At 43.1% G+C, this 72,089-nt stretch overlaps 3 protein-coding genes across 3 annotated transcripts; 1 reads left to right on the top strand and 2 right to left on the bottom strand.

The window, feature by feature from the left end:
- Positions 1–15,969: 15,969 nt before the first annotated feature.
- Positions 15,970–30,010, bottom strand: tpp1 (tripeptidyl peptidase I). Its single transcript, XM_036543097.1, has 13 exons — positions 29,942–30,010; positions 29,246–29,317; positions 26,402–26,541; positions 24,290–24,440; positions 23,670–23,791; positions 22,557–22,735; positions 21,859–22,057; positions 20,869–21,057; positions 20,126–20,198; positions 19,037–19,157; positions 18,626–18,784; positions 18,070–18,195; positions 15,970–16,182 (listed from the first exon to the last, which is right to left on the bottom strand). The coding sequence occupies exons 1-13, from the start codon at positions 30,007–30,009 to the stop codon at positions 16,045–16,047; spliced, it is 1,737 nt and encodes a 578-aa protein (XP_036398990.1). The 5' UTR covers position 30,010; the 3' UTR covers positions 15,970–16,044.
- A 963-nt stretch (positions 30,011–30,973) lies between these two features.
- mis18bp1 (MIS18 binding protein 1) lies at positions 30,974–43,446 on the bottom strand. Its single transcript, XM_036541511.1, has 16 exons — positions 43,058–43,446; positions 42,805–42,969; positions 42,243–42,559; positions 41,846–41,919; positions 41,503–41,624; positions 41,283–41,373; positions 40,882–41,015; positions 40,400–40,566; positions 39,633–39,711; positions 36,173–37,718; positions 35,132–35,301; positions 33,863–33,999; positions 32,835–32,977; positions 32,042–32,126; positions 31,277–31,331; positions 30,974–31,113 (listed from the first exon to the last, which is right to left on the bottom strand). The coding sequence occupies exons 1-16, from the start codon at positions 43,419–43,421 to the stop codon at positions 31,004–31,006; spliced, it is 3,759 nt and encodes a 1,252-aa protein (XP_036397404.1). The 5' UTR covers positions 43,422–43,446; the 3' UTR covers positions 30,974–31,003.
- A 1,348-nt stretch (positions 43,447–44,794) lies between these two features.
- im:7136021 lies at positions 44,795–48,293 on the top strand. The gene is made up of 4 exons (XM_036542948.1): positions 44,795–45,606; positions 46,150–46,362; positions 47,067–47,283; positions 48,011–48,293. Exons 1-4 carry the CDS (start codon positions 44,937–44,939, stop codon positions 48,216–48,218), a joined length of 1,308 nt encoding a protein of 435 aa, XP_036398841.1. The 5' UTR covers positions 44,795–44,936; the 3' UTR covers positions 48,219–48,293.
- Positions 48,294–72,089: the final 23,796 nt, after the last annotated feature.

Raw genomic sequence — 72,089 nt, 5'->3', positions numbered from 1 at the left:
TGGCACCAGTGTCCACTTTTACCTTCAGTTGCCCTTTTCCATTTTTCAGTTTCAGCATTGTGAAGATTCCTCCCCTCTGAGTGGGTAAATCCACTGGGTCACAATAAAAAGTATCATCCAAAGCACTGTCTGGTTGTGTATTTAATTCATTCACTCTATCTGGCTGTCTTTTTCTGTATTGACTGGGGGCTTTGGCACTCACTGTGGCTTGTGCTGGTGTGGATCTGCAGCATTTAGCAAAATGATTAAGTTTTTATTATTAAATTATTAAATTATTGCATTGTTTGTTGAATGCATAGCATTTACTACAGTCAGGAGAGTGTTGTCTGTTGCAGTTGCCACAGCGAGTTTTCTGAATAGCACACACATCTGCTTCTTTTTTTAATGCCTTGGAGCTCTTCTCTGACTGTTCATGGAGCATACAAGTGCTAATCGCCAATTCGAGGGTGAGATTCTTTTCACGGAGTAGCTGCTTGTGGACAAAATCACTTTCTATGCCGCACACGATGCAATCCCTTATGAGTTTGTCACGGAATGCGCCAAAATCACACTTCTTCGCCAGTATTTTCAAAGTGGAGATGTAAGCTTGCACCGACTCACCTGGCTTTTGACTAGTGGTGTTGAAAGCATGCTTGTCCATAATGATGTTTTTTGCAGGCAAGCATAAGTCAGCAAACTTTTTCGGTAGAACCTCCTGACGTTCTCCATCTTCATATATGAATGATTCTGATTTTTCAACAGCCTCAGGTCCGGCGAGGTTTAGGAGCATGTACGCTTGTATTTTCTTTGATTTATCCGACAGCCCCACGTTGCAATAGATTTTCCATTCCTTGTCAAATTTCCGCCAGTTATTGGCAATGTTATCATCAAAAACTAAGGGGTCAATGCAACGAAGCCCTTGAGCCATCATTGTACACTTCTGCAACCATGTACGTGTCTCTGAACTTGACAGCAGACCAGTATAGGTTCACACATGCTAACTGCGTTTTTATTCACCCTCCGGTGATTGACACTCTCCCACCAAGGTCACACCCTATGCACATCATACATTGTCGCCTGTAATTTAAAGTGACAACACCACAACTCTACACTGACTACATTATTAAGACGCCTGACTGAAAGAAAAAGGCTTGAGTGTGCCATGTAAACATGCTCAAGCCTTATGTGTCTCATTCCAAGGTTGAGATTCCTACCTCACCCACTCCTGTTACAGTTTCTGCTTCAACGGAGGTAGTATCCCCATCAGAATATTTGCCCGAGATCGACGGACTCAATCAAGTTAGTGCCAGTGTCCTGTGTGCAAGACTGCCAAACTCAGAAACCCTCCAAGCACTTCCATCAAAGGTATCCCATTTGTCAGAGTCTGCGCAGGTGGATATCATACAGCTTGTTGAGAAGTACCCATCGTTATTCTCTGACACCCCTTCTTGAACAAATGTCCTGAAGCTTGACATTGCATATCGTATTAATCCGGCTAAGCAGGCAATTATGAAAAGTGAGGCCGCTTACCTGCTTGAGAACGGTTTGGCTGTCCTGGGCTGGAGTCCTTCGTGTTCCCCCTGTATACTCATCCCTAAACCTGACGCATTGCACTGGTTCTGCACGGATTACCGAAAGGTGAATGCGATTCGGGTTGTGAAACACACCTGCTACATTCCAGTGGCTAATGAACAAAGTTCTCGCCAATCTTGAAAACCGCGAAGAGTTTCTCGATGATGTGGTTGTGTATTCCACTGACTGGGACAGTCAGCTCCATACCTTATACCATGTGTTTTCCCGCCTCCAAGATGCTTCACTTATGTTAAACTTGGCTAAGTGTGAATTTGGGCATGCTACTGTTACTTATTTGGGTAAGCAGGTTGGTCAAGGTACAGTTTGCCCCTTGAATGCAAACAAATCAAAGCTATTAGTTCCTTCCCGATACCCAAGTGTAAACGGGAGCTCAGAGGCTTTCTGGGGATGACCGGCTACTAAAGGAGTTTCTGTAGAAATTTCTCCGATGTAGTGTCACCCCTGACTAATCTGCTTCGAGACTTTCAGAGTTTTGTGTGGACCCCTGAGTGCCAGTGTGCTTTTGAGGTTGTAAAGAGTCTTTTGTGTAGTGCCCCGGTGTTGTCTGCCCCTAACTTTGAGAAGCCTTTTAAATTGGAAATTGATGCTACCACCTGGTGCTGTGTTGCTCCAGGAAGATGATCAGGACATAGATCATCCTATCTGCTTCTTCTCAAAAAAAATTTAACAAGTACCAACTCCATTATAGCATCATTGAAAAGGAAACTCTTGTGCTGTTGCTGGCCCTACAGTACTTTGAGTGTATATTGGATCCTCCTCCGAACCAGTCACTTTTTTCATTGACCACCAACGCCTAACTTTTCTTCATCGGATGTGCAATTCAAATCAGCGCCTAATGCATTGGTCCTTGATTGTTCAGGGATACAATTTGGTAATTCAGCACAAAAAAGGTGCCGATAATGTGATGGCCGATGCGCTCTCACACTCTGTGTCCTAGAAAAAAAATTACAGATGGTTTTTGTCTTAAGGGGTGGGGTGTTACAACCATGGTCGTTTGTGTTTGTGCATTAGTTTTCTTTCCCGATGTGTTTTATTTTTGTTCCGGCTGTGTGCGTTGCGTCGTTTCAAGCTTGATTTATGCTTCTGCGTTGTACCCCCGCTGTCACTTCGACGCCGTCGTGAACCTTTCGAAGTTCTGCGTCGGAGTTGAATGTGTTGCTCTGCGTTGCTGTGCAATTCACCACCATAACGCTAGGGGATGTCTGGTTTCTGAAGGGTCAATCGCGAAACTCGTTGATTGTTTAGCTTCCTGCTTCGTTTTTCCGCTCACAGTGGACAATGGCGACCAAAGGGGAAAGAGTGTTGTTGGAGCTGGAGATGATTGATGTAGAACATCAAATGCTTTTATTTGTGCTCGTATTTTCGTACTTCTTCACTGGGCCGCGTTAACCTATTGGGCAACATGGGCTGCAGCCCAGGGCCCCGGCCACTAGAGGGCCCCGGGAGCAGCAGATTACATTGATTTTTTTTTGAATGGGGTTTTATGGTGTTTTGATTGTATACTGAACATGTTGGTCCAGTTACCCACCTGTAGAGTAGCCTACATTGTGTTGTGGCAACAATTAATCGTCAGTGTCAGTGAGAGTGGTGTCTGTAGGCAAGTCACTTCACAGCGATGTCTCACGAGGGTATTAGAAAATATGATAAAAAGTTCTTTGGCACTTGCATTGATTCAGACTTGCCAATTTTCACTTATGCGTGTGGAATGTGATTCATTTATTTCGTCTTCAGTTTGTTGTAGGTATGTGGGGTAGCCACAGTAACTTGCAATTCTCAAGTATTATTCTAACAAAAACATCATTATTTACCAAGCCTTTTACAACTGTTCAATTTGATTACCTTTTTGAGAAGTACGTGCATCTGCATAAACTCAACCGTAAGTAGCCTACGTATGTCTTCATCTGCTGCAAGACGAAAAGAACTCACGAAATTTAACCCTTTCGTGCGTAGGGCCACACCGGTGTGATTAGCCGTTTAGCGCGTATGCTAAAACTGGTGCGATTAGAAAACTAGATCGGAAAAATTCTAGCTAATTTTAGCTTTGAGAAAACAGCGACTTAACATAAAAAATATAAATGCTAACTGAAAACTATGAGACGCTAATGAAATAATAACGCTAATGAAAACGTAACACGAGCGGTACATAGCATAAAAATAAGTTATGTGCGAAAGGGTTGAAGATTCAGTCCGCGATTCTGACAACCCCAATCATGACAACATGTGGTAAACACGTTTATGAAACTTTTTTTAACACGTCGGTATTCTCTCTTAAAATCACACCACATAAGCACCAGCGTTAAACGTTAGAAATAAGTTCGTTTAACGCTGTGTTTAACACTTATTTAGAACGTGTCAGTCACGTGGGTTATTGGGCTTCCACAGTTGCTGTAAGTTGACACAAAATCAACACCTTTGTTAAACGTTGGAATCGGTGTCTGTCAGATGCGTTCATTTTTAAACGTTGTGTTTAACACCCGATTCGAACGTTTAAGGAACATTTCTTATTTGGTTCCTTCCATTGGTGTCAATAAACACGTTTGGTGGACGTAGTTTACACGGCAGTATAGCGGGAGGGAGAAATTGGAAAAGCTAAATGCTGGAAATAATGTACAGAGCGGACCAATCACAGCCCTTGCGGTCTGCGTCACCTCGACGCCAAGTTACAATTTTTTGGAGGTGCACGTCAGGCGACGGCGGAGGGACGCGCGGGTATGCCGTCGATTCGACGCAGAAGCATAAATTAGGCTTTACGTTTTACGTAAGCACGCTGAATAGGATCCAGAATAACATTTGCTGGCTTCAGGTGATTTGCCACAGTATGCGTAGGTTCATGTTCATTTGTGGGTATTTCTTTTTGGTTTACCGTAACGCCGTTATTGGGTGTGGGAAGTAGGGAGTCGATGCCATTTTCTTTTCAATCTCTTTTTTCCCCACGCTGGTTTCGCTAGGAAGAGAGGAAGGGAAGTTTTATTGTATTTTTTTGTTTGATATTTATTTTGTTTGGTCAGTTAGTTTCCCTCCCTCGTTAGAGTGTGTTTTGTTTATTATTTTGGCCTTATCGACTCCTTAGTTTGTGATCCCCGTCACCCCCTTTATTTATGTTATACTTTATTTATGTTTACGTAATAAATTTTGTTATACTTTCCATATCGCGACTTTGGTCTCCCATGTTATCCCTGTTACGGTCTGACCCGTAACAGTAACGATTGAGCAAAAGCTCAACATTAGCCGCTAAAATGTAGGCCACGTTTTGTATGAGCATTATTAGGCATTTTTTTTAATTCATTGGGGTTTTTTTTTTTGGGGGGGGGGGGGGGGGGGGGGGTGTTAATGAATTTTACCAGGCAAAAACATATAATTACTGGCTAACGGAAACCCTGGCGCCAACATGTCTGCTGCCTAAGACAGCATAAGCTAGGCTACTTGTGGAAAACAAAACAAAAACACACATTGGTTTTCCAAAACTACCCCTATTAGCATAATTGACACATCCTTGAAGGAAATTTATTTAATATACATATTATGGTTCCACACGTGTAAAACATTTCGGTCAGTCGGCTATAAAATGTCCAATAATGCAGTGGTTTGGAAGTGGAAGAATGGCAGCATTGGAACTTCTCGAAGATATCGCCAACCGCGCAATAGAAAGGGAACAAGTTTTTATAGGCAGACGTCTTTGCGCATGATGACGAGTGGTTGATAAGCAGGTATCGTTTGCCGGGAGCTACGCTGTTAGAGCTTTGTGCCCAGATGGCACGTAGTTAATTTTAGTGGTAACGCCACCGGAAAGGCTCTCAAACAGTGTCCACGCACGCATCTGCACCTCCGCCAACAGGACCTCGATTTCGGCCTCGCTATTTTTTTTTCTTGCAGCTCGCCGTTATCAAGTAGAGCAGCGCTACTCAAACCTCTCCTGGCCGCCCACTGTCCTGCGTATCTTCAATCTATCCTTGCTGCTTGATTAAATCAGGTGTGCTCAGCTAATCAAAAGTGCCACTGATTAGTTCAGTCAGGTAGGTAGAGCAAGGATAGACAGAAGATATGCAGGACAGTGGGCTGCCAGGAGTAGGATTGAGAAACACTGAAGTAGAGGATTTGGGTTTTGATTTGAGCTCCTTTATATGCTAATGAAATTAATTAGGGGGCATTTACAAGGCGGAGATCTAAAACCATTCAGCTATGCACAATTTCAAGATCATTTGTGATTTATAGATTTCACATCTGGGAGATTGGCGTATGCATATTTTTTGTGCGTGTGTTCATTTTCTCTGAATCACAGGTACGCACATTTCAGAAATGATCTTAGATCAAATGTAGGATCGTTTCTACGCAACTTTTTTATAAATGAGGACACAGGTCTACATCCTTAATGAAAGGGTTAATAAAACCCTTTGAGGATTTCTAAGGCCTCTTTTTTGTGAGTTGCCTCCTTCAGCTATGGTGAAGGAGCGAGACATGCTGCATCCACATAGTTACTCTAAGCTATCTTGAAAGTGAGGTTAGGATAGCTCCCTCTCTCTCCACCTACCTGGGTGCTCACATGACAGGTACAGTGATTTGGTCTTAGTCTCTCTGAGAGATTGCACGTCATGCCTTCCCCATTGCCATCCTGTGTTTTTCAGCAGGAGCTTGTACTGCATTTCCAACACAATCCACACATTTGGTAGTAATTTACTTTAAAAATTCAGAATGCCTAAAATGCCCTCAGTTGTGTAAGATTCTTGGGGCTTTGGGCATTCTTCATGGCAGCTGCTTTATCGGTGGTAGGATGTAAAGGTGTAAATTTTGTGCCCTAGATTCACAACTTCAGGGGCCAGTAATGAACATTTATCCCTAGGCAGTCCCAGACCTGCAGCTGACAGTTCTTCTAATACTCTGTCAGCTCTGTAAATGACTGACACTGTCATTTCTTCTGATTAGAATGTCATTAATTCACACCAGCACCTGTAGGATGCCAGGTTGATCAAAGATAACGTCACAGCATAAGCTGGTAGCAGCATCTGTCAATGTCTCACGGCCATATTGTTTACTTTAGCTAATTTTATGCTCTTTTATGCTCTTACTTTTGCCACATATCCTACTTATAACTTAAACCACTTAATCCACCTCATCCACTTATGTGAGCAGGTACACAACAAGCTGAAGAGAAGCAATCTATCACTGTAACCATCTTCCAAACATGAATGTAATTATGTATTGTAACTCAGTACTCACTCTCTTCATGCTACCTGTGACCAGTGATCTCCCTAAATGAATGTAGCTGTGCTGTGTGGCCTATTTCCTGCTGTGGTCCTGGTTGGTGCTGGCGGTGCCAGCTGCCTGATTGGCCGCTGTTCTGACTTGCACATGTCTCCTGCATTTGCAAGGGACTCATCCATGCTTGCAGTCCATGCTGTGTACTCACAGGACTAAGCTTGGTTCCAGCAGTAGTCAGTAGGTTACTAAACTCTCCAGCATCTGAGCTGACCACCACTGGTGTTGGCATATTGCAATAATGGTTTACAAAATTCCAAAACTTGGATCAGCTAAAAGTTATAGTACATAGTTCCAGCACCGACCTGCTTGTTGTTCTGAGTCATGGTTAAGGAACAGCATCATCTTCCTGACTTTAATATATTCCACCATGATAGATCATCTGAAGATGGTGATTATGGTGGCTTTTACTCATCAGCATCTCTGCTTGTTAAATCCATCCTCAAACATTCTGAATTATTGATTTTAAACGTTGAGCTATCTAGTAACCCCCCTCTGGGTGTTACAGATCACTCTTGGCCTTGGATTTGTAAAGTGTGTCATTATGAAGAATAATAGGCACAGCTTGTGCAATACCAACTTAGGTCTATTCGGCCATAACTACCTCTTCCCCAGCCTACATGACCCTGTACGTCATCATCCACTGTGGGTTCACTGATTGCTGGCGACAATAACTACAATAACTGGCTTGTACTCTGGGTAGCAGTGTAGCATAGTGGTTAAGGAGCAGGACTTGTGACCAAAAGGTTTCTGGTTAAATTCCCTTCTGGGGCACTGCTGCTGTACCCTTGGGCAAGGTACTTAACCCACAATTGCCTCAGTAAAATATCCACCCCCACCAAAGCTTTTTACAAGGCTTCTGAATGGAATATGATTGACCCCACTGTAGAAGATGCATTGGCCTTTTTTGAAGACAGATTTTCTCATATTCTTTTAAGTAAGCCCCCATTAAGAAGGGTAAAATTAAAAACTGCTTCAGCCATTGGTTTAATAATGAGCTGACAATTAATCAAGATCAAAAACTCAGTTTGGCAGAAGGCCAGGAGCTCCAAATGATACACTAAGTGCAAGTTAGGCATGTTAGGCATGTTGGAGGTAAGTGCTCAGGCCAAGTGAAAGTCTAATTCTGTAAAAAGAATTCTCAGCCTGTGCCCAGTCCTAAAAAATTCTTGTAAATGTTGAAGAGCCTGGAGAACAAACCCAATTCATCCATTTTTATCAACTTAACCGGTATTGTTATCACTGACAAGTCGCACACGGTTGAGCTTTTTTACATCTATTTTATTATGTCAGTATTTTACCTGAAAAGTGTGCAGCTCAACCAACCCGACCCACCTGGAAACTCATTCTGCCATTCCAGCTTTTTGTCTTCTAAGTAGTTACTTTTTATTATAGTTATTTCTTATAGTCTTATTTCTGACAAAAAACTTTCAATCCAGTCATGGGTGCATCTCTGCTACTCTGAAGGACCTTAAGGACATATTAATGCCCTTTGTGACAAGCAGATCTGTGTTGCCATTTTTATACACATAAGTAAGGCATTTTATACAGTATACCACTCTGTTCTTATATTCAGTCTAAGTAACATTGGTTTTACAAATGAATGTCTTGCTTGCAATATCTCAACAGAGTTTACTGTGCTGAAGCCAAACATGTTGTGTCTACCTGTCTCAAATGGAGTCCCCCAAGGTTCCATATTAGTCCCCACTCTCTCTTCCATTTATACTAACAGTATGGTGCTAGCAGCAGGTAATTCCCTTATTCAGCTAAATGCCAACAATACATTATGTCTAATCATTTAGCATCTGATCTTATCCAGAACGACTCTTGTACTTGTACGTACAGTTGAGAACAAGTACAGTTGTTTTCTGTGATTCCTGCACAGGTGTACTGCTGTGTTTTCATGGTTCATAGCAAGAATATCTTTGCAAAGGAGCACTAGTTCTCATCTGACCTTCCTGGTTTAAGAACAGTTAGATAAATGCATCAACAAATATAGTACATAAATGCATAAATACATAAATAAAAATTCCCTGTTACAGGATTTCCTTTGTGTGGTGAAAATGCATGGTGTAGACAAAACCCCTAAGCACAGCCATATGTGTTGGTGAAGGCCCTTGAGTGTATTGATGATAACATTCTGTAGCTATGCCTGTAACATTAATTGTTGATAAGCTTGTGACATGTCTAATTTTGTGAACCTCTGGTCTCCACCTAGCATAGCATGCAAATCCTCTAACTTTGAAATGGGATAGTTCGTTTTGCCACCTGTGCTCAGCTCATTTTGTCCCTGTGCATAGGTTGATTTCCTTTGTTTTGTTTTGTTGCTTGTTTTAAAAATAAATACTTTTTCTTCTAACCTTTTGTTCTATTGACTTGTTTAAGTGTCGGCCAGCTTCTCTGCAATCTGGCCACTGTCAACAATCCTGTATGAGTATGACATTTGACTTTTGTCAACAGCAAATTCACAGTTCCTAATCCTCTCTAGTTCTCATCACTTACTGTAATAGATTAAGCCCCTGTATCCACTTCCATTGCTACCTCATCTTCATTTAGTTCAGCTGTTAACCATAGGAATTAACCTTACTTTCATATACATTAAAAGGGAGTAAGTCTACTTCTCCCCCATATCCTCCCCTCCACAAAATGTGTACCTCTACTGTTGAGTATGGTCTGTACTGTGCCTTCCCATGCCATCCTTGTGTGGCACTGTGACTTTTTGAGCCAAGTGCTCCCTCTTGTGGAAATCCACTGCATGGATGTGCTTGGATGAACCACCCAACATTGACTAGATGTCTCTGATCCAGCATGAAGCTCTGCCACATGCTTTACAGCTGTCTCCTTGAAGACTGCTCGTTCTACAGCATATTTCAAGGTAAATTATTGGTCTCTGAAGGCATGGTATGTGATCATCATTTGTCAGGTACATCAACCTGTCTGTTATCATCTAGGGTTTGCCTGAGCCCCTAAAATTAAGTGTCCAAAAGTCAGTAATAATTGTTGCCACTGACCGTCCACTTTGTGGTGCTTTTAATGGAATGTGAAATGGTGAACAGTAATGCTTCGTTTCAGGGAGAGGTGGTCAGTTTCCTTCTTAGGGAGGATCTGAAAGAAGTCCATCAGCCATCTTGGCTGGCACAAATCATGCAGAACATGAAAAACATACATTATGCTGCCAATAATTAGCTAGTGAGTCTTTGGTTAACAGAACTTTGACAATGTAATCCACTGAGTGGCTTAAACAACTAATGTTACCACTGTTCCTTGTTACCAATGTAACAATCTTGTAGGTGTGGGAAATGAGCCATTCCACTCAGCATATATTTAGCTGAAACATTTACTGACCTGAGTATACCTGCAATGCTCTTGACCTTCAGTCTGTACTCTTTATGAACTGTTTCACATAGTAAACATATTAGAACCCCAGCAATAAGATGGACCTCCATTAGTCCAAGTATGTGTGCCATCATAAAACACATTACAAATCTTGACAGAACTGTGCCATGACAGTGCCCTAGTTAGTGTGTTAAGTGTGTCAGTTAGTTAGCTGGTGTCTGAGACCTTGTGCCTCTCCCCTGTGATGATTGTGCTTCCATCTGTGTTCTGAGGGTGCTCATCATGTAGGGGTGCCCTCTACATGGTTCTGATCTGAACTGCAAGCAAAATTACTGTTATTATTATCACAAGTAGTACTTTCAAACATATGTAAAGCTTTCTTGCACCAAAAATACATGTCCAGATTTGAGTGAGGGGATGTTTGACAAAGACAACCACCAAAGATGGCCAAGATGATTTGGCTTATTTTTCGATCATGACTAGATGTATACTGCATTGACTTAACATAAAATGTCACCACCAGACTATTTCAATACCCTTCTGTCCGAAGAAAGGGCCAGATATATAGAGAAACTAAGTCTGATTGGACTCCCTCAGTGTCCCTTTTCAATCCCAAAATCAGTGTGGAAAAATTACCCCACAGAGTGGCCAGCTGTTACTTAATTTTGACTTGTACCATTACCTGATTGAATCACCAGGTAGGAACTTGTCTGCATAGTCAGTAAATCTTTGGAGTCTGAAGGAACTGTTGTACTGAGAACTTGTCAACAGTTCATCAGGTCAGTGGGGGGAATTTAGAGTCTTCTAGTCACTGTTTCTTTTGCATTGTCCCACATCGTCAGCTGTGCCGAGATGGCCAGTGGGAGGTGCTTCGAGTGTTTTAGCATTTCAGCTAGTTCGGCTAGTTGTCGTCATGAACTTACTGCTGATACAGTTTTATGATTGGCTGCTTCATGGACAGACCGCACAGCTAATATCCACTGGAGGGAGAGTTATAGCTGCTATACCAGCTAATAAGCGCGCATGTTTGCAAAGAGGAAAGAACGAATCTTTTTGGTGATGGGAATTCCGGCTCTTTTTAGTGGCCGGATCATTTGGCTCAGCTCAGCAATAAGAGCCGGCTCTTTCGGCTCCCAAACGGCTCTTCATTTAGTACCATTTCTGGCTTTTATAATTCAGCCAAATGTTTTGAGCTATGATTGGTATGTGTGCACGTATATCACTTAAATTATTCAATGTAATTATACTAAACCTTATAATTTCCAGAATACAATTATTTTACATTAAGTTTGGTATAAAAACAATGTAAAAACATCAAACACTGTTATATGTACTGAACGTTTTATTTATATTGCACGTTGTAAATTAGCGTTTCGCTACAAACACTTAACACAGTACATCTGGTCCTCGTGCATAAATGTATGTTACAATTCTAACATTCAGTCAGTGCATGGAGTACCTGTGGCCGAGCAGTGTGGCGAGATCGTCATCCTATTATTCTGTCGTTGCATTAATTAAAAAAAGAAAAGAAATAGGCTCTAGACGGCTCCCATCATTCACGTAAAAGAGCCGGCTCATATAGCCGACTCGTTCCCGACCGACACATTACTAAATCTTTTAGACTAGTGATTCAGTACACTCAGTTCACCTCAAAGATTCGTTAGCAAAATATCGTTAGCAGCAATAGTGTCGCTTAGCCATATTCTTGTCTTCTTTAAGGATGAGACCCAGAGTTTCAGCGGGGCGAAAAACATTATAAATCAGGGCATGTGGAGGAATTCAGTTGTTTTTCGGGCCATATCACCGGTTTGGTCAGGGCGAGTAAGGGATAAGACCTGCAGGATGTCGGTGATTGTAGACCAGTGTAACGTTAGGTAGCATAGCTAACCAGCTAGCTAGCAAGCAATGTCAGGTTACCACATCATCATCCATCGAGCTTGCTAAATGGACTGATTGTTGGCCCACGATTTTGAATGATGAAAAAGGCCCGAGGCCTTTGAGACGTATCTACAGAGCCAGAAACACCTTGATGTTTAACAAAAAGACAATTCTGCTTACACGTGTAGATTTGGGCACTCGACTTGAGAGAAAATGGTACATTCAGTTTGCTACATTTGATAGACATCTCTCTGATGGCTTACAGAGATAACCTTCACGATTTCCCGTGTACAACTATGCCATGGGGCATTTTGGAAACCTGAAAAATTTGCAGTCGTTCACATATGTACGGTGGCTGCAGTCCGGGACAAAGCACTGAACCATTTTATAACGATTACGGTTGTTTGTTAGTTGGCTAACTGCCAACTATAGTCGTCTTTGCCATTGTGTCTTCCATTAGCAAACCTAGCCGGGTTTAGAGCCAACGGTTTTCTAAACCGAAGATCCAAGAATGCCCGGATGAGATGGCGGTATCTGATTTGTTAGGACGTTCCCCCCGCATTTCTCTATTGGATATGTCGTTCGAAAAGTGGACTACAAAACTAACCACAAGTCTTAAATCTTAACATTTTCGGAAAATATCGAAACATTTAACGAGTCCAAATATATCCTCACACCAAACAGTTTAATGCAGGAAATTCCCAGCTCCTGAAATGAATCCGAACTTGAGTAAAGATGGATAGTGTGCGAAGCCCATTGTAATTTTCCATAGGGAATTTACTTCCGACACCAGCGAAGAACCAGTGATGACGTACCCACCTCGGTACTCTATAAGATAGCAAACGTTAACTAACGTTGTGATCAAAATGCTCAAGTCTATAGCCTACTATTAGCACCAGCATTACTCTCGTTCTGTATCATTCTGAATCAATGTCGTATGAACCTGCCATATTGTCATGTAAGATCAAATGTCTAAATAAAATATACTGCAGTTACCCTTGAGGCATAAAGACTTTGGCTGGTGAAAATGATGGCTGGCGACTAATTTTAACTTTGGAAATCAGCCACGGTGGCTGGTAGCTAAATATTAATGTCAAACCCTGATTACAATGTTGTTCTCCACATGCACTTCCCAGAGGGCTTTGTTAAAAGTGACTAACGGGTGAGGATAATCCATTTAGTCCCTGCAAACATGAAGATCGACCACAGATTGAGTACTTTGGTAGCTAGCTAGCTAACCTAGAGCAAGCTACCACAGCTACCTAGCCAGGTAACTAGGTAAACTAATATATCTGGGGAATTGGAATCAATCATATACAAGTTTGTAACAACAAATCAGGTAGAGAATTAATTATCTTTTTGACCTACATGACACAAAATCTCTGCTGCACACATAGACGTGAATAGTATCAGGATCCCATAAGGTCCCCGTGGCTAGGGAGCCCTCCTGTCTGTTAATAGCTTTAAGCCAGGGGTGTCCAAACCTCTCCTGGAGGGCCACTTGTCCTGCATGTTTTAGATCTCTCCCTGCTCCAACACAGCTGATTCAAATGATCAACTCGTTATGAACTCCTGAAGCTGCTGAATAACAAACTGATCATTTGAATCAGCTGTGTTGGAGCAAGGACAGATCTAAAACATGCAGGAGAAGTGGCCCTCCAGGAGAGGTTTGGACACCCCTGCTTTAAGCTAACTATGACGTCTTTTTGGCTCCGTTTTGCGTCTTGGAATCCTGTAAAAGCTTAAATCAGGGTTAATTATCTTATTTGGCGTGCAACCCACCATACAACAGCTTTTTGGCGTGGTTGCGATTTTAGTTTTAACAGAACTGCAATGCAAATCAATGGAAAGCGCAGCGTTGTTTTCCCTAACGGCGTGGGCGTGGCCTAAATGCGCTCTGTTGCTCAAATAAACCTTCTCTTCCATAAACGACAGCCACCTGGGTGAGGAATGTGTCCCCGCTCCTCCACACCAAGGAACTTTATGACAGGGTGTATGGAAGGAAAGATCTTGCACTCGAGGAGCTCCGCACGGACTCCTGCGTAGCAAGCATATAGCCATGTAACTCTGTACATGTACATCATTTGCACTATACCATACTGCCTGTTGTAATCTTGGAATTTATAGCTGATTGTAATAATTATGATTAATAAAGGTATTAGTCTTAACCTCTGTTTGTGATTTCCCATTTTTAAACGACGCACGTAGTAGGATTTGATGTTTTTCCGTAGGTCTTGTTTACCGCTCAAAAACCATTGCACTCGGTCAGTCTGAAGTATTGCACTATTCTGACGAGTCTGCACTCCGTAGATGGTCCGCCTAACATATATTCTATGATTTAGAACATAAAACGGCAGCGAGTTATATTAAATGTGCTGATATGTTATCCTACGTCGTGGACTATGTAGCCTGATCACCTACAAGCCAAAGCGAACTGAGAATTCCTGGGTTGCTAAGTAGAATTGGGAATGGGGAACTAAGACATAGGTTAATATAAAATGGAGTCAGATTTTAGTTATTACATTGGAAGTAATGATGTTAAAATCTGCCTAGACGCAACGCACACATCTGCCTTCAACAGCCACCACTTCCCTCATTGGTTGTGATTGGCTGTCCTACAGGTAAATTAATCTTGGACCAGTAGTGATTTCTCTTCGTATCTTTTCAGGCATTAACCAGGGTGAGATGCAAAGGAGAGGAGGGATACACAACTTCATTGAAAATCAAACCCATTTTATTTCGTCTTTAAATTCATTGCAGCATTATATTATTAAAAAAAAATTCATTTATACCTTAACCGGTACACATCTGCAAAAGGATGAGCAGGACCCAGTTTGCACATACAACACACGTATTTGCAGTCAAAGGCTTCGTGCCATGTATGCATTTGATCAAAACTTGCAGATTTCACATTGTAAAATATAGCCTTTGTAATTTCCGTTTGTGTCAATAGCAAAAGCAATAACATGTTGAACCAAAAATGTACATTAAGGTGATTTGGCAAAATGCTGTTGTGACAATGTTATGTTTCGCGCTAGCAAATGATTGACAAAATGTACTGCTCTGCACTGAACAAGGTCACAGTAGCCTTCGTGATTGAACTTATGCAGCCTGAGTCATCCTTTCATTCACAAACTTTAAAACCTCACTAAACACATTTGCATTCCTGTAGTTGTTACATTGAAAAATGATAATGCAACATACTTCACAAGCACACAAAACCCCAAAATAAACAAAACAAAGATTAAAAACAATGCAAGAGACATTTTCAAAGAGAAAAACAAATCAAACATTGTTTTCTAATATTTTCTAAAAAGCAAACTTTGTTCAAGTAAAGGTTGCTGGTTGGTATAAAGTTTGTCTTGTGTGAAGGTCCACTGAAAAGTGACAGAGAACAAGGGTAGAGAAAGGCGGCACTGAAGCTAAACCCTTGAAAATTGGCTTTTCCTTTTCCAGAACCCTTTCTGTCTCCATGACCTTGCATATACTCCAGCATCATGTCTACCAGATTCACAAGGGTGACAGATGGTCATAAAAAATAAAAGTTGCACACACAAAAATTGAAGTCACACATTTAAAAGCTGAAAACCCTTTGTGGCACTCTAGCCAATTTTAGTATGCTAGTGTTTACCAACCAACAGAACGTCTTAAAAGAACTGTCAATCTTTTCATGAATACAGCTGTCCAACTGACAACTAGGTCTTTATTGACTGAGGGCTCTTGGAAAGCCTCCATTCTCATCACCTGCCTAACAGTCACGAGCCATGATTATGCTCACTGCCATGCTTAAGACGGCTCTTACTGAAGATAGTGCCTCAGACTGAAGAAGCTAAACTGCCTGTGAATATTCAGCTCCTGTACCATTGCATATAGATTGCCACTAAATATGTTCATGTTAAAGATTTGAAGCCCAGCAGGGTTTATGGGGGGGGGGGGGGGGGGGTGAAAGAAGGAGTGGTGTGAGCTTGCATCAGAAAATGGGTGTGGTGCCCGGCTGGTGTGTCGCTAATCCAGGAGGGCTGCCAGCAGAGCCGGGTAATTGGGGGTCCCCCAGCCAGTGACGGGGTCCCAGGACGGTGCAGCACAGAAACCCTTCCCCTCCACCTGCTCATCCAAGCAGCCCAAGTGGCAACCTTCTGTTACCTGAATGTGAAATGTGGTGGGAGAGGGAGAGATTTGCTGAGGTCAACAAAGGAGGTATCAGTCACATGCTCATAACATCACCAGTTAAAGGACCGATTCAAAGGATGTGCTGACAGCAACCTTTCATAGTACCATAGGAATCCATTTAATAAAACAAACATTTGTGATATTGAAGAGGACTGAAGAGTGATGGCTGCAATACTGCTACCACCTGGTGGTGGACTTTTATGGCTTTACCAAACTGTCAAAGGTTTCACACTGCAGAACCACATCTCATTTTCATTACAATCCTTAACCTGTGGTTTTGTCTGCCCAAATGATTAACATGGAAAACAGAAATGTCATAGTGCTCATCTGCTCATTACTTACTCTGTTGTTAATTACTACTGTCCATCAAACTCAAATGTCTTAAAGTACATTATACAACTTTAAGTATTCTGTATAATTCTATCTGTCCAGTGCTGGCCAGAAGTAGATGGGCTCCCCCTCTGAGCCGGGTTCTGCTCAAGGTTTCTTCCTGTTAATTAGGGAGTTTTTTCTTGCCACTGTTGCCTTAGGCTTGCTCTCAGGGGGGCCTTAGGCCTGGGAACAATGTACAACTGCTTTGTGACAACTGGTGTTGTAAAAAGTGCTACACAAATAATATTGAATTGAACTGAACTGAAATGTGTCAGAGTTGATATGGTTTTTTATGATGTTCAGATGTGCTTGTTATTGATGTACAAGCACAGTCCTGTGGGCAGGACAGGAGTCAATCATTGAACCGTTACTCACATGTCATCTACTTTAACATGCCAAGCGGAGAGGCCGTGGGTTTGTTATAATGTAACAACGCACATCAGTATTTTTTTAAATTGGTCAAATTGTTTGACTCATCCAGGCACACCCAGAGAGGACATAATGCAAACAGAAACTAAACTTAGAATTTCCAAATTACAAAATCAAAATATTAGTGGAACTACTTCAAATTGCATTTTGGGGTAGTGCAAACTCACCAAAACAGGATACAGGTAAAAATAAACACAATTATTTAAATATTTATTATTTATTGCACAAGCACATAAAACCATGCTTTGCAGAAGCACAAAATAAATTCCGTGTCTGAAAACTTACAACAAAGCTGCAGCTACACACATTTGTTCAAATATTTGCAAACAACTGAGTGTTTTATTTTTCTGCCAAACTTTGTTAAGCACTAGATTGAAGCCCCTTCCCTCCTGGGATTGTTTATAAAACTGGTTTGCCTTTTGACATCAGAAAAATGTCTGTTAGTGCACACCCCAGGTGCAAAATTATTTATGCAGAGCAGATGCACAATACAACGTCCCACTTTACATTTAAATTGCATTTTTTAAAATGAAAACGCTATCTTACATTACATTTGTTTAGTAGATGCTCTAGATAAGAGTACCTTACAACACTTACAATTACTTCCAGTTTTTACGTTATCCATTTAAATGATGGGTATTTAGTGAGGCAAATTGGGGAGAAGGAACAACTGCAGTGGCCCATTTAGGAACCCAACCTGCAACATTCAGATTACAAGCTCTCCTCAATACAGCAAATATCAGAAATTGTGCTGAAGAGGAGTTCTAAAGAAGGCAGCACACAGTGCTGAGCTGACACTGTGTTATACTGCAGTGTGGCTGTGTGCTATTTTAGGTCTTTGGAATGACTCAGCTGGGGAAGGAAACCTCAACCTTCTCAAGTCTGCAAATAACTGAAAGCTGCAGACACGGTCATTCATGCCCGAACACATTCTATTACACATTCCAACAGCCCCTTCCAGCACATGGACAAAGACTGCATATGCAGACATCATCACAAGACTACATCTCATGCCAAGCACTGTGTCCAATAGCAAGGCCCCAAGGTATTGTCACTCACGTCAAAGAGAGCCTGGCCTTGTAGCCTGTACAGGCGGGGGTTGAGGAAGCCGAGGGTGGGCAGGCCTTTGAGGAGACGCTGGTCATTTATCAGGGACAGGATTCCTCCAACCACCGGAGTAGAGGCCTACAAGCCATTACAGACAGCAGCGTTTACACATTTACATAAAGAGTGCTGCTTTACAAATGTCAGCCGACAGAGAGACAAAGTAACTCGGTCCCTCGAAGGCTCTGGCTGGAGCAGAAGGCTGTAGTGCAGCAGAATATCTCACACTCACCACACCACTTACACAGGAACAAATACGCCACACACACATACACACAAACACACGCACACACGCGCATGCGCATGCATGTACATATGCGCACCAAATACACAGATGTGGAAACGTACACAGTTTTGCAAGCAGACAGAGAGAACTGCTTCATAAATTAGATTACACGTCTTACGGTCACAGTTTACAAAGTGGTACAGTAACAGACACTATAACAACACAAGGATGGACAGATGGACAGATATAGGCACACACAGCCGCACCCACATGCCTTCTACTCACCGAGGTGCCAGACACCCAGGGGATGGGTACTCTGTTGGTCACTACCCAGTAGTTGTCAGAAAGGGCGGCCATGTCTGGGTAGGCCCTGCCACTGGTGTTGAAGTAGGTAGTGGGAGGCAGGACATGCATGGCCTTCAGGTATGCATTCACTGTGCTGACCTGGTGACATACACACAGACACACACACACATCACCATGGGTGTGCCTACAGACCAGAGACCTGAGTCAGGACAGATGTGCATTTGGCTTCCTTCACTGGAGATATGGATCCGCATGCATTGGTGATTCCTCTTGCTGTGCCACGAAGATGACAAAGGCTGCAGTTCACATACAGTAAATGCATTAGCTGAAATACTTATGTCTACATCTGTAAGTGATTTACTGGTCTCACCCCCTATAAGAGGCATTTACCTGATAGTCAGGCATTGGAAAGACGTTGCTGAAGCCACCCCCACTGATGTAGTCTGTAACCTCATAGGTCAGCTTGAAAGGGTTCTTGAAGGAAGTCCCACCCACTGTGGTCACATAGGGACTATGATCGGATTGGATGATGCAGATGGGGTTCAGGGCAAATATGGGCATGGGGGAACAAAAAAAGAGATGACTGCTTTAATGATCCCATTCCATCAGTTCCTGTCAACACTTCCAGATGGCAGGAAACACAGTTTGGGGAAAAAATGAGCCAGGGTTTCCATTAAGATTTTTTCTTGCCGGTCTGGTGTCCGGAAAGAAATTATTTCTCCGGACGAATTTGAAACTTACCAGTCACGTTTCAATAGCAGTCTATTTTACGAATGCAAATGTAATGTACACTTAGGTTGACAAAAGAATGACAATGACGGTTTGACTATTTAATGAACAGTAATGATTAAGCAAAATGAACAGTAACAATTGAGCAAACCCTCAATATTAGCCGCTAAAATGTAGGCTATTACGAAACATCTGTAACCTGTAACATCTATAGCCTGTTTAAAAAAAAGGCTAGGCATACATAGCATGAAATGTAGCCTATAGGCTACCAGGTAACATTTTATTTTCTTTTTTTCATTGTGGTAAAGTCCTCTGCTGCCGACTTTAAATCAAACATGTCCAATGTGTCTTTGCAGTTTGCAATGCGCATAAGCCGTGTCACTCTCTCCTCCTCCAGACGACTTCGCAGCGCCGTCTTAATTCGATTATGCAGAGGGAAGCCCCTCACAGGCAATTTTAGCCAGTGTAGCCCAGTCAGAGTACAGCTCACTGAACTCATAAATAAGCATTTGTACTGTAGGCTGTTTCGCTGTCAAAACACAAATGTCCTGTTTAGGGATAGCCTTCGTTATAGCTACGTTTTGTATGAGCATTATTGCTGGACATTTTCACCAGCAAGTTTTTAATTTATTGGTTTTTTTTATAAATTTTACCAGGCAACGGAAACCTTGCAATGAGCCAAACTCAGGATTAATGAATTTGACCCAACATGGCAGAGAATGCTTACAGATAAAGGCAAAGATCACTGACCTGGATGCAGGAAAGCTGGGCCTGAATGCATTGTTTCCTTTGGTCAAATGTCTGCAGCCTGCTCCACTATCACCTGAATGAGGAGAGAAAGTTAATATCACACAAAATTTTACACAAATACCAATTCGATAAAATCAATATCTCCATCCACATTTACATAGGAAATTCATCAACTAAAAATTAAAACTTACACAGGACAGCACCTTGGATATTCAAATTTACAGTCAAACAGTTGATAACTGATGCGAGGCTGATACCCTGTCGATGTTTCCAAAGTAACTGAATCTCCATTGGGATAACACCAAAAGTCGTCTAACCAATATTAACACCATTACTTGACATGTTCTTCTCAAGTTACAGCCATGCCAACAGGTTTACTGTCTCCTAAGAAAACCACTTGGAAAAGCTGGTATTAAACAGCACCAGTCATATATGTGGGGAGAGAGGGTAAGAAACTGACACATTACCCCTATCTGTGTTTCTCCTTCCATTTAAAGAAATACACTTTGTCAAATACACCCCCAGGCCAGAAAAAGAAAATATATTTCAGTAGCAGCTTTGAATTTGAATGATCCGGCATTCCTTCTTTTAGGACCACATCATTTTTCCTGAAGCTTCTGGGGTTTTTTTGCCAGCATACGTCCCTGGAGGCAGATCAAACTCAGCTGAGGCCCAGAGCGCGGTTCACTCTAAACTTGCATCCATGTGCTCTCTTTAAAATGAAACGTGCGTGAGCAGCTCACCAGAGGCAAACAGCATGGAGATGCCACGGACCCCAGCCTTCATGAACTCATTGTTGATGCGCTCCATGTAGGCAACCGCCAGGCTGTCCTCATCATCACCATAGCTGATGGTGTGGACCCAGGGCACCTCAGACATGTTGCTGAGAAGCAGCATCCATTGCAGGAAGGGCTCTTGGGACTCGTGGCGACCTGGAACACAGCGCAGCACTCAATGAGAGAGCCAATCCTGCTGAGCCAAACTAGCAGCTGCAGTTGCTGCTGTGGCACATCAGGGGGCAGCACAACAGAGCAGGGATGTCTTTAAACAGGACATGGGTGGCTAGCCACACTCTCGACCAGGAGGTAATGTGCACACAATATCAAACTTTTATTTTTTCTAACATGACTGAAATGATCCACTTTATATGACCTTCCATGAAGATGATGTTTGATATTTAATAATGAACAACATGCAACACTTCCTGCGTTTGTTATTTCCTTTATAACACATTATATTAGATTAACTCTCAGATTCTGAAACATTTAAGGCAACACAGTTAAGGAAATGCAGTGCAGACACTACTTATATGAAGATTACATATGGAATTTTTTTCACTTTTGATTCTGTGCTTATTAAAGATCAAAACATAGCTGACATGTAAAGGGTGATAAATTTCTGGTTTATTCATGACGGGTTGCCACATACAACTATTCTCTCAGCCAAGTTTGGGGTAAACTTCAGCTTTAATCCATTCAAACAAAGGTTCGAATTATTCTTTGGTTATTCTTTAGCTTGACAACCGGCAAACTGTGTTTCAGAGGAACAGAATGTTGACAGTAAATAATCACCTGGTCTTGTCAGTACATCCTCAGTTATAGCCTATAATTTTTCATTAATGTGAGTGTATGCAGTGTATGCAATGACATATATTGATAAATGGCATGCAAATTTCCCTTGAAAAATGTATTTGCTAAGTAAATAATGTGAAGGCCAAGCGTGTAGCAGCGTACCTGGGTTAGTGAAAACCCATGTGGAGATGTTGGCTCCAGTGCTCATGATGTACTCCACATCCAGGCTGGCCTCCAGCCCCGCCTTGCCCCCACCCTGGGTACCCACCACCCGCGCCACTGAGGACATGTGCTTAAACCCTCCGCCAAAGAGCGACATGAATTCTGCCAGGTCCGCAGGGTGGTAGAACTGCTCCAGAAACTGCCCAAAGAGCACAATAATGCCCTGTTCCAAACCTCAGTGTGCACCTCCCAAATATTGGCAACATCAGATACCAATAACAGATATGCTATGACATACAATATAGCAACATGCTATGAATAACAGATGTGCTATGATATATAATACAGCACCATGCTACAAATAATGCTTCAAGCTGGGGATGTTCTAAACCTCCTGGAATATCACTACACACTTCTATAAATCCATACTGCACACAAAAACATCTTCTTTTAGCTTAGAAGACTTTAACAATTTTGTGAGTGCTAATCCATGTATTATGGATGGACCTACAGTGTGCTGTAAATCACTGACTTTTTTGAAGCAATTAAAATATTTTGCTCTCCACAATAACAACAGTTGGGCGATTCACTGATAGAACAGGATGGCCCCACCCAATCTGGGGTTCTAGCGATTTCTAGCAAGTGATAGATTGTTATCGTTGTGGCTATCGTCAGTCTAAACCTTCCTCTGTCCATACCTGTGCCACTGCCTGGCTGTTGTTCTCTGCTGAACCCACATCTGCTGCGGTCAGGTTGTAACGACTCCTGAGCACTGTGGGCGTCACGCCCAGGTGGAAGCCAACCTCTGGCTGTTTCTCATTGGTCCATGCTCGGCTGACAGCCTGCATCTCAGGTGGGAAGCGGTGCACACCTCCCACTATGAGCAGAGAAAAATGAGGGGCTCGTTTGCCAGTGAAACACCCTGCGAACACTGAGGAAACCTTGCATTTAAAAAATTAAGAACCATTAAGTCACACAGGTCAGCTCCATGTGCTCAGCTGACACCATTGAGAAATTTCTTGGTTTCCAGTTTATGTAGGCGGTTTAAAAAATATCTGAGGTTGTTTGGTTTAAAAGCTCAATCTGTAAGTAGGCTAATGAGGTGTCATGAACACGGCTCATAATTGGTGTGCTTTTGTTAACGCAGGCCAGGCTTAAAATGTCTGCCCTGTCAAATAAAAAATTACGTGTTTTCATGCAAACAAACAAACAAAAATATATTCATGGAAACTTCATCTCCTCTCCTCTTCATGCCATTATAGCACTTGGTCACACTTTGTTCCTCTCAAAAGCTAACTTCAATGTTTATGCAATTGCATTGATTACATCGATCACAATAACATGCACATGTATAATAAATTATCTGAGGACAACATTCAGTGTTCAGACACAATACTATAAAGTGCATTAAAATCTAGTCTTAGACTTAGACTTAAAATCAGAGGAACTTCAAATAAAAAACTGCAAGCTAGTAAATATTATATCTAATGATCATAATCAAAATTGTAACTGAAAACATGTGACTTTTTGTTTGTTTTGAATGCATGTGTTATTAAGAGTCTACTAAAGAGTCCACTGGTAGAGTAGGGGGTATAAGCTCTGATAAGGCTGCACCAGAGATGAAGTGGATGAGGAAATTGTTCTGTTCAACAGGAAAATCACAATTTCAAACTGAAGCTAAACAAGTCAGCTGTAATGGACTTTCCTAAAACAGCACCTTATGGCTGGAACACAAAGTGCAGGCCTAAAGTGAGGAGGCCAGCAATCGGCCATCTGAAAACTCCTCTCTGTTCCCCAGTGCAGAAGCTCACCAAAGTCCAAGTGCTGGGACAGGTCCTTGTGAATGGAGTACGGGGTTGGCGACCTCACTAGAGAGCGCTGGCCTTTCATGTAGCGATGAAACTCACTGCCTGGGAGAAGAGTCTCTGCCACCCTGCGGAAGAGAGTGCCATTTTACTCAGTTTCCCATGAGCACCCTGACACACTAGAGTCCATATTACTGGCAGCATTGTGGAGTAACAATTTGGGTAATGCACTGGGGACCTGTTTGAACTTTACCTCAATTGTGGCAGTATTTAAAACAGTACTTGTATATGTCAGCAATAGATTGTTTAATATGTATTTCTGTGAGCACTGTCTAATGCCCTAGACATAGCAGTTTTTTTAGAATGCAGCTCTACCAATATACTCTAACAGCAAGTCTCATTCATTTTATTGGCAGATGGCATTTTACATGAGGGTCTCTTTACTGCAATAGTTTTGTTACTGGTATAATTCATAGCAGCATCCCACTCTAATGCCTCATGGTAACCTGGTGATCTGACCACCACTCCACACTGCTGACACTGCAGGTCAGTGCAGAAGTATGGTGCATAGGGTCAGTGCCCTTGACGCTCTTTTCAGTGGTCAGCTGGAGAAAGAAGCAGCTTACTGCACTGTCATGTCACACTGCAGAAAGTCCTGTGTGGCGACCGTCCGGCACTCCTTGACCCCATGATGCTGCAGCCAGCTCTGCACCACCTTATGGGTCAACTCAGAGGGGTGCACCAGGGATGCCACTTCCTCCAGAGACAGGAACTTCCCTGAAAGACACAGACAGCAGGGGTCAGAGGTTGGAAATGGGCCCAGGTAGCACCCATGTTGCAACAAAGAGTACAGATGAATGGGAGTGCATCATGACCAGTTCTCTCCACACACTTTTGCTCAGGGCTCAGGGGGCTATTCAAATGCAGAGTGACCATTCGCAGGGTACCAAGGACTTCAGTCAATTGCGATATGCTCTTTTTCTGAAATGAGTATCAACAGAGCTCATATGATTCTTACATCATTAAAATGACACCACCGCCATTGCCTGGAAATACAGTCAAATTTGATGGGTAATACAAGACCATAAACTACTGCTTACTGTTGAGAAAATCCTGTTTGCAGAAAAGGATGGATGATCTTTAGCTGTGAGCTCCCTGGCTCCCGAGATTCTATGCATACCAGTGCTCCAGAAACAGAATTTGAGGAACATATCTTATTGGTACTCTCCCATGGCACAACTAGACTTACAGTGGATGAAGGAGAGGAAATTACAGCTTTCACCTCAGCCAAAACCCAAAAACAGTGACTCCAAGTCACAAGATTGAACAGGGAAATATTGTTGCAGTATTGCCACTGAGAACAGAAGAATATTCCATCATAAAAACCAAATCTTTCCTGTGACTCCATTCTAATGGCAACTTGTTTTTCACAAATATCCTTTTGAACCACAACTTTCAAGGAAATTAGAACAGATAAGGGCAAGCTTTCTCATATCATAAACAGTCATGTATTCCTTGTGTCAAAACATCTTCACAAAGCTAAAGCCGCACCATGACCCACTGAACTCTGATGCTTTTGTTGAAAATTAACACATTGCACAAGCACTTTTTTTCTGCAGGTCAAGGCAGAGAGACATCACATGAGTCTGAAAAAATAAAGGAACTAGGGAACACAGACCACAGGGAAAAAAGTTCTGCAAAGCATATACTTTTCCCACTGTATGCAGCTTGACTCCGCTGTAGTTCCGACAGCTATCTGTAAAGAATCAGTGCCAGTTGCGCTCTGGGCTCTGGAAGAAGTTCGGGGGAAAGCTACAGTAGCGAAGGGTGAGAACAGTCACCCCACCTGGCCTCGAACCGGGGTCTACCGGGTACCAAACATAGCGAAGGGCAAGAGCAGTCACTCCACCCGGCCTCGAACCCGGGTCTACAGGGTACCAAACATGCAACTTGACCACAACGCCAAAGAGCCTGGCTCGTTGGTATGGCAGTCAGAGTGCATACTCAACCATAGTGACAGCACTCTGTCACACTGCACTCCCCTTCGGGAAGCGCACCCATGCACTTCACGCACCAAGGCGTCCCTCACGCATTCCCTTGCCGTACTTCTCCCATCCCAAGATGCCCCACTCACCAGTGCTTCACTCATCTCTGGGGTTCCTCACACTGTGCTTCACCCATCTCTGGGGTCACTCACACACCGGGGTCAACCAAACCTGGTGGTCCCTCATACGGCTCACACACTGGGCATGCCACCGATGGCCTCACGGCAAGCCATCCCACTCTGACACCATTTGTAGCGAAGGGCGAAAGCAGTCACCCCACCCGGCTTCGAACCCGGGTCTACAGGGTACCAACCATGTGACTTTGACTGCGACGCCAAAGAGCCTGGCTCGTTGGTACGGCAATCAGAGCACATACTCAACCGTAGTGACGGCACTCCGTCACACCCTTATTTTCTTATTTTAAAACAGCTTTTTTTTTTTTTTTTTTTTTTTTACAGTTTGTTCAATGCTTTTAATGTAACAAGGAGGCCAACATGCTAAATAAGCATAGCATAAGCATAGCATAGCATAGCATTTAGCTACATCTATTTGATCACCACGGGACAAACATCAACATTCTTAAGTATACTGAGCTAACATGCTACAGTTTAGCATTGCAGGGCAAGGCTGACAGAAACAAGGCATTCCACAGACACCGCCTGTGATGTGGAGGAGTGCGGGCCACCTGCGTACCGTAGTTCAGCGAGTCTGGGTCTGACACCTGTTCCAGCAGCTGCCTCAGCTGGTCCACATTCTGCTGCTTCAGGGCGAACGTCAGCTCCACCTGGTCCGAGGAGGCCACCCGCCCAGCGTGGGTCCATCCCTCAGGTACCCTGCATGTGAGGGAGAGACAGAGAACTAATGGCCATTCTGTACAGGTAAAGCATGGCCTCTTCTAGGGCTGTGCGATATGACGATACATATCGTGTGACGATAGAAAAATGTCTATCGTTTCATATTATGCTCTATCATTTATTTTGTTGTGTCGCAAATCACACCCTTTACGGCAATATTTTTCGTCATTTGGATGACGCTTTGCATTCTTCCACACGGCATGGATGCAGGCAGGAAATTTACATAAAGACAACACAAACAAACATGGAGGAGACTGAATGTGACACAGAACTATAGTTGAAAAGTGTTTCCTATTTACCTTTTCATATTTTAGACATTAATATTTTATATTTTGTTACATGCTTAACCCTTTCGCACATAACTTATTTTTCTGCTATGTAGTGCGTGTGTTACATTACATGGTTCGTTATGTTTTTATTTGCGTTATTAAGCTTCTCATAGTTTTCAGTTAGCATTTGCTATTTTTTTAACATTAAATCACTGTTTCCTCAAAGCTAGAATTAGCTAGAATTTTTCCAATCTAGTGTTTTAATCGCACCAGTTTTAGCACACCGGTGTGACCGTATGCACGAAAAGGTTTCCCCCTCGTTTCCACACAGTTTTGTTTGGTGTCCGTAATTCAGTATAATATATGCAATATTCCCTCTAGTGTTCCAACGCAAGGAAAAGGAGATGGATCAAAACGTAACTCTCACTCGTATCAGTGCCATCATGGAATGAATGCAACGGTGAAACAAGATACACTATATGGACAAAAGTGTTTCACCACACCTGTTTTTCAGGGTTTGAGCTAGGCCCCTTATCTCCAGTGAAGGACAATCTTAATGCTTCAGCATACCAAGACATTTTGGACAATGCTGTGCTTCCAACTTTGTGGCAACAGTTTGGGGAAGGCCCTTTTCTATTCCAACATGACTGTGCCCCAGTGCACAAAGCAAGGACTATAAAAACATGGTTTGATGAGTTCGGTGTGGAAGAACTTGACTGGCCCGCACAGAGCCCTGACCTCAACCCCATCGAGCACCTTTTGGATGAACTGGAATGGAGATTGCGAGCCAGGGCTTCTCGTCCAACATCAGTGCCTGACCTCATAAATGCTCCACAGAATGAATGAGCACAAATTCCCACAGAAACACTCCAAAATCTTGTGGAAAGCCTCCCAAGAAGAGTGGAAGCTGTTATAGCTGCAAAAGGCGGACCAACTCCATATTAAAGTATATGTATTTGAATACAATGTCATTACAGTCCCTGTTAGTGTAATGGTCAGGCGTCCGAATACTTTCGTCCATATAGTGTATGTCAAATGAGCGGCAATATAATGGAGGGAATCACAGCAGTAGAATGGGAGGGAGATAAAGTTTTCATATCAAAGTGATACTGATCTGTATTTCTTAAGATTATTGGTTAAAGCACAATGTTTACGTCGATGCAAAAGGTTGCCTGATTACGCAGATTCTTTCTTCAAAATGTTTAATGAACTCTCACTTTTATTTAACTTCGATCACTAGTCAAGCAACTGAATTGAAGGAAATAGCCCGTTAGCTAATTCATTTTTCCAATGCCATTAACTTCCTGGCACACAGTGCATACGGTCTCTCCGAAATCCGCTGCAAAAGTTCAATTTTTTCAAAGCACTCAAAGGCAAATTTTGGACCTAAAAAAACAGGAGGAGGAGTTTCACAAACATTTCGGAGATCACGGAGGTCCCCATAGGGATGAACGAATTTCCGGTTGACTCGCATACATACACAGAGCTGTATGGAAACGAGGCGTAAATTGAAAATTTGGTTCTAAATAAAAGGAGAAAAATAATCAAATGTAAGTACCTTTTATCTGTCAAGTACATAATTCAAAATGTAATAAGAAATAGGCCTTTCCATGTGGTCATTTTATATAAACTATTTATTCATTGAATTTAGAGAATGTGCTATATCAGTATATGTATCGTTATCGGGATATGAAATGACCTATATCGGGATATGAGATTTTGGTCATATCACACAGCCCTAGCCTCTTCCCATCCTGGAGGGCTGAAGGAATAACTGGCTTCCACTCTGCCTTAGTTGTTAATGTAATCTCACCTCTGGATGAATGCAGGGGCCCTGCTTTTTTATAGAGAACATACCTGCTCATTACATTACATTACATTGATGATGATGTGCATTGTCATTTGGTAGATGCTTTTATCCAGGTTTATCTAGTCATACAGCTGGATATTTCCTGAGGCAACTGTGTGTTAAGGACCTTTCCCAAGGGTACAACAGCAGTGCCCCAGCAAGGGATTGAACCACAACCTTTTGGTAATAACCAGCAACCTTTTGCTGGAAGCATTGAATGCATCCATTTCACCATACTGTGACCCAGACATCACATGCTTCATTCCCATCAGGAATCTCCTGTTTCAGGTGATCAGCTATAGGAATTACACAACAATGTATTCTATCTATTTAATCTATTTATAAATACAATCATGCTAACTGGTGTGTTTACTGTCAGTGTGTTAGTGACATGCTATAGATTTTCACCCTGTAAACAACTCACAACTGTTGAAAAAATCAATTAAAGTTTAGTTAAGACAGTTCCTTGGACAAAGGAACTGTAACAGACTAGTTCACGTAATAATGAAACTAGCATCACAACATAACAAAGGTAATGTAATTAAGACATTTAGTTTGCTCTTACGAGGTGTCCTGATCAGCCTCCAGGTGCTTACTCCAAACGGGACCGCAGAAAAAAACGGCAAAGACTGGGATCCTGAAGAAACACAGATAAACAATGACGCAAAGAAGTAAGCGCGGGTTGTTGCAAAACGCATATAGACTTGTGCTGGATTTAAAAGACTCAATTGGAGAAATATTTAAGTAGGCTACAGTATTTGGGAATAATAGTGTTGAAAACTGGTTGCCTATAAATGGATTCACCAGATCATAACCGCATTTGATTTTTTTAATCATCTAGCAACGTTTCATGTCACGATAATCAAACACAAAAGCACCGCTGCTTCGAGAGACTGCGCAGCGTGCATACAAGGGCAACTATCGAGGTCACACTGCGTCATTACTCTGTACGGTACTCATGGATTTCAGAAACAAGCTAATCAAGCTAATGTCAGAGGTCTAGACAAAATGAGACAGAAGCGAATAAATTGAATCAATTTCCTTTTCAAGTTCGCACTGTTGAAAAACTATGCAACCAAGCAACCGGTTAGCCAGTCTGCTAACTATTATAGTACCAACAATCTAGCTAGCTACAAGGAAACTTCACTGAAAGCCTTGGAAATAGGCAACGTTTGTTCAGTAATCAACAATGTAAAAACAACACAAAGAAACCCTAAGCAGACGTATAAAAATCTAATACACGTTCAAAACAACAACTTACAGAATACGCATTGTGAAAAGGATGACGGACTGTTGACGAGTGAGTCCGAAGGCATAATCTGTATGCATCTCAAACTACAAAATGTAGCTGGGCGCAACTAGCAATCACATGACTGTCAGCTGACTATAATGCGGAAGTAGCCGGATAAGCAGCGACATGTACCCCGTAGAGCAAAATACACCGGGGCTTCTTGAAACGATTCAGTATTGGCATTGAAGCTTCTTTTCAATCTACATGATCCAGCAGATAATAAACTGATATTGTAAATTACAGCAACATAATGGTAGGCTGGAGGAAGGCGACTGTGTTGAGAATCGTGCGCTGACGACAAAAATACTCATATTTCTGAGTGTGCACCAGAACATTAAAATAACGAGATGGCAAATAATTGCATCAGTTACTTAACGTTACAACCAAGTATTAAAATGGAAATTTATTTAAACTACTAAAATTGTAAAAATAAAATTAAATGTAAGTCAAGTTATCTTACGTACCACTCATTTATTTATAAGGAAACGTGTCAATTTAAAAACTGAAAATATGTTAACAAAAATAACCTAAGAAAACGGACGTGATTCCTATTGAGTTGACATACACATCTCTGCTGTGAGAATACAAAATGTTTAGACTCAGAAGAGATGTTCAAAATGTTCAAGATGTTCAAAATTAAACAAAATACATTTATATATTTACAAAATTAAATTACATGCATTTCTTTAACACAATCAGTTGTACGTCAACTCTTACAGTTCTGCTGTGCCATACATTTGGAATCAAACCGGACACAGACAAGCATAAAGACATGCAGGCGCTGTTATGGTACGGTTCTCGAAAAATAAAACAAGAAATCTGAACTGCAGTTTCTTTCAAACTCTCATAGCCTCTCTAAAAATGACTATTAAGATTAATTTAAAACATATGCTGACAATATTTTTCACAATTAAACAGTACAGACGTTTTCTTTCTTTGGAGAACGTTTTCATCATTTATTATTCTCAAAAAAAAAAAAAAACTGCAAAGTTTTGTGGAGCTGGTCAGACTGGAGGATTCTACTTCTGTTATTCAGTTGTCATCCATAAAATAATAATCCTCTTCTCCGCTTTCATCCAAGGGAAGAGGAGGTGGGTCTTTGTCTGAGAACATTTTCCAGACGACAAAGGAATCACTTTCAGCTGGAAGACAAGAAATACAACATAAATGTTTATACAGTGTCACCTGATACTGACAATGGATTCCTGTATTTCACCTCTCGAGCAAAACAGATGATAAACTAACACAAGTCTCAGGCTGCAATGAAACAATGAAGAATTGATGACACTGTGAGGAAATACACACCATCTGGTTTTCTCTTTGCATGTTTCACAGGTGGTGTTGGGCTATACTTCACATCCTGGAGGGTTAAACAATCAAACTTTAGATTGAGCTTCAGAAGTATCAGAAGTGATTTCCTGGTGCAAGTTCCATTTGATTCATTTCAGGCTGACAGGAATAATCATTCAGGACTATGACATTCTAAACAGGACTTACAACAGGAGTACGACATTCTAAAATTAATGTGTTTTCCCACTTCTGCGGAACTATATCCTAAATGACATTGCTACAGAATCCCAATGTTGCTATTGTAACACTATAATTTGTTGGTATTGTAGTATTTGTTATACAGTACATTTTCTCAATGGTTATAGTACAGCAATTGTTAACATATTTAAAACATTTTGTTTTCTATATGGTATCAAAGCACTGCACTGTAACAGCACAGATGTATAATAGTATATACCAGCGTTTCTCAAACCTCTCCTGGCGGCCCACTGTCCTGCGTATCTTCTATCCTTGCTGCTTGATTAAATCAGGTGTGCTCAGCTAATAAAAAACACCACTGATGAGTTCAGTCAGGGAGGTAGAGCAAGGATAGACACAACATATGCAGGACAGTGGGCTGCCAGAAGTAAGATTGAGAAACATTGGTATGTACAACCTAATAATAATGAACTATTTGTTAATCACTTGTAAATCATGACAAATTTGCAAGAAGTAAAATACGATATGATTTTATAAAGTATTAAAATAAACAGATGTCTTTAAATTATGTCTTTCGCAGACCTGATGATTGTTGTCCTGTCCACGCATGTTGCCCCAGCCTTTCCCCTTCTTCTCCATCTGGTAAACGTACTTGTCATTGTTGTCACTTAAAAAGAAAAAGCAAGATACCCATGTGCGTGTTTCCCACAACACAACTTTCACATAAACCTTGCTGTTTGTACATAATGGAATGGTGTCACTCATTAGTCCCTTCTCTACTCACTATTGCTTGTACAGGATATCTATCCAGATCAAGCTACAAGTAGTTCATTTGTTTGGCAGACACTCATATCAGCTGTGACTGAGTCGATTTCTTTTTTCACATTACAGTTCAACGACACTTGTACCTACAAAAGTAAATTATAGAGGTAATAACTTATCTGATAAAACTGATACAGTGCTTTAGACCACAGCTGCCCAAATTTGGTACTAGGCCACTTTGTGCTGGCTTCTGTTCCAAATGAGTGCTTAATCAAGACATTTAACTGCTGGCATGATTTTATCATAAAACTGATTTGAACAGGATGCAGGTTTGGTTAATGACCAGTTGTCCTCTAATGGAAGGTGTTTTTTCAGTAATTGGTATAAAGAGAAAAATAGCAACACAGAGCACATCATATTAGCTATGAGAACTTATCTGGAGTCCCTGACAAAAAATACTGCACATATAGGCCTCCACATGATGTGTCTTTAGGAGGTAACTGTATATGGCTAGAGGCAATTAGTGGCTTTGGCACACAGGGCTACAGAACACATAGTTTGGACAAACCAGGACAAAAGTCCAGACACTTATTGGGGGACCATCCATCTTTACCTGTTGACACAGCCCAGTGTTCCAGGGCTGATGTGAAGACAATGTGGTGTCTTCACCATTGGGAAGGTGCTGGAACTGGGCGTCTGGGGGTTCTGCTCTGAGTGGTGGAACACAATATCCTCCTCATTCATCAATGTGGGCAACTGTGTTTCACAAGAGAGTTGACTTTCAGTTAAAAAATGTGCAAAACCAGACGCATCAACCAGAATGCATATTGTGTTGTAGCATACACAGACAGGTATCCTAACACCCAGTGAGACCCAGAGGTGCATAATTATAGAGTAAAATAAAACAAGCAAAAACATTCAACTTGGATGTTCCTCTATGGCTCCAGTGAGGTGTTGACCCTTTGCTGCCTACGACACAGTTATTACACTCTCTCTCACTACATCCTTTTTGTTTAATATTTTGCTCAAGAAACAATGGTAACTGCAAGCAAACTGAAGAAATATCATTGATATTGAATTCTGAATTCTAATTTGGCCTGAATTCTTCACTTCACTAATCATGACATCTACATGTGACAATGACTGATCAATCAGAGAATACTTGTGATGTGATGTCATCTGATTCTGGTGTCAATTTCATTTGAAACACAGACTGCTAATATTAATTAATTCTTTGAAGATCACAAAACTGACGTCATATGTTGCAAGACAACATGTGCCATTGTTCTTGAAGTTAATTAATCAATACCGATATTTTGTCCATTCAAAACACTACAAAAACAATTATTGGTACAGAATCATAACTTAAGCACAAGCCCTGGGAAAACTGGCACTTAAATACTGTCTATAGATGAAGCTGCATGAAATTGTTCATCATGATGAGGTTCTAAAACAGGGAGTGCAGCTGCGATCTACTGGATACTTATTCAGATGGGATCAAAAGCAACATGAAGTTAAAAAAAAAAAAAACACATTTAGGCAAGCTTATGGCCTGTTCTTCATAAACACTAATGAAGTACAGTATATAGGTACAGTAGGTTGACTGGGAGCCATACTGGAAACCTGGGCTTTAAAGCACACCTTGGCACGCTTGTTCTGCAGCACTGAAGAGGTGAAGATGTTCTGGTCGTCTTTGGGCATGTGGTCCAGGAAGTTCCGCAACTGCTGCTTCCGCTTAAGTGTGCCCACCTTCGCCGTTATCTGAGGCACATACTTATCTGCATGCCAAGGAAATTAGTGATGGGAGGGGAGTTAAGGCATTAAGTGTAACCATGATAACGCTTTGACTTTAACCCCGAGTAACACATTTAAGGTAGCATTCAGTACTTAACTTTTAGTTGGTTTTAATTTTGTTTTGTCTACAGCACATCCAGGGCTGCAAAATTTTGTGTTAGAAGATGGGTTTTTCTATCAGTGTGTGCAAGCCTTCAGAGGCTGTAAATATCACATGCCCCCTTTCCACCAATGCGAACTAGGTGCTAGTTCTGGGCTGGTGCTAGTGCCGGTTCAGAGTTGGTTCAACCTGCGAACCTTCTAAGAACCGGTTTGCTTTTCCACAGACTAGAGAGCCACCATAGAGCCACGTCATTACGTCACTGTATACGTCTCTGCTTTCCCACTAGCTTGGCGGGACAAACAACAAAAACAAGTGCTTTTAAAAACAAACTTGTCCACTACACTTTATACGATGTTAACATTTCGCTTCACAAAAGGCTAAGTGACATTGGTAGGTGAGTCAATGGCAATGAAAGTAGAAAGTAACATGCTAACGTTAGCTACTGTTACCAAGGTTACGATAGTTGGCTAGCTAGCTGTTGGTCAGTTAACATTACCCAAGCAACAAACATCTAATGTAACATTGATGAGAGAAATTAGTAGCTATGCTTGCTTGGGTAATGTTAGCTGACCAACTGCTAGCTAGCTAGCCAGATAGCTAGCCATCAATGTTACGTGCATAACATTGCTGTGAGAAATTAGTAACTCACTGGCTGGCAACAATGCGAAACATTTGAAAAATAAAACTCTGGTTTTTCTTCTTTTTAGGCAGACTAGACGCTACACTAGCTGTTTTTTTTTTTTAAAAATGGCGGTCACAAAATTTTAGTTGGTCTTGTTGGTCATAATAATCCCGCCCCCAGCCCCCGAAAGCGGTTCTTGGTTTCTAGACCAGCAAAGTGTTGGTGCTGCTGTCGAACCACTTTTCCTGGCTGAGAGCCGGTTCTTTGGCTGTCGAAACATGAAGGACTGGAACGAGATTAGGCACCGGCTCCGAACCAGCCCTCGAACTGCCTTGGGGTAACAGAGACCAGCTCTGTAGGTCTCTTCAGCCAGCTTGCTGGATGTGCCTACCTGCTGCCTCCTTCTTTGGGCCAGGCTTCTTCTTCTTGGCCCTGGCATGGAGCAGCACATTCTGCTGCCGGGTGTGCTGCGCCTGGCACTCTTCGGCTGAGCGCGTGCCCACCACCATGGCCACGTCCACCCAGAAGCCACTCCCATGCTTAGGCAACGAGGACACTGCCCTGACACACAGAGTGTACGCCATCAGGTCATATAGCTCAGCAGTTAAAACAAGCTTGCATACTGGGTTTAGAGACTGCTTACTGTACCTGCTATCCCAACATCTGTGTGCATGCACATACACAAACGCACATGCACAAGAAAACACTAAATTTTGATTAAACACTGATTAAACTAAACAGATTAATCATTTACAGCTGGTCTTTTACATACTGCTAAAACATTTGAAGTACACCTTGGATTTTCCATGAAAAACAATTCGGGTGTTTCCTTATGTTCTCCATTATCACTTAATAAAGACAGATGCATCTACTTTGGACAAAAGCCAACCAGCTTTTTGATCGGACACACTTAGACGGTCTTTACAAGGCTGACTGACAATTGCTCTCAGTGGCCAACCACATTCTCTCCCTGGGCTGTCAGGGAACAGTGCAAAAAGCCTTTGAACAGTTAAATATTTTTCATATGTGGTGTCTCTGTCCTAATTATAACACCCCTATCTTTTAAATTACCTTACAGGAAATTTAATTTTCCATGATTAACTTTTAATTTAAGACAATTAGCCTTTCTGACACCTTGAATGGAGTACAAATTGGAACGTGGTGGACAAAGCACACGGTAACATCTGTGACAATTCTAATTTGAGCAGAGCATTCAATCATTGAGTGCCATTCAATTTATTATCATTACTGCTTCTCCCCAGCTGCAATGTTACAAGTTACTTTAACCATGCTAGCATGTTTCATGTGGTGGTTCTCTAAAACAAAATATGCATGGTTACACATGAGTGCCCACTGGATCACTTCTGTACTATATTCCACGACGCATGCATGTTTGCACCACATCTGCTGACATAATATCCTTTAGGCTTACTTGTGCAGTTTGTCCAGTTCGCTTTCTGTCCACTCATCCTCAACCTCATCCTCCCTCTTCCTGAATCCCCGGCCATTCTCTTGCTTCTTCCCTTTTTGATTTTTTTTCACTTCCCGTTTCTTCTCAGACAATGACTTGACAGTTTTGTCCTTTTTGTCTTGGGGGCAGCTGGGGTTTTTCTCTGGCTGGCTGATGTGGTGGCCCGGCGGGGATAACGGGCAGTCATAAAGCTTGCTTTCCTCCTTAGAGATTGCCTGCCGTCGTTTTGTGAGCTCTGACTGCTTCGCTCTTGCACTGTTGCTGCTGTGTCGTGTGGCCTTGGAGTAGGGAGTGCTGTCTGGGAGGCTGTGTTTGCCTTCGTCCTTCCTTGTTCTGGACACTTGGTCAACACAGTCATTCTCACAGTCTCCCCCTGGGCTGACCACAGTTCCGTAATGCATATGATCTCCCACAGACCTCCTCTCCTCTGAGCCCTTGTGGCGTTTGCCTCCTTTCTTTGGCAGGGAGAAAATCCTTGGAGGGTCCAGGAAGCTGGTTCCTTTGTCGGGGGAAGCTGCACAGTCGCTCTTCTCTGCCTCTGTGTGGACCTGACTCGCATCTTGGGATGTGGCCTGGCCGACCGACACTTGCCGGCCCCTGCTGGATCTGGGACTGGACCTCTGTGGAGGAGCAGGGTCACTGAGGTCCATTTCAGACTGAAGTATGCGCCTCTGGCGGGTGATCCTCAGGGGCGGGCTGGTGGCTTTGGTGCCCTGCCTGCTCTGAGAAGAGGACCTGCAAGTCCCGTGAGGTTTGCCCGTCGCCTCACTTTCAGAACTGCATGTAGCCATGCAGTTTGGCAGGGTCCTCCCTTTCTGCCGGGCCTTGGGCTTCATGGCCCTGCCCTTCTTTGACCCAGTTCTCTCCATCTCCAAATCCTCTGATGGGTTCCTTCCTTTTGCCACCCTGTCTGGTCCAGAGGAGCTGGTGCTACAGCTACTCCGGTAGCTGAGGTGAGGTCTCAATTTGCGGTCACTGCCAGAGACTGAAGCCAAGCTACGGGACCTCTGGCTCTTCCTCCTGGATTCTGAGCACCTGGTGGATTCTGGTGCTTTCTCTTTGGAGGAGATATCAGCACCCGGAGTTCCCTGCTTGACTGCCCTTTTCTTGGGCCGACTGTGCTGTCTAACCTTCCTCCGCGGAGCTGACACCTCCTCTTCATCTCCAGTGGAGGCCTGGGGACCTTCACCTGCAACACCCAGCTCTCTCAGGCTGACTGGCACTGCAATGGGACCATCTGGCTCTGCCCTGTCATCGGCACTGTGGCAGCTGCCCTCCGAGGGGCACAGGTACTTAAGGTTGCTCTTTAAACACCTCTGCCGCAGCTCAGCGGATGTTTTAATTGGTGTCAGCACCACTGAGAAGTCCTGAGCTGACATGACATGGTCTGGTCTTCTCGCACACGCTGGCTTAGCTGCAGGCTGTTGTGTGAGAGATGTGGATGGCGTCCAACTGCTAACTGCTGTGTCACCTTCAGATGCGTCTGGCTCTGTCATCTTGGAGTGCGCTATAAATACAGAAGACAACCTAGAGCTGCTGACTGACAAGGTTTTCTCTGCATGTTTCTGACTCTTCAGTAGGGGTGTAACGGTACGTGTATTCGTACCCAACCGTCACGGTATGGACGTTACCGTTCGGTGCATGCAGTCGTATGGAGAATATGCGGTACATATATGCGAAGATTGATGAATGTAATATGGAACCTAATTTTATAAGCGCAAGTTCCACCCAGAAACCTTAAGCTGTAAGCCTTTAGCAAGTTTAGCTCAAGCTGATTGGTGTCTGACTGAGTCAGTCTCACACTGGTGAGTGTAAGCGACACACAGGAGCTAGAAGACCCGCCTGCTTCTTTTACATCAGCTGTGTGGGAAAATTTTGGGTTCCCAGTGAACTACGACAGCAATGGAGAGCAAGTGGTGGATCAGACGAGGACCGTGTGTCGGCGTTGTTCAACAGTTGTAGGGTATGTGTGCAGAAACACATCGAAAATGCTAACGCATATTCAACGGCATCACCCAGATGTGCCAATTGCCGGAGCAAGGCAAAAAAAACAGGAGTCCAACTACTTATCCTCGCTGCTTTTAAGCAGCCTCTAGATGCAAATGCAGACAGGGCCAAAAAAATTACAAGCAATTTGCATTTCATCGGTTATGCACCCATATAGAGGACTCCGGCTTCAAGTATTTATTAAAAGTGCTCGAGCCTCATTACAATATTCCATCCCGTGCGCACGTAAGCCAATTCGTAGTCCCTGCTCTTTACAGGCATACATGAGCAGTGTACATTGCTCCTAAAGGCACAGGTTTTATTTTATCTTATGTTTTATTACATTGTATTTATCTTGTGTTTTCACACCAGGAGATGTTATTCAGTTCTGTATTACCTTTTATTTTGCATCAGTGTTAGGCCGAAGTAATTGAAACACTCATTATTTATTTTGTAGTTTTTTTCATAGCATAAGAGATGCTTTTCAGTTTTGGAGCCTATTGTGACCTTTTTGTTTGACATTAGCCAACATAAAATATGGGCTATGAGAGAGTGTATGTTCACTGTTTACATTTATCTCCGCAATACAGTACAATACGAGTTCCTTATCTCAGTCCCTTCCTACTAGCAAGGATGTTTTCCTTTGTTTCCTTTTTTTTGGAAAGGGTTGGGCTTAAGCTTTGAATGTTTAAATATAGCCTTAGTGGAACAAATTGAAACACTCCTAATGCACAAGTTTTATTTATTTAAATATTTTATTTTGTACTTTTATAACACAAGAGATGCTTTTCAGTTTTGTAGCCGATTGTGACTTATTTCCTTTTGTTTTTCATCAGCCCAACATAAAATATGACGTGTGCGAGAGTGTATGTTCACTGTTTACATTTTACTGCTTAATACAGTACAGGCTGTACCAACTACTTTGGGGGGACTATACAACACTAGGTGGAACAGACTGCACTACTTTCTGTTCAAAATAAATGAAAAGAAACCTAGCCTTATGCATTTGGGGTTTTTTGTTGCTTTTTTTCCATTGTACCGAACTCGTACCGAACCATTATGTCCAAACCGTGGTGTGAACCGAACCTTGATTTCTGTGTACCGTTACACTCCTACTATGAGTTTGTGCTCACCTTTCTTTCCACTTAGCACTCTGCAATAAATCTAACTCATAAGCATGTGACAGACTCTCTTCCTGTTCATAGAGGTTTCTACTGGTCTCTTTACATCACTAACACCCAAACCTTATTAGAATTTAGGATGCCATCAATTTTAGAATATTGTATCAACTATGTCACTCAACTGTCCTCCCCAAACTGCAGGAAAGACACATTGACACAGCAGTCCTGAAAGCCGTGTATCTCAAAACTGAAAATGCTGAAAGATCAATTTTCACACGTATTCATTATAGAAGTGTATATACATATAAACACACCTTTATGATTCCCTGAGCAGCCTTTTGATGTCTCCTTCTTTGTATCTTGAGATTTTCCAGCAAATACCATTTTTCTGATCTGTTTAATCAAAAAAACATGTTGTAACATTTCTCCAAAAAGTGGAAAAAACAAACAAAAAAACACAAAACATTAACAGAAATCAAAGATGGGCATTTTGAGTAATTCATTAGTTAACAAAGGGAGACGGTACATAAAAACTGCCAGTTCAGTTCAGTGACAGTCACACAGTGGGGTACAAGCTGTGATATGTGTCGAACTAGTTTGATGTGTCGAACGAGTTTAATGAAAGTGTGACCTGATTAATATGCCAGTATCCTGTAACTGAGTAGTATTTTCAAACAATGGACGGACGTAAGAGTACTATGGCAGGAAACTTCCCGAGTTCATCCCTCAGGGAAATACAATATGACAGCAATGATTCGCTTCACAAGAGCAATTCATGTATATTTACTATAAACAGTCTTCCCCCCAGTATTTTTCTACTTGTGGGTTGGGGGTATGAAAATAGGTAAATTGCATATAGCACAAACCTATATGTACCGTAGCAATGTTGCTAAAATGCTGACTGAGGCCTGTTAGGAATAAACATACTGGTTTTTTAATCAAGTCTGTGGAGAAGGGCTTGCCCACAGTAACCTCAACGGTAAAGAACGAATGAGAAAATAATAACTACACATAACTATATGCATGATAACAAAAATAACAAGAAACAACTGAATGCAATGCAGAAGTGTGCGCTACTCACTTTATGAGAGGTAGGAGTTGACAGGTAGTCCTCGTGGATGGTGACGTTCAGGTCCGAATCCAGGATCACTCTCCCCCCTTTCCAGTACTCCAGGGGTGGCTTGATGAGCCTGCCACTGCGGGACACTTTGACGCTGCTTGCCTCAAGGTTGGTCTGGGGACAGGACGCTGTGAGTCCACAAAAATAGCCCCAAATATTCAGTTAGCACCAGCCCAGTGCACTAAACTGCCCAAACACACCATCAACTCAGCCTGTAAAGGCACCGTCTTGTTGTTCATAAGATAATTAAAAAATGAATATGGGTAAGTTTAAAGTGGAACTAGAGCAATGATAGAATATACTACTTCATCTGCAAGATACTGGCACATTACAGATGTGTAGTGTCACACGCACGCCAAGTTGTGGAATGTGAGAAAAGCTCCCCACGGCAGACACAGGGAGCCCCCCCCCCCCCCCCCGTTCACAAACCCCCTTCCACTCACGCGTCTTTGGGGGCTTTGCTTTGGTGGCTCTGGAGGGCTGCTTCTTCGCACTCACACTGCCATGTTTTTGTGGAAGCTTGGGGTTGCTGCCTTTTTTTGGACATCTTTTCCTTGCAGCGTCAGACACACAATCGCTGAAAATGAAGAGATACCACTTTAACCAGTTCAAACTCCTGATTCAGGAAGACTTCGGCACTTAAAATGGCTAATAGAGGTGCATTCTACTGTACACACACCACTAAAGGTGGTCTTATTGCTTACATGCAGTATCTACCAGCTCTTTTCATTAACGCAACAAGAACATCAACATATTCCAAGCCGAGATGTCCTAATTTTATTAGAATCCCTACAGCAAAAATGAGGCCACTCACATAGGGTCATGATTAAGAGTTGTGACCTACCTTTTCAACTGTGATAAATAAACCTCAAAGTAGTCTTTCCACTTTTTCGGAAAGCCAAAGAGAAACTTCTTTATCAGCCATCTAGGAAATGCTAGGGAGGAAGAGCATCACACGTGGCACTATGAGCTTGTGAATGACATGGGAACACGTGTGCACAGATTTAAGCTCTTGCGTAATGTCAATTGATAGGCCTCGCTCGGGTGTCTGTGGGCTGCCTTACGTGTGTCTGCCTCTGGGGTCATCTTGCCCACCAGGACATAGATACTGCCAGACACCGTCTTCAGAACGTTGCTTGCAATGCGCTCAGCGATGAGGCTACTGTGCCAGGGAATCTTGTTATCCCTAAACCATGGAATAAAAGTTCAGCAGTAAAAGGCATGTTCTAACCTACAAATTTAACGCTGCTGATATTCCTCTAAGCACAAACATATCAGTCTTCATTTCGCAGAATGCCTAAAACTAACCACCATATCTAACACTCATCTATCACCATCACCAGTGCCCTAGAACCTGTCACAGTAAATGTAAAATTGTAACTATCAGCTAACTTGAACTGTACTCACACACGGACTCCATCCACAAAAAGGCTTGTGCTGACCATCTTTAGCTGCCATTCCCTTAGCTGAATCCGCTTTGCCTGTGAAACATGAACATTGATTGTTAGCTAAGTAAATTAAAACCCTGAATTAGCCTTTAACCTTCTTCAGCCATCCAGTTTAACATTATCTCTGAAACAATTTGCAAGACAAGTCAATTAAACACATCGTAATAACACACTTGCATATACACCAGTTAAATACATTCTCTCATAGCTTGTTTATGAAATTGGCATTCTAGGCTATTACAGCTCCCTCAAAAGGAACAACAATACCTCCTGTTTAAACAGAATTTGAACCAAGGACATAGTGATCACTCATATCCCATAATTTCTGAAAGCAATGAATACAAGGTATTACTCACCAGCGGGTCCTGTAATACAGCTGCCTTCTTCTTGGGGATAGAAATCCGGGGAGAATTCTGTAGGAGAGCGTCGTTTGCCAGCTCTGGGAGGGGTTCTGACTCAGGGAGAGGTCTGTGGGTGGGCTCAAACAGGGCAGGTACACTGCGCGTATTGGCTGCCTCCTCGAGGCTGGGGGAGGAGCCGGCATCTGTGGGGCTAGTGAACACGGTGGCGATGCTGCTGGACACACCTGGGCAGGCGTCATGTTTCAGCTCGCCATCTCCCTTGTCACCACTTGTCAATGCAGAGCTCTGTCTGCGGTGCCAGGGAACATAATCTACAGGAAGGGGCAAATAATGACCTTGTAGCTTTTTAGTCTGTACCAGATGTACCACTCATCACACTTGATTTGTGGAGGGCCAGTGTGTATGCTGTATTATGTTCAACCCAGTCTCTTAACCTGTCAGATTAATTACTCACCTGCATGTATCCATACTGGCATAACCCAAAAAATGTCAGTAAAATGTTTTGAAACAGTAAAATGTATCAGAGGTAATTACTGCCTCACATCGCTGGACGCACCTCTATGATCAATGTCTGCTGTGCCGGTCACCTGATTCGTCCCTTGCTGCCTCCTTCTCAGCTCAGCCCTCTCCTTCATCTGTGTAAAAACCTTGGCTGGAGAATTCTGCATGGCTTTCTTCCCCATTGTGTTGAAGAAAGGCCTCTTCACAGGAACTTCTGGCACTACACAACAGGCAAACAAACCAAACAGGTGTTTTGCACCCTGAAGTGATAGCTTCATAAAAAAGGTATTATAAAAGGGGCTACTTACTGACAAAAACCCTGTCTTGGACGTTCCACTTTGTGGTTGACTCTTGGCCCACACACGTTGTTTCTCCTCTGGCATGGAGACTAGTCGACTGAAGACAGCTGGGAATCTGCAACACATCCTGATGATGCCTCTGATCTTTCCCTGGGGTCCGGGCTGGTGACAGGGTGAGGGCCTCCACTTCATGGGTAGCGTCGTGAGACTCTTGGTTTTCTTTCGCATCAACACAGACACCGGGGAAGTGACTTTTCCTCGGTGTACTGTACAGTGCGTCTTGTTCTCCTCTGTCTCTGGGGCAGCTGGCAGCGCTCACAGATTTCGCATTGCCACTTGACAAAATATTCTGCTGCCGCACTTTTGCTTTCATTCGCGCAAAAACTTTGGCTGGCGACTCAACGGTATGATTGTGGACCACGCCCAATACTGTCTTTGTCTTCTCCCATTTCGGGAAAATGTGGCAGCCCCTTCCAAAGTGAGCCGTGTCCTCCGGGGCAATACTACTTAACTCGGAGGGGATTTCGTTAATGAAGCCTCCCACATGCAGTACAGTGGAGCTCATGGCCTTTACGTCTATGCTTGTTGAGCGCTTTTCAAATTGCAGCGGATCAGGAGACTGAAGGGATGGATGCTGGTTTGTCTCTGCCAGTTTTAACAGATCCTTTACTGGTGTAATAGAATTTAGTGGGATCTTGTTTAAAGGTACTGATTTAAAACAAAGCGCTACCTCAGTTTTAATCGATGAGGTTTTAGACGGTGTGATCAACATTTCGATTGTAGGTTTTGGTGGAGAACACAAACTTTACTTCCCATAAAATTACTTGTCTTTGAGAAGATGTAACTAGCTAGGCAGGGATAAGCCAGCTTTCGAAACACATGTCACCTTTAATTCTGCAAAGAAGCAAATAAAGGCCACAAAGAGGTCAGTTCGCTGCGTTAACGCTAGGTTACAAAATAAGAGCTGATTATCTGATTTGTTCGCTAGCGAGCTACAAATGGGCATTTGGAGAGCATAAATCTTAACTTTAATGTTTAACGTTAAGATTCGGTTAGCTAACTAGTTATCTAAATGTCAAGACACAACAAAGATCGTTGGTTAAACAGAGAAACAATGCTAGCTATGTTATTTTAGAACATCGATGTCGCAGAAAGCCAGCAAACGAACCGCGCTTTCGCGCACTTATCCCGTACATGGCGCCTTTAATGTTGAAGTTGCGTTTTCTCACCACCTAAGGTCACTTTAGTATAATGAAATGCTGCCCAGGCGGTGATCTTACATCTAAAATTAGTTAAGTCGAAATGCCATCAAAATACAAACACACACTTACCTTAGTCCGGGGCCGTTTGAATTTTGCAAACAGCTTCTGGATTGGTTACCAACGTCATTTCCGCCGATCGTATTATAGGACGTCACAAAAATGCGACATTTTCACGCGAAATACGAGTCACATTCAAAGGTAGAAAGGTGAAGGGTGGAATACGTGTTTAAACCTAGCAACATTAATAATATCGTTTGTAATTACCGGAACAACGGTGTACTCGAACGTATATATCAAAGTGGATACACAGTCGCTATAAAAATTAGACAAACGGGTGCTAGATAGTGAAAGTTCTCAGGTAGATGGCTACAAGACCACACTGACAAGCAATCAAATTAGTTACAAATGTTGGCAAACAGCCTTAGGTGAGATGGCACATGTTTCTTGAATCCAGAACAGCTCTAGATACAGGTTGGGTCTCAGATGCTAGATATGAATTTATTGTATAAACCTGTGTGGTACTGAGGTGAGGAGAGAACTTGTCATGACTAGTTTATGTGTACCGAATGCACTGAGATTGAGATTGCCTCGAAAAACTGCGAAAGTCTGCTAACCTAGCTGGCAAGATGTCTGTGTCAGCATTCCACCTCCCACAAGAAATATGGGTTCAGGTGTTTCTGTACCTCTCTGACCATGAGAAAGGGAACGTTCGCGTTAGCTGCAAGTATTTCAAACGGCTGATAGACCACCCCTCCCTATGGAGGAACAGCGTTGTGGTGCTGAAGAAGATTCGCGCTTGTAACGATGAGTTTTGGACCACCATGCGCCGGAGAAAGACCAGCTCGGTGGTGGTACATAAAGCGGGGTTAAAGGATTGGGAGAAGCTTGCTGCATCGCTTCCATGGCTGACTGCAATAATCATAGAGCAGTGCTCCGATCTGGCAACGCTCGAGACCCTACAGCGTTTTAGCAACTTGAAGAGGCTGGTCATTCAGAGCTTTCAGTGCCCTTCCGACCTCGGCAGCGTACTATCGCCGCTGCGTCAACTCACTCACCTCACCCTGTGCGAGCTCCACAGCGCGCCAAGAGCGCAGCTGATTGGCGCCGTGTCCCAGCTCACCAGCCTGACCTCGCTCTTTTATCACGAGGGGGACAAACCCATCCCCAGACAGGTATTCCAGGGCATGCTAGCCAGCCTGCCTAACTTGAAGCAGCTGTCTTTAAAAATGGGACCAGTTTATGGCACCCTTCCAGATGACTATTTTTGTCTGCCCAGCCTAAATCCAAAGATAGCAGGTGAGGTTACACCATTGGTATATACCACCCACAAGTGATACATGTAAGCAAGTTTGTGAACAACGAGAAGCAGGTACATCACTCCTGGTGTTATGTCTTCTCCACTTTTGCATACTTCATGGTAGAGGTTGACTGGTCCCTCTGTTCTAGATGTCCTTCACATTTAGAATGGACAGTGTACACATTTATGCATAAAAAAGTTTAAGTCTTATGTTATATTTAATGTGTGTATGTATATATATATATATATATATATATATATATATATATATATATATATATAATATAAAATATTGAGCATTATACAATAAGGATGGAAACCTAGCTTTGGAAGTTAACCATATGTCATTGTGACATGGAATAAAGTGGTTCTGATTGGCTGAAGGGTATTCCTCTTGCATCATTGCCACTCTAGTGTAATCCAGTTTGCGCAGCATATACAACGTAAGAGCTTGTATGCAACATCAAAAAAGTATATATGACTTTAAAATATTTCCCTCAAACCTGAGTTAAATTGGTTCTTCCACTTTCTCTGTTTTGTAGGAAGAGAAGGCCATGGTAAGAATCATGTTGGCTTGACCAGGCTGGAGCTCCTAAATTACATGGACCCCATGCTGTCTGCTGTGGCCCTCGAGCCCCTCAGCTCTCTGCAGAGCCTGACTGTGGGCTACAGGGACCAGGCTGTGGAGCCCAGCAGGTGTGCCCTGAGCACCTGGTTGAGTAAACTCCCCAGCCTGACTGAACTCACCGTCATACGTACGTATTTTCACTACAGCCTATTTGGCTGTGGCTGCACACCACATCACTGTGATGTCAATAATTTCTCTGAATAAAATTCCTCTTTGGGTTTCAGGCTTTCTGTAGCCCTGCCCCATGGGTTGATATGAACAAGGCTTGCTTGTGTAACTTTACAGAACTGAGTGTAATAATGTGCCATTTGTTTATTTGTTCAAAGCAAGCAGCTGCTAATATCGAGCAGTATTGAGGCTTCATTACTCCAAAAGACAGGGGTTAAGGTGTTACTTTTCTGCATTATGTTCACAGACTTTTAACTTGATGTCAGTAGTAGTACATCACTGCTGTAGTGATGGGGTGGCACAGTGGTTAATGACAACTTTAGTATCATCTGTTCAATTCTGTAGTTTGCACTGGTTCAGTAGCCTTTTGGCTCCAGTGTCCAGTCTACCATGATTCCAGAAAGGTGATGGTTTAGTCTTGTTGAAGGTCATACAAAAGTTTTCAAAAATGGTATTGACTTGCCTCTGCTTCTTAAACAGCATTTAAAAAGATAGACTGGAGGGGGCAGAGGTCCTGCCACAGGCTGATGTCCTACATATCAGCCACAGAGATCAGAATGAGCTTCAGACACAGGAATTAGGATGAACTTTTGCCCCATAAGCTAAAAGACAGGGATGCGGCTCCCACTGCTTCAGTAGGTTTTCCCACTATCCTGCCTACAGGTGGATATCCCCTCCGTGTTTACGTGTGCTCGTTACCACGGACCCTGCAGAGTCTGTCTCTGCTCCAGGTGATCATGGGCCCAGGGGACATGAGGACCATGGGGGAGCGGACACCAGATCTCCAGCACCTCCACATGGACCTGTGCAGCTATGGCAGCCAGAGCGGCCTGCAGGAGCTGCCCCTGCTCCTCCCCGAGCTGAGGATGCTCAAGCTGCGGTGAGACATCCGGCCTTTGCTTCATCACTACAGGCTGAGCTCCGCTTACTGGCAGCTCAGTTACAGCTCACCACTGGGGGGTGCCAGTGCAGCAGTGATAAAGGAGCTTCTTGCCAGACAGTTGCAGGTTTGAATCACAGATGGAGCCCCTTGAGCAGCCCTTAACCTGACTTGCCTCAATATTCAGCTGTATGTATGCAAGTAATGGAATTCATCCTGGTGCATAAAATGTAAACATAAATAATACGACTGTGACATGGACATTTAAATTGCAATAGCTGTCATTTTATCAGTGAATGGGCAGTAGCATACAGCAGCTAAATTGGCCAAAAAGTCAGAGTATAATAGAATGAGGTGGCACTTTTCTGTTCAAGTAATATTTTGCTGTGGAGAGCAGTGTTGTGGTTGGTCCTGAATTGATCACTCAGCAATTGACAATGTGTTACAACTGTGCCTCTTAAACCCAATGCATCTCTTACGCATTCCTAGCTATTGTCAATACAGACACGGTTGTGTTTTCATGCAGTATAGCAATCCCCTGCTCAGAAAACCTCAAAAACATCAAATTACACTGAACACATTCTATGCAGGGGCATGAAACTTTGGGCCCTCTGTGGTACCAGATCTATGATGTGAAAACAGCTGTTGAATGGGCAAGCATGCTACCCACCCGTTCTCATACCCATACCACCGAGAGCTTGAAGCATCTATTGATTTCCTCTTGCAGGCACTGCAACATGACGGAGCAGGAGTTCGTGGGTCTGGCCCGCTTACAGCACCTGGAGAGGCTGGTAGTTCTGGATGCGCACCCTGGCCCTAGTCCTGCTCTGATGGAGGTGATCCAGAAGCTGCAATTTAAGACAAACTACAGGGTCCAGGTGATCCATTCCCTGGTACCCAGGGACCCCACAGCTTGCTACTGTAGTCAGTACTGAGTGGTCACTGTGCTGTCAGTCACCAAGGACCATTAAGCCTTATAAGCACTGTTTGGCTTCCATTTGAATAAAAGCTGTCACCTTCTTTTTTAAGCTATGCCAGTCTCATTAATAATGTATTTTGTGCAAGGATAACTCAATATTTAAGATTCTGGTGCTAATGTATTCTTTGGAATGTTGTGAATGTTTGAAAGCCAGGTATAGGTTGCATGCTAAACGGCCTCAATGAGGTCATAAAAACTGGCAATGGTGTCAGTTAAAATTCAGCATGCCAACAGTGGTGTTCTTCATTGCCCTGAGTGATAACTATTGAAGACCAAGCTGTCATTTGTGGATCTGCCACAAGAGGGCAATAAGAACACATAGAATGGAGCAGCAATGATTGCTGCTGAGTTGAATAAAGCTCCTTGGAGCCAGCAGCTGCCTGTTGCTTCAGAAATATTTCACTACTCTCCATGAGATTTGCACAAAATGGGTTCTGCTGTATGATGTCCCTGTGGATCAGCTGTAAGCATAATAGCACTTGAGTTCTATATTAAAATGACTACCCCCCCCCCACCACCATAAAAATATTCATTTTATATCTGTGCGAATCCAAAACAAAAGCAAGCTGAAGTTTTTTGTCCTTCTTATAATCACTCTGTAAACAGTCTTTGCCTCTCACTGGTAAAGCTCTTTATCCACGACCTGCTGAGCTGAAAGACAACATTTTGGAGAAGAGTACACAGCAAAGTGCATCATGGTTTTAGTATTGGGGTGGGATCCAGAAATGAGTAATCATTATTTTTTTCATAAGGATATGTCTAGGTTTCATGGTAAATAAATTACCGTAGACCAAGAAAGCAGTGAATGTCTGTAACAGTGACAGCATATGCGATGCTGTTCACCTGCATCACCATAGCAGTACAACAGATACTGGAGGGTGCTTGTGAGAGGTATCTACCACTGAGGGATATTAGCGGTTCTGGTGATGATGCCATGACGCGTTACCCAAACTCCAAATGGCATTATCTGGTGTGTGCTAGTGACCACATCCTTTTCTGGGGTGCTGGCTTCTCTTGGCAGGGGTTTAAGGAGCTGTGAAGACCTTCCTGTGTGGACCCAAGTGGGGTGGAGTGGGTCTGTCCAGCAGGCTTCCTTTTGCAAAATTTACATTGGTCATAGAGGCAGAATGATGTCTGTGTATATGTTGGTGACAGGGGAGAGAAAACTACTGTAAGTCATTGTATCTTCCTCGACCGCCTCGAAAACCTGGTCGGCATAAGTAGCCAGGCTCTATCTTGGTTTAGGTCCTATCTATCTGAACAATATCAGTTTGTCTCCATTAACAATGAATCTTCTGCTCGTTCCAGAGTAAGATATGGTATACCTCAAGGATCCGTGCTTGGGCCTCTGCTCTTCTCATACATGTTGCCTCTTGGTGATATCATCCATAAACATGACATTAGCTTCCACTGTTACGCGGATGACACTCAGTTATACATATCAGTCAAACCTGATGTCTCTCTCAAAATATCAAATATGGAGGCCTGCCTAACAGATGTAAAGAATTGGATGGCCCGAAATTTTCTCCTCCTTAAATCAGACAAAATCGAAATATTGGTCGCTGGCCAAAATTCAATCAGGAGCAAATGCACTCATTTCACACTTAGGGGTGTCCAAAAAATATCGTTTTTTACAATTCGTCCGATTCATTGATCTGTAAAATTTATGGATCGATCTTTAGGCTAATATGCATTTTACCGGTTTTCTAGGTTAATTTCGGAAATGGTTAAACATAGCCAGAGAATTAAATAGACGGGCTCTGACATAGCCTAACTGTCGTATTAAAGGCAATTACTAGTCCCCCCTCATTAGATGTCGCTCTCTTGTTTAACTTTTAATGTTTAACGACCTGCGAGCGTATAGAGGAAAACCTGTTGCATCAATTTTTTTAACTGTGTTGCGACCTCTCAGTGTTCACCGTGGCTAACCCTACGGTCACACGGACGACACAGGAGAGAGACGAAGAGACCGGCTGCCATTCATTTTCAATGAGAGTTGGCGATTTACAGCGACAAGACACAAGTGGCCTTTGGCTTTGCAACTAGGTTGGGCTAAAATAGACCAGACTCGAGTTCTGTTTTATAGAAATACTGAGCGATGCGACACGGCGAATGGTCCAACATTTTGGTTCCAGTCAAACATGGAGGAGAAGCTTATCGTGGCAGTGTCGGGTTTCCCCATACTCTACAATTTGTCTCTTGATACATATAGAGATATAAATAAAAAAAAAAAAAGATGCGTGGAGAAGGGTGTCCAAAATCGTGGAGATGCCTGGTATACATATTCATATATATTTGCACTGCAGTCACAGCTTTTTAGCTTTAACTTTCAACTTTTTTTTAACTGTACAAGTTTTATGACAATTCGCCACACAAAGAATGTCTCCTGTTTATTTATTTAGAAACTTCCGACCATACAGCATGACAGGGGGAAAACAACCACACACCCACACAGGTTACATTCCACCCTTAATCCTTGCGCCAGAGCTCATGAATACTTTCACGTAAAATAGTCCCTGGACTATGAACATATGTGACAAATACAGTGCACAACCACTACCTAGCTACCTAGCTGAACTGAACAGCAACAGTTGCTCAGGAATGCAATGTAATTTAGCGCAACTCAAGAGAAACATAGTTGTTCATGTTCGTTTCCTAGGTAGCTAGCTAGCTAGTTGTTCATATTAGGCTAGCAAGAAAATGTTGTTCACAATTGCAAAGTTGCTACTGGCGGTCAGCTACGTTTTGTCAGTCATTGTAGCTACCTTACAAACCAGCTTTCCCTAAGCAAACTAATGCAAACGCATTGCTGCTTCGTGTCATTAATAAGTAGGCAATGATACACGGAACTATACCCATGTGTTCCTCAAATAAAAAGATTTTGGTATACAGCCATGCGTCGCTTAACGTCCATGATACTTTCTGTGAAATAGGACGTTATGTGATTTCGGCGTTGTGCGAACACCATACTTAGCAAACCTATATGGAATAGGCACGGGATTGGATGCTGCTGCTTACGAGTTGAAGCATGTTATATGGTAAACTTTTTAATTGTAAGTATGCGAAGTTCACATTAAAACAACGATAGAAAGTACAGTAGGCTAGCCTACAGTACATACATAAGACATTAGCATATGTGTTTATTATGACTATCATGACATATGTATTATATGGTATGTACTGTACCATTATATACCTGGCAGCGCAATCGCTTTATTTCCATGAGACATGAGATACACGTGTTGAATGCGGGAAGCGTTGCCTTCACTATGTCCGGTTAGGTCTGCTACATCCCGTTCTGCGATCGGGATTTTTAAACATTATTATAACCTTATGGGACTACAGACGTATATGCGAACGGATGTTGTCCGAATGGACGTTAAGCGGCGCATGACTGTACAAGCATTTGGCCTTTTCTTTAGTGATTTTCACAATTTGTTTCCAGTGACTCTGCATTTGTAAATTTGTGTTCCCTTTAGAGCTTTTTAAACATCTCTCCAAATATGGAAAGCTGCTATAGTATTTCATATCTCATTCCTATCAAATCAATATCGGATTGAATCGAATCGTTACCTTGTGAATCGGAATCGAATCGAATTGGGGCATCTGTGCCAATACCCAGCCCTATTTACATTGAACCTCGATGGTGTCTCCCTTGCCTCTTTAAATCTAGGCTCAAAACATATATATACAGTAAATCCTTCAGCTGAGGGACATGGCCTGGTGCTGGCATGGATCATAGAGTCTCTGGTAGACTAAGTGGTCATTGCTGTCATGATATGGACTCTGTGCCGTGACCTGGTGTTGACTGCCTTAGGGTCACCCTCATAGGTTCCTTGCCTTCTGTCCCCTAGTTATGCTGCCATAATGTTAGCGTGCCAGGGTTTTTCCTTGTTGCACACTGGCACCTTTTTCCCTGCCCCTCCTCTCCTGCCTCTCTGCTGTACATTCCTGTCATTCTTATCATCCACTAATCACTGTTTTCCATTTGTTTCCTGTCCCTGCTCCGGGCTCCTGTCTGGAGCTGTAGCCCAAGCGTCACATCCCGATCTTCAGTCCTGCTACCTCGCTGCCCTGCCTATCAAGCTAACTGCGTGCCAAGAACCGGACATTCTAGGATACATTTTATAATTACTCTGTTGTTATTTACTACTGTCTATCAAACTCAAATGTCTTAAAGTACATTGTACAACTTTGTTTTCTCTCTAACTCTATCTGCCCAGTGCCGGCCAGAAGCAGATGGGCTCCCCCTCTGAGCTGGGTTCTGCTCAAGGTTTCTTCCTGTTAATTAGGGAGTTTTTCCTTTCCACTGTTGCCTTAGGCTTGCTCTTGGGGGTCTCAGGCTTGGGAACAATGTAAAGCTGCTTTGTAACAACTTGTGTTGTCAAAAGCGCTAAAAAAATAAAATTGAATTGAATTGAATTGAAAGTACCCAGATAACATCATGAATGCATGAAATCAGCTGAACGCTTTGTGTGGATATGAGGAGCGCGCACACACACACACACTCAGGCCAGCGGAGCTGTATGCCTGTGCCAGATGCATACAATCATAGCAGTTTAAGTGGTAAAGACAGCAACCATGTTTTCATATGTATCTTGTTTATGGGTTTGTGAAACACAGTAGCATATGGTGCCACTTGTATAATGCAGTAGATAAAGTAACATCTTTGAGGTCATATTGTATGATGATTATCAAGCTCAGTCACATGATTCAGTGCTATTTCTGTGCTTCTAATCTAAACAAAGAGCAAGATTCTCCATTGAGAAATGTGTCTTTGTTTTTATATGGTAAAGATACATTATACTTTACTTTGGGTGAAGATGACAGTAAACATAACCATGGTTATACTCAACCAATACATGGAATGCATATGATATGAATATTGATGTGATGCACTTGGCATCAACAGACAGCTAATTGGTGAATCATGTGAGTACTGGCATTGATTAATGGGATCCAATTTGTGTGAAATGTGATGAATGAAACACATTCTGAGATGTGCTGTCATTTATCCTCCTTATTTTAAGATGACAATATCTGTGGAAGGGGAAAAAAGTTAACTGGAGACAAATCATTTCACCTTCTTACAGTCCACCCTCCTACACAAAAGAGTGAAAAAACAAGAACAAGAACAAGAAAACAAAGAATGGTACTTTCAGAAAAAATAAACACATGCATGCCATAATGCTGTGCCCACTACAACACAATTACAGGTTACCAGCTGGCCACAGACACAGGGTTTGGTAAGCTGCGTGGCATGCACATAATAGCCCTCTATCCTTAAAGCAGACCCAATCTCCAAAGCTGTATTTTCAAATTTTTGCGAAAGAAATAAACACTTTGGCTCGTAGGTGTAACTGGTGGGATCCTGCGTTGTGTTTTAATTTGATGTCATGTGGGTTGGCAAGCAAGTGACTTTTGAACCGAGGTTCTTACTGCTCGCTGCCAGCCCCTTACAGCCAGCATTGTTGCCAGTTGAGCTAAAGGCAAATTGCTCCTGGCCTGTCGGCAACGACGCTACTTAACCAGGTCTGGAGGAGTGACGTAGCCGTTGCAACCACTCGGCTACCTGCTACCCGCTACCAAGGCTTTTACGCAGGACTCACACAAGCTCTTCACTTCAGCTCTGCTACATAGGCACAACACCCTCTGCACTGGTGTGAAGGGTCCCTAAAATGTACTTGAGGTATATGGGACATTGTGTTGGAGCATGTTTCCCCCTGTGGCACGGTAGGCGCAGAGAGCTTACCCACAGGCTCTGGAGTAGTGATGAGCCTGCGAATCAGGTCTGTATGAAAACTGTGTTGAGGAACTGGGGTGGGAGGGGGCATGCTACTTCAGCTGAGGGGAGTCCTGCCTACCTTACCTCTAAAACAGACCACTGCTGCAGGGCCCTGTCAGATTAATAGGCTTTTTTTGCCCAGGGTGGCTTGCTTGTATTTTCCATGTAGCCATTTGCAAAGTTGAATGATTGCCAGATTCAGTTCGATTGGGGGGGGGGGGGGGGGGGTGGGTGCAGGAGAAACATTTCAAATGGGAAATTCAAACTTATTTACACTCCATGTGGTAGTTCAGAGGAGTACATCCCATTAATGGAAATGGCAGCCAAGGCAGATGCAAAACACACCATAAACTGAGATCAACAACAACAGTAATCCTACTTGAGGCGTCTTTGCCAAAAAAGGCATGACCATGGCATAATTAACCATAGGTTAGCATAAATTCCATTGAAAATGCACCTGCTTTATCGCTGTCCTCCCTCTGTGGATCGGTGGGGGTTAGCTAATAGGAGATTAAGGCTTTAGCCAGTGCCATCAGGGCAGTGACAGCCCCCCCCCAGCATATTTATCTAACCTGGCCAGCAATCAGATTAGCGGAAGAGGGAAATGGCACCTTTGCATTGGTAACGTAAATGTCAAGGCTTTGTTTGATCATAGACTAGCTTAGCTCAGACATGTGCCTGCGGTAATTAATCCTTGGCCAGCAAGCACCGGCTCCCTAGAGGTGGCTTAATAACATTTGCTTGGTTAGAGGACTTAAAGACTGTTCCTCCCTGTGCTGCAGCTCTGGGAAAGGAGATTCACATCACGGTGGAGCTGCTATTCCCACATGGGAGGAGGGGCCTGGACGTTGCCAGCCATGCGTCTGGACTGCCCCTTTCACATGTGTGCAGTACCAGCTGCATACTTGACTGAGATAAGTATGCACCGACTGCCCTTCATTTAATTGGAAACACCCACTGCACGTTGACTCAGCGGGTAGAACAGCTACTGCTTTCGATTGCTCCGCCTTTGTGCTTAGGCCTGACGCATGGCTACTAAGCAAAGCAGGTTTGTGAGCTGTGTCTTGGGAAGAATGCCTGTGAGTGTTTTATTGGCCTGAGTTCCGTGGCATAGAGAGGCGATAATCCACGCACATGCTCAATCCACTGAAGCACATGACGTCACACATATTTGAAAGTTGCACATCATAGACGATTGGGAACAGACCAAAACTGAGGAAGATTTAGAAGGGCAGAAGAGGCAGCCAGGGGTAGTGCTGGTTAACATATCATAAATTTTATCATAAAGTTTGTTATGTTTTACTCCTAATCATAACAATACAGTGCTGGCAGGTTTAGAGGTAAGCATTCTCTAACACTTCCTAGGAGAGATATCTTTCCATTAAGACCCCATTCCTTTCCACTTAATGGAGAAGGCAAGTCTTGTGCTTCTCTGCCTGGTAAGTGGGTGGGAGGTGGGGCAAGGGAGGAGATGAGAGCTTCTGGGATCAATCTCCCGGTGTGTTTGTGGTTGAAGCTTGGAATCTTCTGGTGTGTTTGTGGTTGAGGCTCAGTTTAGTGCAAGGGCTTGGGATCAGATGGGGTGGAATTTGAGACAGGATCCTGCCTAATCCTTCCATGCTGCTTCTATGGCACCTGCTCTGTGAGGAGCTGCTCCTGGGCACGGGCACTGCATAACTTACAGGGTTTAAGGCAGCAGTGTGCCAGTCAGAGCGAGGAGACCGCACTGAGAGGGGTTCCTCCATCTTTCAGCAGTTTTGGACCTTGACATTACAGAGAGGTTAATAGCACTTTAAAGGGACATCTGGGAATTAGACCCCAAATTCTCTCTCTCTCTCACACTCTCCCTCACAGACATTCAAAAGTTGTAAATTGAAAGCTGTGGCACAGAAACAAACCTGGAATAACTTTTCATGGTGGAGTGAATTCTCTCTGAACATGTTTGCATTAGATATTCATCTGTCTCCTATTTTGAATGGTAAACATACATTCTAATTATGCTTTCCTCTGAGATTGAGATGCTTGTCAGTGTATAGATATGATGCCATTTAAATGACACACAGATGTTACCAGACAATGACAGAAGAAAGCAATATATTATTTTCATTTGAAGACTCATTTCTGTTTTCAGCTTGTAGCACACATTTTTAGTGAGTCTGCTGCTTCTTCTTTGGTATGATACAAAAGAGGAATTTATCGAGAAGAAGTGGATAAGCTTTCATATGCATTTTTAAAAGGTGAGCAAAGTTCACATGTGTGGCTCAGCTTTTCCTGTTTCCTCAGATTTCAAATTTATCAGTGCACTCAAAATCCCAGGCACTTGCTTGGAGTGGGGAATGGGGAGTTTTATCTTGCGCTCAAACTGGTAGGCCAGAGGTGGGAGTTTGAGGGGGAAAAATATATATATTCAAGAGAATTACAATGCGAAGAAAAAACACCTCAGCAGCCACCATTGATTAAGGTGCATCTCCTGCCTCAGACAGACACAATAACTCCACGCCTGCAACAATGCCTTCTGCTGGAGAGTGTGCGGCATGCTTTATTGGCTCGCCATGAGAGATGGCATGATTCAGAACGCTCACTGTGGTGTGTGTTTATACCTGCGACTGGTTGATTCTTGAAGATGGCTGTGTCTGAAACGGCATGGGTTTGAGCATATACATCCACAAGTGTGTTCAATGAGCACTGCACTGGCGAAGCCTGGGGGAACCTCTGGCTGGCAAACTTCCCCGCCCTCCCCTCCTCTCCTTGGTGAATAGTATTGAAATGCTGTGATATTGATGCGAGCTGAGAGTAAGCAAAGAGTGAGTGGAATAGATTGTGGGGGTGGTCTCTAGCAGCTGGTCACCTTGATCAGGCACACCTGTTGACTGGGTGGGGCAACACTGGGCGGGGCAGGCGTGGCTTGATGACTATCAACTAACAACCCGCTATCCATTCACTACCTTCTCCTCTCTACTCAATCCACTTCCTCCCTTACCTCCCTCCACTCTTACAACTTAAGGCTTCCCTTCCTACTTTGAATCCAAAATTAATGACTTCCATAACTCTCTACCCTCACACTCCTATGTCCACAAGGCTACCTTGCCTGCTGCTAATCTAACTTGTCAGCATTTTCTGCAATTTCCAGTGCATACAACCAGCTACTTGCTCAGTAGACCTCATTGCTGACATTACTGTGTGGATAAATAACCCATTACCTGAAGGTGTCAGGGCTCCGCCCCCCTAAGCCGTGGTGTTTTTGTTTCTCCTTGTCCATGTGCTCTTGTTTCCTTGCGTTCCAGCCCCCGCCCCGCTCCCAGCCTGGTCCCCGCCCACCTGATTTCCTCATCACCGTCACCTGCCTGCCTGCTCACCTGCATCCCATCTCCTCATTACCCCAGCTATTTATATCCCTGCTTGTCTCTGTCTCGTTGCTAGTTCGTTTCAGTGTTTATTACCTGTCTCGTCCCCGCATTAATTTCCCTGATTGCTTGCCGCATTGCCATTCCTGCCTGTTTCCCGATTTCTGCCTGCCGCTTCGGATCTGACTGACACCACTCAATCCTGATTCCTGACTCTGCCTGCCCCGACTCCCGATTCTGGATTTGCCCCTGGACTGCTTCCCTGTGTTTCGAACCCTGCCTGTCTCTGAATTACGAACCGCCTGCCGATTCAAATAAACGCCTGGAACCGTAAAACCCTGTGGTCCGCGTTTGTGTCCCGACCACCGCCCTGACAGAAGGGGTTGTTGCAATCCAGCGGAGTGTTAACCAGTCCTGAGAGAGGGTGCAGCTCAGAGGGTCAGGTCCATCAATGACAAGAAACAGAAGGAATTAGCACATGGTTAATATGTGTTCTTTTTCAATTCTTTATTGTGGAATGAACTGTAATAAAGTTACATTCGGCCAAAATTGACCTGTCAGTGGTCTGTAGTGGGGCTGGATTCCCCTGTGGGTGAGGTAGGGTGATATGGCTGTGGTCTGGTGACCTGTGACAATGTCTTTATCTGTAATTTCTTTGCACAGTGAAGACATTCTTCATACGTCCTCTTTGTGAGCATTATTGGAACAGCACAGCAATTTTTACTTGTCTGAATTAAGAGAGGATTGACTTGTCTGAAATTCATCCTCACCTTTTTTAAGGGAATGAAGTCTCTTCATTTTAGGCCTGTATCCTTGAATCACAAAAGCTCCAACTCTAGAGAATGATTTCATATTCCATGATTATATTTTCAGTCATTTCCACATTAATATTTCAGAGGATCAAACGGACTTGTTCCTGTAGCTGTCCTTTGAGCGAGGCTGCATTCTCTAATTAGCTGTACTTTTTACACAAATGTGATTATTATTGACATGCCAGATGAACCCAGTTCGTTTCAACATTCATCTCAACCCGTTTGCTTGACAATTTCTTCATCACTACTCTATTCATTTTCCCTGTACACATATACTGACAACTGGAAGTTACTACATTAACACGACTTCCCAAATTATTTATGACCAAATGCATGTCCTGGATTGACAGTTTGAAACTTGCTCAAAAGCAACTGTAAAGAGCAATTAGACAAATTCCACTTTGGGGAAAAATGGCTCATATCCAATTTTTCTATGCCCCCAACATCAGTGGGTGCCCTCAGATGCCTACCTTTCTCAGCACTCTCTCAATCCATCTTGTACCGGCGGGCCTAAATTTAACGCAACAGCAAATAATCATGATGGAATAACAAAGTACTGTCAGCACTCAGCAGAGACCCCTTTTCTAAGACCTGCTGGCAAATAGACACCCAAATTAAACCTCCTCAGAATGCATTATCAGAGATGCTACACATTCTCATTGTCTGTTCTTAATGAAGGAGGACATTTAATCTGTTTTTTTTCCAATGCAATTTTGTTTTTTTTTCCCAAGGGGTTCCTCTTACTCGAGTAACTTTGAATTAAGTTAGATATTTACCCTTTTTATCTTGAAACATGACTAAATTTAGCTAGGGTTGTTGTTATGGTTGAACCTGATCAGCCAGACTGGACATGACAGTAGTTGCTCGACTTATGCTTTTGTTACAGAATTTGCATATGGATGTAAACAGTCCATCATGATGTTCACCTGCAGAATTGTAGTTCATTTCAAACATGTATTTGGATGTCAGTACTCCGGCCCCCTAGCTGTTGTGTTTTTGTTCCCCCCATCTGTCACTGTGGTCCATGTGCTTCTGTTTACTGTTTTTCCTTGTGTTCCAGCCCTGCCCCGCTCCCCGCCCTGTCTCCGCCCACCTGATTACCTGATCGTCTCCACCTGCCTGCCTGCACACCTGCTTCCCATCTCCTCATCAGCCCTGCCCTTTATCTACCCTGCTTGGCTCAGTGTTGTTGCTAGTTCGTTGCAGTGTTTTGTGCCTGCTTCATCTCTGCTGTGGGTCTGCCTGTAAGTCCTACTGTTTACGATCCTGCCTGTACCTCAACCTTGTTCCTGTTTGCCACCTTGCTCTGATTGCCTGCCTGGTTCCTGACCCTGCCTGTTTCTGTTTTTGACCCTGGTTTTGCCCATGGACTGTCTGCCTGTTACCTACACTGCCTGTTCTGGTTCTGCGATTTTTCGCCAGAGGCTTTCAATAAAGCCCCTCAGAACCTGAAGCTCTCGTGTCCGAGTTTTGAGTCCTTGCCTGAGCCCTGACATTGGATGATTCTTCTATTGAATAGTGGCTCCTTTCATTTTATGCAGTAGAAATTGGTGTTATCACAATCACAATAGTGGTTAATTCAGTTCAGTTCAATTTACGTGAATCATTCTTTTTACAAAGAATTTTCACAAAGCAGATTTACAGATATCTGGGGTCTGAACCTGAAGAGCAAGCCTAAGGCAAAAGTGGAAAGGAAACCACCTGACTAAGGAAGAAACCTGGCTCCATGGGGGAGCCCAGCTGCCTTTGGGCAGCACCAGGCTGTCCAATTATGTTTAGAGCAGTGGGGAAGAGAGTCTAAAGGGGTGAGGGAGAGTCAGGACAGTTGATTTGGATTTGATTAAACAAAATGAGTACAGATGTATAGTGATGGGAATGGCAGAGATGCCATTGTTAAGGCAACTGGAGACTGGAACAGAGCAGGGATGGGGCTGCTCAGTGTACGCAGGCTGGCTGGTTCACTGACTTAACAGGCACTCTTATCTGGTGTGGCTACATGTCCTACATTTTGTATGGGTTTTTACTGAGGCTGTTAAGTTAGGGTGCTTTGTACAAACCTGGAAAAGCACCACATCAGCTGAGGACACAAACTGGCAATTTTTCAGTTACACAAGCATTTCACTGACTGACTTAGGGTGAACTCTATTCTCACTTAATCTATGAATAAATAACATTTATTTAATGTTTGAAGATTGATTATTGAAGCAGTGTTTCTTCACAATCTTGTCCCAGTTGATGTACTGGAGCTGTTTTTATGAACTATTCTCTATGCCAAAAAAACTCAAAGAACAAATGTGTTGAGGGTGTCAATCTGTTCTGAGCATGCTTACTCTTTATTGTGTGTAGATTGTTTCAATCTGCACAGTGAGCCGTCAGTATGATGTAATCAGTGAATTATCACTGAATTCCTGCAACATGACAACCTTAAAATGACATAAAGCTGCTTCATATATGCCACAGTGACTATCACTGAAATTTAAGAAAATTAAGTGTCACTAGGTTTTGATAGCTTTCTAATAAAACCATCATGGCCTGGCATCACATGCTGGCAAAAAGTTAATGCCATTAGAGTGCTTGGTGATGACATGACAGAGCCTGACATCCTTTTAGTGGTGTGTTATGTTTCTGCGCATGGCACAAGAAATTCGCTTGAATCATGGTAGATATACTCTGATTTCAGCTCTGCCTCATGTCCCACAATTGTAAACATCCTGACTGAACTTTTGTATTACTGCAAAACTCCCTGCAGTAAGTTTTGAAAAGGTGATATGCATGCTGCATTAGAATTGGGAAGAGGTCATTTTGTAATGTAATTGGCTTGTGATTGCCTTAAATGTGTTATACATATGAACATGCACCCAAACAAAAATCAAAGGTGACACATTTGAAAGTGAAATGTTTGTACTGAATAGAAATATTTGTATTGACTCTTCTGCGTGAATGAGAAACAAGGTAAAATAGCTTCCACTTAACTGAAATTAAATCATTTAGTGTAGATTATCTAGTTTCTGGACAACTAATTCTATGTCAGACCCTTGCCATTTTTCATCTGGGGATTAGTTTCAAGAGTGAGTCTTACTGTGAGTCACTGGAATCTTTCAGGAAGGTATTCACGCTCCTGAGATGTCACTGCATGCAAGGAAATTGGAATCAGCCTGGGGTCAAAGGTCAAGTTTAGTGTGATAATAGCATGGCTCTCACATCCACAGAAAAATATTTTTGTAGTTTCAGAGAATAGCGGCAGACCCATTATGCTGCGTGGATCTTGGCACGGTCATCCATGAGGGATTCTGTCAAATCGGGCTCCCTGCATTTAATCCTCTCCAACCGCTCCATGTTTTACTTTAATTCCATTAAGGCTCCCCATGGTCCCATGCACCTCGGGGGCCGCAGGACATGGGGTGAGAGCTGGTGGTGTGCAATCTGCCAGTCTCAGATAAGAGGCGTGATGTGCGAAAGGGAGTGGCTGGTCTGGGCTGCTCATCGAGGGCAAGATGCTAAGGGGTCCGGCAGGGCGGGGCTCCCTGACCCCCCAGCACCTCCCTTCTCTGATTCATCCCATCCCAATGGGCATTCTAAATAATATTATTTTTTTCTTGAAAAGTCTTTAGTTGTATAGAGCATAAAGGCCCACGCACAATTTTAGCAATGAAGTTTCGCTACCTTTTATTTTCAGACAAAGATGAGACACAACTGTATACTTCTTTCTTCTCATCGACCTGAGGAAAACCCTGGTGAATCAAAATGTCATCTTTGTCTCACAATAAAAAGCAAACTGAGAAAACTAAACAATATGAAAGAATTATAGGTTATTGGTGTTGTTTTGTCAGTGCATGCCATGTGATTTCACTTGTAAATGACACTCCTGGATAAAGATGCAGGTGTTCAGTGTTTGTGGGCTAGAATTACTCACACTTACACTTGCCAGCTTGCATTGCCAAATGAGGTGTTGTTAAATCGGGGAAGCTTTGTGGAGCACTGGAACCAAGTGGAACACTGCTGATCTGCCTGCAAGGGTGAATATAGTTCAGAGATATTTCCAAACAAACAGCAAGTGTTTACGGTGTTTTTTATGGAATGGTGTAGGAGCAGCATTTAATGATGTGTACAGGGATAGTTAATGACATCACATCTAGCCATGGGGAAGAAGCTGCTGACTTCCTGCCCTCCCATAAATAGCAGAACATGAGTAAAGGTACATTAAACTGGAGGATGACTGCTGGAACCAGCTGAGAGAGCAGCCATACTAACGCTGATACTGCTAAAAACCAGTGCAGCAATTTTTTGGTAATTCCTTAAATTCTTTCTGGAAGCATCTTCTTCTTTTAAAACTCCAACACATAGAAATGAGCTAATCAGCCCTGGAAAGTCTAAACACCATATAACATAGTGTTGGACACTTGTAATCCACACTAGTCAGTGGATTAAAATAGCAGAAGATGTCAACAGCGCCTCAGGTTTCCCTCCCTCACTGTGGCTGTCTGGCGCCCCCTGGTGGGCAGTGTAGGAGCTGCACAGACATCAGTGCACGCAGGTGTTGACAGTTATCGCTGATATTCACTCTGTGCCACGTGGAACCGTTCCGGCTGGCATGCTGCATCATCCCGGAGTGCTCAGCGGCATGGAGAAACACTGTGAAAGACACCCTTTTTTCATTTAACTGTCCTGTGCCCTGAATGCAGAAGAAGCATCTCTCCTCAGAAGACAGGAAATGCATTCAGGGATTATGTGTATGAAATGTGATAATGTATCTGGTGGGTGGGCGCATGGAACTGCCGTGTGGAGATACATTTATTACTGGCGTTCCTCTCCCAGGCCTACACAGACTAACAATCCTTACCTCGCAGCATCATGGGAACATTACGCCCATCAGAGCATGGCGGTAAATGAAATGCCATTTGCTCATGAAAAAGGTGAATATTTTAATCTTGCAGAATGACATTGGCAATTACTGATTTATTTCCCTGCTGTTGCCGGCAGACATCAGGCAGAAACAATGTCATTGTCGTGCTCCGGGTACCAGCCGTAAGTCCTTGGCCATTAGCATCAATGGCTTGTCAGGCTTCAGTATCGCATCTGAAATGCATAAGCTGTGTACAAAGGCTGTTTGCTGCATAGTAAGAGCTGGGGCTCCAGCTGTACCCCAAATGTAAATGAAGTCTGATCAGAAGAAATATGTAGAAAATATGGAGAGGAAAAAATGTGCAGAAACACCTAATATATTTAAAGCCACAGCCTACTTTTCACATCTCCATCTGCCCCCTGTCACCATGTCATTTATGTAAAAGCCCAACACCAGGGCTTCTTCATTTTCAGATAACTATGTCTGGTGGCTTTTGTTTTTGATCAGCTCTTGATCAGAGAGAACAGTGACTGAACCTCTAATTTATGACATTTATAACAATGATCACTCATGGTCACATGACTCACATCACATGATTGATAAATTTTAGGTTTCCTAATTCTATGAATTGTCTGGACTATAAATGGAAATTAGGACAGCCTTTGGACTGTGATAATTATCTGTTTCTTTGATTCATCTCCCTCAACATAATTCAGAGGAGGTCAGGGATCATCAAGTTCATATCCATTAGCCCAGGGAAGCAGAATCGGTTGTAACAAAATCTCATACTCATAATGTTCCCCTAGGGCTAGGTTGAAGACCATCCCCTGGATTCAGTTACTATTTGCCTTTATCGTTGACCTCCTTTTTTCATTACAATACAACACAAATTTAATTATCATGCTGAAACTTTTTAATGAAGACATCAAAAAGTAACACATATAATTATCAGACAAAGTGAAGGATGAATTATGGTATTCAACGGCGCCTTTGTCCAAATACCTTCATTCACTGGCATGGAGACAAATAAGAGCTGAAGGTGGGTATTAATAGACTCAGTTGGGCGTCCACATAATTCTGTCAAGACCACCTTTAAACACTGCAGTAACTGATAGCAGGTGATGAATGTATTCAAGAGTATCCTGTCTAATTTGATTCATTAATCAATCCGATAACTCTGAGTGAATAAGCGGTACATCATTCAGATCCCTGATGGAGTCTTGAATGTCATCTAACTTTTAAAGGGGATTCAAGGAGCCTTCACAGAATGGAGAAATTAAGCATCTGAAATGACTGCTCAAGTCCTGTGTAAGCTCCCATCTCAACATGATACATATTGCACAGCCTCTTAAATGTGTATCATTATGTGGTAAAAATATGCGCTGTATGTAAAATACAGTGTATGCCAAAGTATACAACACCATATTGTGGAAGAATGTTGTATCACATTAAATTCAATACTGAAAAAGGAATTAATAGTTTAAAGCACACACAGGTTATACCACCCACTGCGAGTCATACACAAACATGGCAAGGAATTAGGACTTCCTTTTTTTCAGTGTCCCTCAGTGAAGAGGAACCCAAATGATGCAAGTAGTGTTGGAATACTAAAGCATCATAAATTCCCCAATTGCCAAATCCGATTGCAGATACCGTGTGATGTCAATTACTGACTTGTATGAACCAATAAAAAGGCTTTGCCCATGGCAAAAGGCAGAGATTGGTAAAAATCAGTGAATCACTGATAACACATGACTGCCCCGTCCATTTTTGGACACTTAAAGCTTTAGTTTTCTATCCTTAGTAGCAATGTTTTTTGGCAAATCCTGGGCAGAGGGAGTTTGGAATATGGAGGCCCCGCTTGCTTCCGCTTCTCATCTGGTGATTTGGCAATCCCTGCCCACTTGCTCCAGCGCCAGTGGCTGGCATCTCAGCTCACCCGCTCAGTATCAATGCTGCTGATTTATCCTCCTCCATCCTCCCATTCTTGCAGTCTTTCATCCATCCTCTGAACCCACTCCAGTTCCTGCAGCGCTCCTTACGATTGGCCCAACTTCGCAGGAGTGCCTTCCCTGGCACCCCCCCTATCCGCCCTCTCCATTTGCTGCAGCTAATCACTGATTAGTATGGAGGGGGGGGGGGGGGGGGGGCTGATTTCTCCATAGTAACACTTTTCAGGTACTGTTGAGAAATCACAACATAAGTTTATTGAGCAGCAATTCCAAGGAACTTGAAAAAAACTGGACTGAAAAGCCAATTTTGGTAGGAACAAAAACAGGTTTGCTGTTCCAAGGAATTAACAAAATTGCATTTATACACAAACACTGTGATTCAGTCCATTGTTTAAGGAGATGCAGGTTTTCCTTTTGGATCATTGCGCTGGGAAAAAATCTGAATTATTTGCAGAGAGCTCCTGAGCGCTCAGCAGTGACGTCAGCAGGTTGGGAAAATGAGATCACAGTCGAATCCTGCTGAATACCTTCAGATCCCTGCAGATGAGCAGATGGAGAAATGCCAAGAGGGGGAAAAACAGTGGGATATTGCAGATGCACCTTCCCTGGATATTAACTTCTTTCTCTTCATGTTAGAAACATTGAAATGATCATTTAGAAGTGGTAAAGAAATGTTGATTCAGATGTTCTTTGGACTGAAGACAACCAGAGGGCTTGGTGTTATCGCTCCCTCAGACTCCTAAAAGACAGAGTATGAAGACTTAAGCAGCTAGTTGTAGGAGTGGTGTCTATTGTATTGCAAGTGTTTTGATGTCAGAACCTGTGTGTATGTGTATATGAGGTGCCACATTCAAAATCAATGCAGTGTGTGATGAGCACGCTATTGTGTAACACTGCTCAGCACGATTTATTCCCTGAACCTCGCCCCCTCAGAAACAAGTCACCACGGGGAATGTGTATTTTACTGTGAATTAACTGCGCTCAAGTGGCTCATTTTGAATAAAAGTCTATGCTGTTTCATGCTTCATAAATGAAAAAGTGGGTCATGTGGATTTTTCATTAAAAAAACAAGCAAACAGTGAACTCTTAAATATCATTTTTTCTGTGCAAACCAGCATTTGCCTCACTGACTGAAATAGGTAGGCCACTGTGAGCTGGAACGATAAAGAAAAACAGATTATCCTTGAGCCTTGAGTTTGTTGTTTTTTCACGATTCTTGACAAAGTTTGAGTGGTTCGAGGTAGCGGCGTGTGTGCTGTGGACCAACATGGCCTGGGACTGGAGGCCAGCTGCGGTGTTCTGTGGTGTGTGGGTGTCTGACCGTTGCACTCTGGGGATGGTAGAGTTTATTAATACTCCACACAGCAGATGTTCTGGCAATGCTACAGTGATTCAGTGCAGAGAGGGAGGGAGAAGGAGCACTCCCTCCATCAGTCTCAGATTGTAGGTCACATTCCTGGTGTTGGGGCATGGATGAGGTAAGCCCTGGGGCTGCACATTGGAGCAAGGTGTGGAAAATAACACCATCATGAACCCTTGACTCCACCGCTGCCGTGTTGAAGGCCTACAGCTCATTTAACTGTTTGAAGGCTGAAAGGGATGGAGACGACCTGGGATATTTTCCACCGATTCTTTGCAAGTGGGGTTAAGATGCAGGGATGAAATGCTAGGCAAAGAGGGCAGCAGTGAGCACAGTAGCTCCACCAATTAAGCATTGTCATACAACACACTGGATTACTGTTTCAGTTTATTGGGAAACGAAAGTAAAATAAATATGATAACCAAACCAAGGTATATCTTAGGATGTCCTGCGGAGATTGTTTTTTGTTTCAGAGAACAATACATGTAATATTATGTGTTTGGTGTGAGTTATTAGTTCCTTTGTACTGTCCTTGCTTGCCAAGACATGGTTCCATAGTTCCATAACTGTTACGACCCTGTGTGTTCTGCCTGTGCTTTGCCTTGTTCTGTTCCTTTGTGTTCCCTGTTATGTTTCCAGACGTCCCGTGGGCATATGGCACTTATTGCTTGCTCCTCCCTCAGATGTGTGATTGGAAGTTCCGCTCTATAAAAAGGGCATAATTCCGCGTTGTCAGGGGAAAGCCACACCGCACTGGAGCCACACCTCGCTGCCGTTGTCATCACAGCCGCGTTTGCCGTACTAGAATGAGAGTCTGAGTTGACGGCCTAAGACGCCAGGCTTGCTTTCCAGGAGCAATGCCTTGTTGTTAATTGACCTGCTTACGGCATTGGTTGTGGACTTAGTAGCTTTGCGAGCCTAGTTGTCTTCTTTGTGTAATAAATACTTTAAAATATACTGAGCCTTGTCTCGCCGTTTTTTTTTGCAGACAGTGCCGTCTCACCCCTTTTGTTCATACTCCTGACCCTAGACAGGTTCATGACAAAATTGGGAGCTTGTCTGAGATGTTTTTGCTGGGCATCCCCGACTTTTTGGCGCTTTTTTCCCTCTCTTTTTTGGTGGAGGCGTGCTGGTGAATGAGGAACTCTGGTAAGTCAGTGTGTCTCCAGCTGGGTTGTTGCAATCCTTCCAACGGAGCACTGTGTTATTGTTTTGTTTTATTTTGCTTTTCTTATTTTTGAAAGCAATTCCGGGTGGGGGTACGCTGTCAATTAGTTGACTTCAGTCTGAAGCTAGCTCTTATGACGTTAAAGAGGCCTTCAGCTGGTAAGCTTTCTAAGACTAGTTAGGTTTAGTTAGTTGTTAGTTGGGTAGGCAGCTAGGACCCAGAGTTTCTCATGCTCAAGTCAATTGGTTTTGAAGTCACAGTGATGCTCCTTGAATTTTTTCGTTTTTGTTTTTTGGAGATGGCACTTTCTGTTTAGTTAACAAAACTGTTCTGTTGCGCTGCATTAAAGCGCGATGACAAAAAGCTTAAGGAGACACTGTTCAAGGCTGTGGAGGTCGGCCTAGTGGAGAGAAACATTCTCGCTGCTAAAGCCAAAGGCCCTGTTTCTCCTCAAACTTCTGGCTCCTTAGCTGCGAGTAATATTACCGAGGGGGAACTCAAGCTTAGAGAATAACCATTTCAGGAGCGCAAAATACAGTTGGAAGTGGCTAAATTACAAGCAGAACATGAGAGTTGGACTTTTAAAGAGAAGGAAAGAAGATCCAGCTGAAGAAGCTAGAGATACAGAGGGAACTTGATTTGAAAAGGATAGAGCAAGAAGAGCGAGAGAGTGAGCGCATAAGAGAATATCAACGCGAACGTGAACGCGAAGGGCGTGACTTCGTACTGAAAAAGCTAGAGATGGAACTGGCTTCAAGGAAGGTTACCATCTCTCCAAGCATTCCTCCAGCTTTTCCGCTCGATAGTTCACTGCCTGCTTCTCCTGTTGGTTCTCCTTCTGTTCCGCGGACTGCTTCCTTAGTTGCTTCCTTTGTTGCCCCTCCAGATACTCCTCTACCAGCTCCACCTGTTCAGTTACCATTGTTAGAACAACCATTTGATGTGGGTTGAAATATCCGGATGGTTCCGCCATTTAATGATCGCAAGGTTGAAAAATACTTCAGCTATTTGGAATGGGTTGCCATCACGCTAAAGTGGCCTGTTGAGGTCTGGACTGTTGCTGCAGTGTGTGCATACGGGGGAGGCACAGGATGTGTACTCCGCACCTACTGTAGAGCAGAGTTCAGACTATGACATAGTTAAAACTGCCATCCTTCAAGCCTATGAGCTGGTTCCTGAGGCCTACCGGCAAAAGTTTCGTGGCCCCAGAAAGAGTGATAGGTTGACCTATGTTGACTTCGCGAGGGAGAAGGAGAGTGCGTTTGACAGATGGTGCACATCACAGTGAGTGCAAGCAAAAGAACAACTGGTCTTGCTGGAAGAGTTTGATAACTGCGTTCCAGAGTCCGTAGCGACTTATCTAAACGACCAGAAAGTAACAACATTAGCACAGGCTGCAGTGTGTGCTGACAAGTTTGTGCTAACGCATAACAGTGCCTTTGTTTCGTCCTCTCCTCACTGTGATCCAGCTCTGCCTTCCAGCCCGAGGCGAAGCTGGAGACATTTGAAGTTTGAAAAGCCAACCTCGCAGAGTGAAACTCGTCAATGTTAATATTGTCATGAGATGGGTCATCTTATCACAGTTTGCCCTGTTTCTAAAGCAGAAAAATCAGCCTCCGAAAAGACCGACACCAAAGAGTGTTGGGTTTGTGAGTGCTTTGAGCTCTGATAAATTGACAGTGACATTGATTTGGTTTACGATCTGTTCATTTTAAAAGGAATGGTCTCACTCACTGACTGTGAGGAGGACCATATCCCTATTAAAATGTTGAGAGACACTGGTGTTGGGATATGTAACATGTTGTGGTTGAGCATTTGACAGATCAGCTTCATCCCAGGAAGTTGAGGAAAGGTGTTGCTTGAGCCCACCATTTCATATGCAAACAACTCCTTCCTGAGATGACAGCGGGAATGTCTGTTCTCCACAAGACAATAACTCAGATGGGTACTCAGAATGGTGGTTAACATCAATGTCAATCAAATGCTAACCCTGTGGGGACAATCTTTTGCTTGACCATTTTTCTGGCCACTCTAACCCTAGGAAGTCAAGGGAAGGTGTTGCTTCAGCCCACCTTACAGAATGCAAATGATTCCTTCCTGGGGGGACTGTGGGAATGCCCAGCCCCCACAGGTCACCAGCCAGGATGGGTACCCAGAATATTGGAGGAGTTGGGAAAGAATGCCTTTAAAAATCAGTGTTACCATGTGATCAGTGTTATTTCATCTCTGGACTTGGGGAGAAGATCCACTAGTTTCTTTACTGTATTAAAGAACCTATGTGTGAAACAGGGAAACAAAGTCTGAAGCATGCATTCATTTTCATACTCAGAAAGTACGACAACCGTTTTATTACTACAACTGGTGCTGCGCAATCTTTTATCGTTGCCTCCGCTCTTACGTTCTCCGTAGAAACATACTGTGGCTCTGATGTGTTGGTGCAAGGAATTGAACTGGGAATTGCAAAAGTCCCATTGCACATTGTGCATATAATTAGTGAGTTGGTCTCTGGTTTTGTCAAAGTGGCCGTTCGTCCACAGCTAACTGTAAAAGATGTTACCTTTATTTCAGGTAGTGTTTTAACTGGCGTATCCGTTGTCCGAATCATCAAGCATTGATTTGGACTCTATTCTCGTTCAGGTCTTTCCAGCATGTGTGGTTACCAGGGCCCAGGCACGCAAGTTAGGCCAGACTGTTGATTTGTCCGACAAGTTTATGTGTTTCGAGAGTTCATCTCCTCCCGAGTCATCTCCGTCCCAGTTGTCTGCGAGCAACACGCCGGAGTCGCTGTCCATGTCTGGTGGTGCTGATCCTGTTGACCCAAAGTTGTCGCTGTCCATCGATAAAATACTGATTGGGCGTGAGCAGAAAACAGATCCCTCTCTGGCTAGGTGTTGCGCTACAGCTGCGGGGAAAGGAGGTGTAGTCAGTAATTCTGTTGACTATTACTGGAAAGATGGTTTGCTGATGCGAAAGTGGACTCCACCACATAGTGGAATTGGTGGTTCCCACTAAATTTAGGCTGCAATTTCTATCTCTGGGGCATGACTACGACTTTGCAGGTCATTTAATGATAAAGAAAATTTACCATCGCAGGGAAACCCAACCAGGTTATTATGCCCGCTCCACTTCGACCAATTCCTGTTATTGGAGAGCCGTTCGAACACATCATTCTGGATTGTGTAAGGCCTTTGCCAAAGACTAAATCTGGGCATCAATTCCTGTTAACTATGATGTGCACTGCTACACATTACCCAGAAGCTGTTCCGTTGTGCTCAGTAAAGGCAAAGCCTATAGTGAAAGTGCTGATCCATTTCTTTTCAACATTCGGTTTGCCTAAAAGTCGTGCAGATGGATCAGGGGTCAAATTTCTTGTCATGTTTGTTCAAGCAAGTAATAAACCAGCTCTCCATCCAGCACGAGGTTTCGAGTGCATATCACCCAGAGTCCCAAGGGGCTTTGGAGAGATTCCACCAGACCCTCAAGTCCATGTTCTGCACCTATTGCCTCAATTCTGCAACCATAGACAGGCTCGTGACAATAACAAATAGAGGGATGTAAGTCCTCACTAACACACTCGGTCCCCTCCTCGCTGGCTATGTTACTACTATGTTTTAAGGTTTGAGAGACCCCATACAGGGTCTGCTCCATTATCCCACAGACACAGAGGTGCCAACACAGTCACACAGACACACACACGCACGCACACACAAAGGCTGCCATAGACTGTTACCTGGCTAAGCCTCTGGTTGAGGGCAGAGGGTCAGACCCCCTGTGGACCAGCAGGAGGCAGGTAACAGAGGTGATGATCAGAGATAAGAATGCCAAACACAAGAATGTAGCTGGAATACACATTTCTGTTTCCCAACTCTGAGGACAAAGAACTCAGAGAAGGTATATAAAGTGACTAAATGTATCAATCAGGGTTCAATTACTCCGCGAACCCAAAGAGACTGTTTTTCTGTGATGCTTTGCCGATCATTGTAACTGCTTGAACGCCAATAAAACTGTACCGACTTCCAAACTACATCGGACCCGTGCCTCTTTAATTCTTACATATATATATATATATATACGTATGTAAACAGCATATATGTATATATATACACACAGTGCTATTAATTTCGAAAATCAGTAGCCAGTGCAACAGGGAATCAGTTTGCAAATAGGGATCATAGTAACTTTTATTTATGCTTGATTCTCCATGTGCAGAGACTTCAGTCCTAGACAGACAGATCCATAAAAAATGGCACAGCTGCATTAGGAGATCATCCTGCAGAGGCTTTTACTCACAAACAACATGCTTGGCTTAATCATCAGTTACAGCTTTCAAAACATTTTGAGTTTTGAATCCTGTTACTATCAAGAGATTACTTTCTGAGTGATGACACACTGAAGTTCCAGACAGCACTATGTCCATTTCAGACAATTTCAAAGATTTTCTTTGTAAAAAGTATTATTTTCAGCCTGAATCATTTGTATATGGGCATCATTATGAAATTTACTTTTTGTTTGAACAAAGAAGAAAATTTTGTCTAATGCCATGTGTTTACCAGTTTTATTTTA

The sequence above is a fragment of the Megalops cyprinoides genome, chromosome 12 (assembly GCF_013368585.1).
Source record: "Megalops cyprinoides isolate fMegCyp1 chromosome 12, fMegCyp1.pri, whole genome shotgun sequence".
In the NCBI taxonomy this organism is placed as follows: domain Eukaryota; kingdom Metazoa; phylum Chordata; class Actinopteri; order Elopiformes; family Megalopidae; genus Megalops; species Megalops cyprinoides.
The sequence above is the reverse complement of the archived record's forward strand: the minus strand, read 5'-3'. Positions and strand labels throughout refer to the sequence as shown.

Coding starts and splice junctions, on each gene's coding strand:
- im:7136021 (XM_036542948.1), top strand. CDS start 44,937: ATGTCTGTGTCAGCATTCCACCTCCCACAAGAAATATGGGTTCAGGTG. Junction 45,607..46,149: donor CCTAAATCCAAAGATAGCAG/GTGAGGTTACAC, acceptor TCTGTTTTGTAG/GAAGAGAAGGCCATGGTAAG. Junction 46,363..47,066: donor GACTGAACTCACCGTCATAC/GTACGTATTTTC, acceptor TCCTGCCTACAG/GTGGATATCCCCTCCGTGTT.
- mis18bp1 (XM_036541511.1), bottom strand. CDS start 43,421: ATGAAAGCAAAAGTGCGGCAGCAGAATATTTTGTCAAGTGGCAATGCG. Junction 42,560..42,804: donor AGCAGACATTGATCATAGAG/GTGCGTCCAGCG, acceptor CCCTTCCTGTAG/ATTATGTTCCCTGGCACCGC. Junction 41,920..42,242: donor CTGTATTACAGGACCCGCTG/GTGAGTAATACC, acceptor CATGTTTCACAG/GCAAAGCGGATTCAGCTAAG.
- tpp1 (XM_036543097.1), bottom strand. CDS start 30,009: ATGCATACAGATTATGCCTTCGGACTCACTCGTCAACAGTCCGTCATC. Junction 22,058..22,556: donor ACAGCCAGGCAGTGGCACAG/GTATGGACAGAG, acceptor CTCTTTGGGCAG/TTTCTGGAGCAGTTCTACCA. Junction 19,158..20,125: donor CCCAGCTTTCCTGCATCCAG/GTCAGTGATCTT, acceptor ATCCGATCATAG/TCCCTATGTGACCACAGTGG.